Source organism: Triturus cristatus, chromosome 3_1, assembly GCF_964204655.1.
Source record: "Triturus cristatus chromosome 3_1, aTriCri1.1, whole genome shotgun sequence".
Lineage (NCBI taxonomy): Eukaryota > Metazoa > Chordata > Amphibia > Caudata > Salamandridae > Triturus > Triturus cristatus.
The window spans coordinates 480,493,342-480,565,430 of NC_140583.1; the positions used below are offsets into that span (position 1 = coordinate 480,493,342).

The 72,089-nt window shown below is 43.9% G+C and overlaps 1 pseudogene; it reads left to right on the top strand.

The window, feature by feature from the left end:
- The first annotated feature begins 23,929 nt into the window (after positions 1 to 23,929).
- LOC146860438 (putative olfactory receptor 2W6) lies at positions 23,930 to 27,028 on the top strand (annotated as a pseudogene).
- The last annotated feature ends 45,061 nt before the right edge of the window (positions 27,029 to 72,089 follow it).

Below are 72,089 nucleotides of genomic sequence, written 5' to 3' on the forward strand. Positions count from 1 at the left end.
GTTGTGTTGGGTCTATTGGGGGTTCTCCCTCCTCCTCTAGGGGGTCTAGTTAGTCTAACTATATATGGGGCGACAGGCACACTGCACGTTGGGGGGGCTGTTCGGGCTCATGCAGGGGTGCAGGGAGGGGGGAGTTCTGTTGGGGTGGGTGGGTAGGGATGGGGTGTTGTTCGTTTTTATCACAAGGCAAACGTATTTTTGTGTTAGTTCTAAAGTGCTCTCCGGGGGACGAATGATGGCTTCTGTATATGATGGGGGGTAGGGAATTAACTTTGTTGTCTTGGAATGTGAATGGACTGGGGGACAGGATCAAACGAGGTGTGGTCCTGCAGTTTTTGAAGCGAATCTCGCCCGTTGTAGTCTTTCTGCAGGAGACACACCTCATTGGCAACTCCTTCTGCGCCATGAATCGGCGTGGCTATCGCCTAGTGGCTCACTCGGGCTTCACGTCTGGCTCAAGGGGTGTGGGCATCATGGTGAAGAACTCGCTCCCGTTGGAGATTGATGAGGTGCTCCACGATGACAGGGGACGTTACACGGTCTTGGTGGGAAGACTGGAGGGCAAAGTGGTTGTCTTTGTGTCAGTATACATCCCACCGGGGCTGCAGTCGACCACCTTTGCGGACCTTGGGCGCCTTCTCCTTGGCCTTCCGGGGGGGCTTTTAGTTGTGGGGGGGGATTTTAATGCAGTGGTATCTGGGACTGTGGATCGTCACCCCCCTAGGGACCTCCCCCGGGCACAGGCGTGGCTACCCGGCCTCTTGGATACATTTGGATTAGTGGACTGCTGGCGTTTAAAACACCCCACGCAGCTGCAGTACACTTTCCACTCGGGAGCCCATGGTAGTCTCTCACGACTAGACTATGTCCTTGTCCCGGCGGCCTATGTTGGGAGGGTGGGAGAGGTGCGCCATTTGCCACGGGGTATTTCGGACCACTCCCCGCTCCTACTGCACTTTGATGTCTTTCCAAGGGGTGAGGCTAGGGTGGTCCCAATCAATCCTTGGTACCTGCGCGACCCCACCATTCGCGCTGAATTGATTAAATCCCTTCAGCGATATTTTGATGAGAATGTGGGGTCCGTGCCTTCGGCTGTACCGCTATGGGAGGCCTTCAAGACAGTACTCCGAGGGGAGGCCCTATCCCTTATTTCCCACGCCCGGAGGCGCGAGCGGGAGGAGGTGACCCGGATGGAGGCTGAAATAGCCGAGTTGGAGGGTAATTTAGAAGGTGGGGTGACGGATTCCGCATTACATGTCCTCCAACTCAAGCAAGCGGCCTATAGGGCCCTCGTCACGGAGGCGGCCAGGGGCCTCAGTAGAGAGCAACAGGGGCGACTGTATGATGTGGGTGATAAGGCTGGTAAACTTATAGCGTGGTTGGACAAAAAAGAGAGAGCGAATCGTGTGGTCCCGCTGATTGAGAAAACGGATGGTGTGTGTGTAACTGAGCCAGAAGAAATCGTCTCCTGTTTCGCGGATTATTTCCGTGGGGTGTATTCCCCGGTGTCTCCCTGCTCGGAAGAGGATTCCCGTGCCCTGCTCAGTGATATCGCGCTGCCGTCCCTTTACGGGGATGACAGGGTGTCGTTGGACGCCGCTCCCACCTCCGACGAGATCGCCCTCGCCATACGCTCGGTCGCTTCCGGCAAGGCCATGGGTCCGAATGGTCTCCCTATCGAGTTGTACAAGTTGCGACCGGATACGCTGGCACCCCACCTCCGGGCTATGTTCCTGGCGGCACACTCGGTGGGCTCCCTCCCGCTGGACCAGCGTCTGGCTACAATCGTGGTCATCCACAAGGAGGGGAGACCTTGGGACCGGGTTACATCCTATCGGCCCATTTCGCTACTGAATGCGGAGCCCAAGATTCTCGCCAAGGTACTGGCCAATCGGCTGGTCGGCGTGGTGGGCGATTTGGTTCATCAGGACCAGTCTGGCTTTATTCCCCATCGCAACACAGCCCTTAATCTGCGGCGTTTGCACGGTGTGCTCGCACGTGCCCCGTTCATACGGGAGCCGGCCATTTTGGCGTCTTTAGACGCCACCATGGCGTTTGACACGCTTGAATGGCCATATATCTGGGCGATGCTTGCGAAGTTTGGATTTGGCCCAGGGTTCATCAGTTGGGTCAAATTGCTGTATTCGGGCCCATTGGCGCAGGTGGTGGTGAACGGAAGAGTATCGGCTCCGTTCGAGCTGGGCCGGGGCACACGGCAGGGCTGCCCCTTATCGCCGCTCCTCTTTGCACTTGCCTTGGAGCCCCTGGCGGAGTGGCTGCGGTGGGAGCCTTCCATCCGTGGTCTCTGCTGGACCCCTGAGTATGAGGACTGCGTATCCCTATACGCTGATGGCATCCTCTTGTACCTAGCTTCCCCACGTAAATCACTCATAGTACTGGTTGATGTTTTGCATTCATTCGGTCGTAACTCCGGTCTGGTCATCAACTGGGCTAAATCGTGTGTGTATGTTCTCTCCGGGGAGGCTCCTATCCTCCCGCGGGGCTGTCCGATCCAGGTCGCCCCGCAGGGATTTAGGTACCTGGGTGTCTTCATTACTCTGGACCCGGAGGCTCGGTATGATCGGAACTTGCTTCCCCCCCTCCAGCGTTTGAAAGAGGATGTCGCGCGCTGGCGGCGTTTGCCGCTTTTGCCGCTCGGCCGGGCGGCATTGTTTAAAATGATGTCGCTGCCGCGTTTCCTGTACGCGTTGCAGAACACTATGGACCTCGTCCCAACGCGCTACTTCCGCGAAGTGGAGAGTTTGCAGCGCCGCCTGTTCTGGGACGGGAGGCCACGTATTGCCCTGGCTAAGCTGACGCTCCCATGGTATGACGGGGGGATTGCCCTCCCGGATATTAAACGGTACTATTGGGCCTCCCAGCTAGCTGCGATTAATCAGGGCCTATATGGGCCCGCCTTAAACCCGGCGTTTGAAATGGATAGGATGCTACTTCCAGGTGGTGACCATAATCGAGCGCTCTACTCTAGCGCGCCCGACGCTCGCCTAACGGGCCCCACGCGTGTCATGGTGCGAGTGTGGCACGCGGCCAATGCAGCTATGGGGTGGAAGGACCGTTTGACCCGGGCGTCACCACTATACGCGTCTGAGCGGTTGGGCTCCTTGTGGACCTCGAAGGGCTTTGAGAAGTGGGACTTAATAGGCATTAGCAAAGTGGGGGATCTCTGGACGAGGGGAGGATTTAAAACGTTCGAGATGCTGCAGACGGAATTTCAGTTGCAGGGCAGCGAGTACTTTCGGTATTTGCAGGTCCGGCATGCGCTGGGCTCCGTCTTTCCGGACGTTGCCTCCATCCCGGAGTGTTCCCCCCTGGAGGATAGAGTGCTGGATGGACACGTCCCTGACAGCACGATCTCACTGATCTACAAAAAACTGATCAACGACCGCTCAGACTTGTTGACTGCCCTTCGTGAGGCTTGGGTAGCCGATGGGCTGGAGCTGGACGACGAGGACTGGATCTCCGCAGTGGCCTCCCCGAAAGAGGTGGCCATACCGGCCCGCCTTCGTTTCGTCCAGCTCAAGATACTCCACAGGGTCTACATGACGGGGCCAAAGCTCCTGCGTATGGGCTATGCTGAGGACGGTTTGTGTAAGCGTGGGTGTGGTGCGCTGGGGACTTTTCTGCATATCTTGTGGGAGTGCCCGGAGGTGGAGGGGTTCTGGCGTGGTGTGCATGAGGTGCTGCGAGTGGTCACGCATGTGGCGCTGTTGCCCGAAGCGAGGAGATGCCTGTTGAATGTGTGGGAGCCTACCGATTACTCGGTGCCGCAGACGTGGTGGGTGACTCTGGGGTATATGGTTGCCAAGCGTGATATTGCCCAACTGTGGGGATCCCAGAGGCCCCCGACTGTCTCGGCCTGGAAGGAACATATGGATTGGTGCATGTTTCGGGAAAAGGTGGTGTATGTGGCGAGAGGTAAGCCTGCGACATGGGTGAAAGTATGGGGCCCCTGGAACGCCTACCGCGGGGGAATCTGTGCTCCACCGTTATTGCCTGATCCGTCGCCGGCCCCGTCCCCTTAGCCAACTCATCCCCCCGGTACCTGGGCATTAGGTGTACCCAGCCCTAGTTCTGATCTCTCCCCCCTCTTGAGATTCCTATGGATGGCTAGGATCCCCCCTCTAGGGGAGCACGTGTTGCTATTTCCGATTGAGGATTGCCTTGTGGGTTTGTTTGTATTTGTTGTTCTTTAAGTTTAAAATGGAACCGTATAGTGGGGTCTGGATAGTGTGGCTCGCAACGATGTTACCTCCTGTGCATGCTCAGCCGCAGCACCATGTGTTTTATAAATGTATATCGTATGCTCCTTTCATTGCTAGCGGCCGGCCGGAAGGTTGTAGGCCCATATTTGTATATTTTTGAGTCTTGTAATAAACGGTTTCAAAAAAAAAAAAAAAAAAAAGAATTCATTTGCAAATGAACGAAAGGAAGAGGAGAAGAGAGGATCTAAGAGGAGAGAATTATTGAAACGCCAGCAAGATGACCTAGGAAGTGGAGGGAGCAAATCGAGATCGGTTACTATTGGGGCATGGTCAGAAATAACAATAGGTTCTATAGAGGAAGAGAGGAGGTTTTGGGATAGGTGTTGAGAAAGAAAGATATAATCCAAGCGGGAAAGAGAAGCGTGGGGAAGAGAGAAAAAAGAGAAGTCCAAAGAATCAGGGTGGGAGAGTCTCCAAGAGTCAATGAGATGCGTTTGAGAAATAGTGTCGATGAAAATGCTTGTGAGTCTTAGTGGGAGCAAAACGGACTTGAGATTGACGATCAAGGAATGGGTCTATAACTTGGTTGCAGTCGCCTCTTAATATGAAAAATTCGTCCTGAAACTGGACACATTTTTGCGTGACAACAGGCCAAAATGAGCAGTCAGGTGAGTAGGACCATAAACATTAAAAACGGTTAGAGGAACATTATTAATTTAACTAGTAACCATCTACCTTCATTATCAACTTTTTGAGATAAGATCTTACAGTTCAATTTCTTATGACATAGAGTAACCACACCATTTTTTTATCAATAGAAGGGGAAAATAATACTGTACCCACCCAGCCTCTTTTTAATTTTAACGCTTCAGTTTCAGTGAGGTGGGTTTCTTGCAAAAGTACTAAATCAGGGTTATAAGAGGCAAGGTGTGAAAGGATTCTCTGTCTCTTAATAGGATTATTAAAACCTTTCACATTCCAAGAAATAACTCTGAATGTAAGAGTAATAAAGCATTATATAGAACCAAATATGCATTAACAAAAAAATGAAAGAAGAAATAGATATAGAATAGGGGATAAAAACTAGGGAACAAAGGGGGAGGAAAGGAGACAAAAGAGAAAAATTAGAAAAGACAGTACATATCCAGGAAGGACGACTGAAAAGAACATACCTGAGGGGAACGGGAACAAGAGCGAACTGGGGCAGTGGCGACGAACGGGAGACGGAACGTCCGAACCAGGGAGTCCAAACCACACCAGAACACATAAGACACTGTAGTCGGATCAATATATATAGGCTGAACAGAACAAACCTGCATGAAGATAGAAAGGGGAGGTTAAAAAAGCATAAAGAGAAGAAAGAGAAAGAAAAAAAAAAGAAAAAATATATAGTAAAGAAGATATGGAGAATATGTCAAGGCGAACTGAGAACACTAACAATAAATATGAAATATAAAAATGGCAATTAGAATCGAAGAATTAAAGTGGAGAAAGATAAAAAAAAAAAAAAAAAAGATAAATTACAATTAATAAGACATGTGAAGCATTAAGAGAAGAAGGGTAACCAATGTAACATACGAGAAAGAGACGAAGATATACAAAATTAAACGAGGTACACATACTGTAACTAGAGAAAATAGCAGAAATAAAAATATAAACAGTCAGGCCAAATAACAGACTGAAAAGGTTGAACGGGGAATAAATATAAACAAAGAGAAAAATAATTCATATAATAACATTGCTGTAACAAGTCAAGTCCTGATGGCATGGGTAGAACACTTCATCCCGTAGTAGGAGCAGTGGTGTCCATGTTGGCCGAGGAGTGGGAATGGATACATTTCTTGAGCTCTGCAGGATCTTCAAAGGACAAGGTACGATTTTGAAAAGTAACTTTAAAGATGCAGGGGTGAAAGAGACCATAGCGAGCACCCATTGATCGAAGAGGAGGGCGAAGAATGAGGAATTCTTTATGTCTGGCAGCTGTAGCGTTGGAGACATCCTGAGAAAGAAATACTCTCTGACCTAGCCAAGAAATTTGTCGTTTGGCTCTAGCATCAGAAAGAACAGAGAGCAGGTCAGTGAATTTCAGGAAGAGGATAATGACTCCCCGGGGTTTGACCGAGGATGAAGAAAGTGAAGGACGTGGGCCAAGTTTATGGGCTCTCTGAATGTTCAGCATTGTTGAGGGAGGCATCTCTAACAATTTTGGCAGAAAGGAAGAGAAAAAGGCGACAGGGTCTTCTCCTTCCAAAGATTACGGCAGGCCATAAATACGTAAATTATTTCTTCTGTTGTGATTTTCCAAATCCTCTGTGTGTTGTTGAAGCTTGCGAACCTCCCTTTCAAGAGAGGTAAGTCTTTGAGAGTCATCCTGGATCGACGACAATTGTTGCTCGATTGTAGAAACTCTGTTCTCCATTGAAGACCATTTTTCTTCCAGAAATTGCATCTTACTGTTTGTTTCTTCCACAAATGGACGTAAAGCACGGATTTCCTCCAATAACAGTTCCAGAGAGATAGCAGGGGACGACTTATCAGGAGATGGAGGGTCCTGTTTCAGCCTTTTAGAGATGGAAGTAGGGGGAGACGATTTCTGAGACGACGATTGCGATGCTTGTGAGCGAACAGAAGACACTCCAGCCATACCTGCGATAGAAGTGGGAGTCGCCGTAGTGGTAGTGGATGTAGAAGTCAAAGACTGCAGAGGTAACTTTGTGCAGGAAGATTTAGGTAAACACAAGAAGGGTGGAGGGTCCAAGGGAGTTTAAAGACCAGCACGGGCAAATCCCCAATACCAGAACTAGAACAAAAAAACCACTCGGCACATCCAGGAAGGAGGCCCGGGGTAGCGACGGACAGAGCGCTGCCTCACGCCCTGAGTTGTGACCAGGAGTGTGGGACGTTCCCCGATCTCTTGACGGGTGACCTGAATACTCCCAGATGGTGCCGTATATCCAATGATAAGCAGGTACCACTGTTGGTTGTATCGTTCCTTTTATGTCCCCCTGCACACTTTATCACATTGCAGTAGTGTATCATCATGGTCCTGAAGAAAGCCACGGTCATCTCGTTGAGACGCTAGTTGGCTGAAACATGTAGACCTACACTTAGAGTACGTGTTCCGTATTGTTTGGTGCACACGTTTTACTCTATCATTTCTGCGTCTTTTTATTGTTGATATCACTGGATATTTAATAAAGCAGTTCTCCCGTGGTAATCAATTTTAATATCACATTTTTCACACACTGCACTTCATTTCACTACACCATAGGCAGCTTCCTTCCATTTTGGGAGTGATTCCCCCCCTTGTTTAATAGCTAAAAACATCCCTGAGCTCCTCCTTTTTTAAGTAACTAAAGGAGTAGTAGCTCTTTAACCGCACCAGGTGGGGTTAATGGGAGGTCCCAGATGATGAAGCATGCCACCTCGGTGGGTGATGGGACTTGGCCCTTGTAGATAGGATCCTCTACTGGGGTATGCAAACTGGTATCTAGGTTTCATCGTTAGGTAGATCTGCCTAGACCCACGGGCCCTTTTTTTGTTCTTTTTTTGTTCCAGGAAGATTTAGGAACAAAAACAAACTGTGGCTTGCGTAACCTGCCCATAAGCGGAGGACAGAACAGTCAAAAAGGAGCTTTGTGTTGACAAAGAATCGTCAAATGACGTAAAAAAAAAAAAGAACAGCAAACCACAGCAAGCTTGAAACAGAACTCCAACAGGCGCAGGAAAGCAACGATGACCAAGCCACATTCAAAACGTCAAAATAACTCTGAAATGTTTGTCCAAAAGAGGAAATTACCACTATCAAGGTAATATTGTTGGAAGGCAGGAGCAGGAGACATGAGCAGACCTTACAACATGTTAGGTGCCCAAAAAGAGGCCAATGAAGCAGCGCTGTTAAAATCTTGAGGAGAACTTGCTGGTTATAGAAAGTGAGCCTTACTGTATTAATGTTGTCCCAAGAAGAGCCACCCTGCAGGCAGTAACGTGTCCATATTCATAGAAAAAGAAGAGGGAGGGTTGTACCTGCTGCATATACCACACAGGGTTAATATGCAACAACAAAGGCAGCCTCAAAATGGCGGCTGCATGAGGAGAAACATTGCGGGTGAAAAAAAAAAAAACAGAAAGAAGCGCGACGCGACTTACTCTCAGAAACCCTTCATCCAACTCATGGCATGTTCCGACGTTGATTTCAGTGGATTCCGCTTGAAAGGAAAGCGAAAAGATGCATTCGTGGCTCCAGACGCGTCCCGATGAGTCGGAGCACGAAGGTCAGGCGGCCATCTTCTGCGGCGCCGAGACCACGCCCCCTTATCGATGAATTATTAATATTAATATTAAGAGGAGATGCCATGTTGAACCACTGGAGGGCGCAATGTAACAGTATGAGGACATGGGAGTACACACAAATCCGGAAAATTAGGGGCAATAACCTGTACACAGAATGCAAAGGTTCAATCATTGGCCCACTAGAGGGCGTTATTATTTGTGTAAAATAATTGATAGTAAATATAACAGGAATTGTCTGGAAAGGTAAAATAATGGATCATGAAAAATAAGAAAAGTGAGTCATCACACATAAGAATTTTATTTTACAGTCACATTTAATTTGTTTAATATATATTTTTCACACTTATTGTTAGAAAAATCGCACTAAAAAAATGAACTACAACAACCAGAATGCCAAGCGCTAGGAAACCAGGAAGTGATGCAATGTCAACTTGATTTGAAATACTGGCGTCAACACTAGCACTGGTTACCCGTGAGAAAGGTCTGAGTACAGACTGAAACGCGTAGGGTTGTTTCTTGCTGTAATATTGCTGCCAAATATAATCTGAGCAATACAAACATCATCCGTGAGTGCGTGGGGAAACTTTCCAAAAGAAATACCTCTGTTAATATATATATATATATATATATATATATATATACATATGAACATCTGGTGGCCGAAACGCGTAATGGCGTGCTGTGTGGGTGCTGACTTTCATTAAAATCCTGCGAAGCACGAGCCGGTGTCCGTGTGCTTTCTTCCTCGCCGTCAGGAAGTGGGAGACAGCTTTTGGAGTTCATATATATATATATATATATATGCATATATATATTTATATATATCCAATAACTCTCCTTTCTCTTCCCGCCATCTGGATGCAAGAACGGAGCACGGACCTCGGTATTTGCGCTAAATAATTATTTTATTGTTCCACTAAACAACAACAGCCATTACGCGTTTCAACCCCGGAGGGCCTTGATTACATGACGCGCTTGTGAGTTGGCACGTGATTTTATCCCATTTTTTTCACATTTTTCCTTCGTGAATTAAAAGTGACAAGTGCATATTTTACTAGCATGGCAACCTTAAACATAGACAACATACTATCTGTTAATGTTACAATGTAATTTTACACTGCCTGTCACATTATACATGTTTGTTGTATTATTGAACCATTGGTATTTTGCTACTTCAATCGCTTTATGTGTTGTAATACTGGTTTAAATACCCATTATTAACATTGAATTGAATTTTTATAAATTGCAAATATTAAATATTGTGTCAACAAATTAGGGACAAAGGGGTAGGTTTAGTGAGGTCCAGTGTACATACCCCGTCAACTACTAATGCAAAAAGGTACACAGTTCCTCTAGTCGAGAAAGTGAGAGATGGGGGGGGGGAAAGGAAACAAAGGGCTGTACTGTCACGTGTCACGGAGAATAAGGCCTGGTCATGAGTAGTACAGGTCAAGAAAGTATAAATAAAGTGTATATTCTAAAAAAGTGCTAGTGCTAAAATATCACCTAGGTGTTAAAGAATAATTATAAAATGATAAAATTGCTCATTTGTGAAATTAAGAACCAAAATGTTATAAATATTTAATAGATGTATTTTATGTGGCTTTTAGATCCTATCACTTTACTATTCAATAGAATTCTGATATAAATATCTTTAGATTTTCTTAATGGTTTACTTTGACGCTGTCCCTTTGAAATCCTTTATAAGCATGTATATAGATCCTCAGTCATATTTAGACCCCCAGGGTGTTTGGAATCTAACTCAAGAATGTATGTTGTTTCTAATCTACGTAAAGCCTTTTCTCTATTGCCTCCCCTTTTATTGATGGGCCCTGTATCGATTAGAAAATACTTCAAGTGGCTGGGGTTGGAATCATGTTTATTACCGAAATGTCGAGCAACTGGATACATTTGGTCTTTATTTTTTATGTCTCGTAAATGTTGCAATATTCTTTTGTGCCCCTGTAGTTTGGTACTTCCCACATACCTTAACCAAGGGAGGAAGTGGTGACGCAAGTGGAGCGGTTACACTGCTTTGATCATAAGGAGTATTTGGTACGGGCACACGCGGAGAGAGATAAGGTGCGCTCTCCTTTGGCGTCGCTGGCGAGTCCAGCTCCGAGGGGCATGCCCATCCTGGCTTTGACCACCTCAGCAGGGGTACCAGAATATACCCAGCAGGGGATTAATTGGATGTTTCTGGCATATTATGTGGAGCTATATGAAAGTAAGTTGCGGGATATGAATGACGGATTGAGCGAGTTTTTAGCTGGGTTACGATTGCCGCGCCTTGAGGAGGACCAAGGGGATCTGCTGGGACAGGAGATCATGGAGGGAGAAATACGCAGTGCGATAAAACTTATGGCGTGCAAAAAAAACCCAGGGGCAGACGGATTGCCGATAGAATTTTACTCGACATATGTTGATACCCTGGCCCCCAAACTTCGGGTGGTATACCGAGAGGCCCAGGAATTAGGAAGATTGACAGTTTCAACTCGAGAGGCTATCGTTATCCCGCTGTTGAAGCCGGGGAAGGACTCACTGTCTAAGTCGGCCTATCGCCCGTTGTCAATGTTAACGACGGATTATAAGATTTTAAGTAGGATTCTTGCGACCTGGCTTCTTCCTTATATGACACACCTGGTCCATAGTGACCAGGCGGGCTTCATCCCGAAGCGAACTACTGCGACCAACGTGCGATGCCTCCTACGGATCTTAGGAGAGGATCATAGCGATACTCCTGATGCAGCAGTTCTCTCTGTTTATATTGAGAAGGCGTTTGATAGCCTAGAGTGGCCGTATTTGTACCGAGTCCTTCATGCGTTTGGACTTGGAGAATCTTTCATAAGGTAGACGGAACTTCTACATAGATCGGCGACGGCACGCGTGCGGACGGGTGTGACGATCTCTTGGACTTGCCGGATTGGGCGGGGCACACAACAGGGATGCCCGCTCTCTCTGTTATTGTTTGCCTGGCCATTGAGCCTCTGGCCTCCCATGCCCGGTTGGGGAGACATTACCCTGGCTTATATCTTCGAGGGGACATGCAATTTATTTCCCTCTACGTGGATGATTTGTTAATGTTTCTCGCGAACACATCGGCGGCTCTGGAGGGCGCGAGGCACTAGCTCCATATGTTTGGACAATACTCAGGACTGAGGGTGAACTGGGCAAAGACCTGCTTGTTTCCGGTGGTGCCGACTGCGCTGAACTATCCCCAGCTGGCGGGTGTTCGCTGGGAGCCCCACTGTCTGCCTTACTTAGGCACCAACATTTGTCACGCCCCTGAGGATTTACTGGAGGGTAATTTGGGTCGGTCCATACGCGGACTTAAGGGCAATATGGCGTTTTGGAGCACGTTGCCATTATCGGTAGTGGGGCGAGTGGCGCTCCTGAAGATGGTAGCGCTACCGCGTTTATTATATTATTTTCAGACATTGCCGATCTGGGTGCCGGGCTCCGTCTTCCGACAGCTCCGCTCTATGACTGGTGGGTTTCTTTGGGGGACGGGCAGGAGGCGGATTGCAATGGCTACAATGATATGACCAAGAGCGGATGGGGTATTGCAGTGCCAGAATTCGAGTGGTACTATTTGGCAGCCCAGCTGCAGTCGCTCACGCAAGCCATGGCACGGGAGTTCCGGGGCCCGGATCGCCCAGAGGGTCGTTGAGTCCCGCGTTATATCTTATCCTTCATAGTGCTCCAGTAGAAGATGCGGCTTGAACCGCTCACGGCTGAGGAACAGACGATGAGGATGTGCTGGAACCGGAGCCAGCGTCGGGCTGGATTCACCCGCCCATATGCCCCGGAGATACTGCTGGGTATGTGCACGGCCTTCCCGCAAGGCGGGGACTGGATGGCACTGGCTAACTGGGTGTACCTGGGGATACAAGTGCTAGGAGACCTCTACGAAAACGAAACCCTGTTGTCTTTCCAGGCCCTACAGTACAGATATGACCTCCAGCGAGGGGATTATTTGCTGCACTCAGCGCTTATTTCCGCCATCCAATGCTATTGGAGGACGGGATTGTCGGAACCGCGAATCTCAATGGCATGCCAATACGTAGTAATGGCTGCAGGGACTTTTAAGGCTATTACGTGCCTATACAGGCGAATGTTGATGGAGAACTTGGAACCGTTGCGAGCGTTGCAAGGGAAGTGGGAAGTGGACCTTGGCAGGGAAATACCTGAGAAGACATGGGCTCAGTTGGTTAGGAGGGCCTGGAAGAGCACGAGGAATGCCATGTTTCAATTGATACATTTTTATATCCTGCATTGAGCATATCTAACGCCTGTAAAGCTTAACCAATATTTGAGGCGGCGGCTGCTCAATGTCTGTGGTGTGATTTGGAGGGGGCGGACTTCCAGCATATGATGTGGGGATGTACGAGTTTGGGAACATATTGGGAGGAAGTGCTGGATCTCTTATGTATTATAACTGACCGGACACTAGATCTAGAGCTGGGTACTTGTTTGCTGCATTGGTTCCCGCATACTGCTAAAACTAAAGTGACCAGCAAATTCCTCGATTTTAGCCTCGTCTTAGCCAAACGGGAGCTCACTATGCATTGGAAGTCACGTAGGGGGCCTAACGTGGGGAGATGGCGGGCGGAATTACTTAAATGGGCGCGGAGTGAAGGTACACTTAGGTTGCAGCAAGCCTTACGCACCAATAACGAAAAAGCACAAGAAGCGACAAGGGCGTGGGAGGCCCTAGTTGCAACACTGCCGGCTCCAGACACAGATTCGGAGGAGGGGTCAATTTTAGAGGATCGGGGGGATCCAACTAACGCATTGGAGCAAGAAGAATGAACCAACACAGGTACAAAGTAGCGAAGGTAATTTCTAAGGGCTAACTACCCGCAGTAATGTATTAATGATGCTCAATACTGTTACCGTACTAACTTCCGAAGCATTTTATTGCTCATGATTGCAAGATCTATAGGCGCACCGGTGGTGGGGGGGAGGGTAAGGGTGGAGGGTACCGAGAGAAGCGGCTTGAGATATATTGTATCAGAGACAATTTGTTGTTCTTCTAATGCTGCTTCTGTCATTGAAAACAATGAGTTACCGCACTGGGTGACAACAACCCTAGTGACGCCGCTGGTAATCGCCAGTGATCGGAGCTGAAAACATAATGCAGTCGCCCTGTGGCGCTAACATATTACACACACCGGAGGCTCCAGCGCCAGAGTGAATTGGATCGGCGACAGTGGATAGCCCTGTCTCATGCCCCTGTGTATACATATTGCCTTGAATGTGACCTCATTAACCCTTAGCAGAGCTGCAGGGGTGGTATATAATAAGCGCACTCATCGAAAAAAAGCTGGGGACACATCCATCCTGAGCAGGATAGTGAACATGCAGGTCCATTCGATTAAACCAAATGCTTTCGCAGTGTCCAGCAGGACCCCCACAGCTTTCAAGGAGGGGTTAAGCCGATGAAAGAGCGCAACTATGGTACAGAGATTCTGCACTGTTGAATGGGTGTGAATGAACCCGGACTGATCTAGTAGGATCAGGTGAGTGAGCCGTAGCTGTAGTCTGGACGCCAATATTTTGGACAGTATTTTCGTGTCTATGTTAATTAGCTACAGCGGCTCATAAGAGGAGCAAGTGCGGAGCTAGGAGGTCTGCGTATTTTCTATAAAATTCACCTGAAAGGCCATCCAGGCCCGGGGCTTTGTTGTTAGGTAGCGCTCTTATAATTTCTTTAATTTCCACCTGTTTAATGGGTTGGGTTAGGTATTCTCTCTGGCACTGAGACAACCAGGCCAGGGCGATATCATCTAGATAGTCTAAAATCTCAGCCTCTGATGCTCCCTCCCGGGAGCTATATAGATAAGCATAGAAAGCAGAGAATTCCAAACCAATGGACGGCGTACCATTGGGTCCATCCACATTCGTCACATGTGTTTGCACATATGGATCTCTCAATGACATTGCCAGGTGATGCCCTGGTGTGCCAGCTTCCACATATGCCCTGGCCACATGCCTTAGGGAGAGATGCCGTGTCTCCCACTCTGCGGCAGCCTCGTATTCAGACTCAGACTTAGGGTCAGACTCATATTCCCGTTTTAACCTCTGCAAGTCATCCTTCAGTTTCTATAATTCGCTGCGGATGTCTCGCAAGAATCCTGTGCGCGTTCCCATGCATACCCCCCAGATATTGGCTTTAAATGCTTCACAGAGGACCCCACACTGTCTACTGAATCTATATTTATGGCAAAGTATTTCTCTATAGCTTTTCTTATTGTATCCTTAAATACTGGGTCCAGTAGTGCCGTGGGGTGGAGGCGCCACTGGAACTATTGAAGGGCGTGCGTCGGGATAGACAGCGCCATCATCACTGGTGCATGGTCTGATAATGTTTTGGGCATATGTCGAATGTCATGCACCCATGTATTCACCTCCCTTGCTTCTAACCAGTAATCAAAGAGGGACCAGGATCCATGGACCAATGAGATGTATGTCCCCTCCCTCCAGCTCGGGAGTCTCCAAATGTCGAGGTGGCCAAAATAATCCATTTCACTATGCATCGACTGCGCTGACTGTTCCCCCGCCACTTCCCCATAGCAGATCTGTCTAAACTCGAGTTCAGGTATAAGGTCAGGTCCCCGCCCCATATAGTTGCAGAGGGCGGCAGAGCTCGCAGCTTGCACCAATGCATGAGTAAAAGTCTGGATCATTCACATTGGGGCGGTAGGTATTAATGATAGTCAACATTGTGCTGCAGAGTATGCTCTGCACAATCACGTATCGGCCTTGCTCATTGATCTCTGTGTGTGTTGCCTCAAATGGGACCCCCTTCTTGATCAATATCATAACCACTGTTCACGTTAAGGTGCACGCGCGAGCACACCTCTATTAACGTGAGCGCGTACTGCCGTATGTGCAGCACGCACACACCCACGACATCCCGCGAGTAAATCGCGCCGCTGCTTTCAAAAAGCGAGCGGCGCGAACATCACACACTTCCTGGATGCGGTGTGCTGGGATTCGGGAGTGAAGGTAAGGCGGGATTTGGGGCTTGGGGGCTTGCAGCTGTCAGCACTTGCGGGGCAGATTGTGGGCTTTTGTTTAAGTATTCATGTTAATCACAGCCCCTTCACGAGCTGTGATTAACATGAATACTTAAACAAAAGCCCACACTCTTCCCCACCAGGCCCGGTTCTAGCCAAACAGGAGCCTTGGCCCTCGCAGTGAGGGCTTGAAGGCAGGCATGCAACGCCATTGGGCTCGAAGTGCTTCAACCCTCCCCCGTCGTGTGTGTCAGCCCGGTCCGAGACAGCTTCCCGGGCGCACACAGACAGTTTTAGAGATTATCGTAGCCGCACCCGAGTACTTCACAGGTCTTTAAAAGACCATTTACATGTTAACCTGGCTTTATTTATTTTTTCACCCCTTTCTTTGACAATGGCAACCTTTGCCTACTGTTTTGCTGCGTGAATTTTTCTTTTTCTATGCAGCGCAGGAGAGAAGAAGTTTATTTATTCCTATTTACCTTGACTGACCCCTGCAGCGGCTTATCACATCAGGCTGTGACACAAAGTTTGACTAATGGAGTAGGTAAGAAAATGTGTTACTACATTTTTTTTCTTTTTAAAATCTGCACAGGCCCAGCAGGACACATACTTCGTGTGTGCTTCATTTAAACAGTTTTTATCATTATCATGGCCGATGCAGGACAACAATAAGACAATAAAAATCTTAAAATATACTGCCCTACACCTTGTAATCCTCATTGGCTTATGTGACATTCCCTGTAGGCTGATTTACATACTTGTATGATTCATTGTCTCTGTATAATGTGTGCGTGGAGTAAAGTACTGACACACACTACACTGATATGAGTAGCGCTATACAACAAATGAAATGCATATGAGAGAGGGGCTAAGTAAAGATGAGGGGCACTGTTGGAGGGTGGCAGTGAGGGAATCTGTGGGAGAGGTTATAAGGGGGAGGGGGTATGGGGATATGAGGGGCACCTGTGGCATGTGGCAGTGAGGGAATCCGAGGAGGAGGTCAATAGAGAGGGCCATGGAGGGATGAGGGGCACTGTTGGAAGGTGGTAGTAAAGGTATTTACGGAGAAAGAGGTTATGTGTGTGGCACCAAAAAATACATTCGCATCAGCGCTGAAGCCGGCCTTGTCATGGCCTTTCTGTTTTTAATTAGCAGTCGGATCATAAGGGCTCCAGTGGAACATACTTTAAAGTGTGTGCTAATTATATTTACCACTATATTCATTGTTTTAAGTTTGTAGGCGATTTTACTAATGTTTTTACCGGGAAAAATGAAAGTGGAGTCCTATGGTGCCTGATATGGGGCTGGGGCCCAAGATCAGCTGTGAGATAAGGTGCACTGAAGAGGAGTAGTGGATAATCAAGCCTTGCAGAGTCCGGGGTCAGACGGAGGTAGTAATGAAGAGGGATTCTCCCTGAAGGCTCGCACAGAGGGAGCCTGAGAAGTGTCACTTGCCTGATACTCCCACCTCAGAAACCTCCTCTACCCAATAATGGAACATTACATGGAAAAAGCACTTTTTGAGAGTGATAATATTTAGAAAGAGATTTGGAAAAAAGTGCGTTTTACTGAGCCTTGTAAGACTACGAAAAGATAAAGGAGGGCCCGTAAGCAGGCCTGCCTAGACATATATGCGACAAATCAAGCCCGCAGTGGCCCACCCAAATGCACCCTTGGCCCACCCAAATAAAAATTCCTGGAGCCGGGTCTGTTCCCCACATGGCGCTTTACAAACAAAAGAGCAAAAGCACACAGCAAGTTTAAAACCTCAGCGTGTACTTCGAAAAGTACACGCTGTGTTTTTAAAGTTGCTCTTCTCTTTCATTAGTAAAGCGCGATGCAGGGAATATTGTGGGCTTTTGTTTAAGAATTCATGTTAATAACAGCTTGTGAAGGGGCTGTGATTAACATGAATACTTAAACAAAAGCCCACAATCTTCCCCGCACAGCGCTTTGCTAACATAAGGGTAGAGCAAGTTTAAAAGCACAGCGTGTACTTTCTGAAAGTACACGCTGTGTTTTTAAACTTGCTGTGCTCTTTAGCATAGCTGCCAAGGTTTCAGATTGCTATGTGTGGCATTTTAATAATTTCCCTGTAATTGTGAATGACATTTCCGCAACTATGAGTGACATTTTCTCCCGAGCAAAAATCAAGCAATGAAACATAGGGAAACAAATAAATATCCGAAACTACACCCATTTGAGCTCCAAGAAACTGTAAGAAGCAATTGAAGTAAAGTGCACTAATGGGGGCGTGCAAACAGCGATGGTGATCTGCTCTGCCAATCAGTGCGCCCCTTGCTGAGTGGTAGCTGAAACAAGAGTATTAGCTCGATAATGGCACTTTTTATCTCCATCCTGAAACATTGCAACATTCAGGTGCTACACCTTTAGGTCCTCATTAGAAACAAAACTTCATCTCATTTGCACCTTTAAAGCCCAACACAAAACATGATGTAGTCCAGTCTGTGGCACCATCAGGCTATACTGAGAATACATTATTTTGATTATCACCATACAGGCCAGGGTTTTGCAGTTAGGAACATTCTGCTTTGTAGGAATGCTTGTCATAAAAAGGCTCACTGGGTGCTCAGAAGCAGGGAGTGAGCACAACCACATTGATACATTGCCTTGTTAAGTTACAAGACCATTGGCATTGTAATACCCTAAGATCATTTAGCTGGCATGGTTTACGTGTGTAAACAGAGCATGCCTCTGCGGAGAAGTAGTGAAATATGTCAAATTCAAGCATGGATTTTATGAATTAACTTTAGGAGAATCCTATTTTATTTGTGTTTTACTAAAAAAAGGTTTTCTAAACAAAAAGGATTAATCAATAAAATCAGTAGCTTTATGTAATGTTCCTAGCTCCCGGCGTAAACGCATTGTATGTTGTAAAGAGTATGGCAGAAGTGTTTTTGGATTAGTAAATTGAACTGCGCAGAGCCTATATTCTTAGTTAACTATTTTTTGTATGTTAGCAAAGTGTAAACATAGATTAAGAACACACTCAAAAACACGTTTGAGCGTAGGCAAAGACTCCCATTTCCTGCTGACAGTGCTGGATTTTGCCTTGCAATTATGCAAGAGGGGAGTGGCATTATCCCAGGGTTAGGCATCATCGTGCCATAGATGCCTGGAGCTGCCACTCTCATGATTGAGCTAGTTTTATTCAAATGGTAGGCACCAACATACCATGGATTCCCTTAACTTGCAAAGAATTATCAACATTATTCCAGCGCCGGCTTTATACTGGAAATGTGCCAGTCACACACATTCAGGCATGCGCTCCCATACTCTGGCACACGCACTCTCACTAACTGTATTAAATGTAGTTACTCTGCGAGGCTGCAGTGCGTGTGGTGCAAGCTGCAGCCCCTCTCCCTTGTGGTACCTACAGCATAGCTAGAGGTTGGCTGTTATTTAGGCATCTATTTTAGTATTTGAGGAACTCCCTTGAATCGGCTGCCCTACTGTGCCTTGTTCTGTGTTTTGTTTAAACTTATCTGCAAGTAAAACATGATTGAAGGTTATTCCTCTTGATGCTGATTTGTAAATTTAAGGCTTAATTTTTCTATTTACTGTTCAAAAACACCCTTACGTTCTTACAATCAAAAGCTATATTACTCTTCCGCTCAAGTGGTTTGTCGCAGGTTTTCTGCCATTGCAATGAATTGAAATGCAGCTCTTTGATAGTTAATAGCTTACTGTTCTTTATTAGGATTTAAACTTATAAACTGCAAGTAACAAAAGGGGCAACATTTCCCCACCCAATGAACAGTGCTCCAGTTAAGAATCTTTAGTAAAATCTTATAATGGTAGGGGGCATATTATCAAGAATGGTATTAAATTTATCGCCGCTTTAGCAGCAGAAAACTGCCGCTAAAGCGGCGATAATTGGCTTGATATTATGCCCTTGAGCATTCCAATAGAAGCCCAGGTTCATACGAGAACATGGGCTTCTATTGGAATTCTCAAGGGCATATTATCAAGTCCATTATCGCCGCTTTAGCGACAGTTTCCTGACGCTAAAGCGGCAATAATTTTAACGCCGTTCTTGATAATATGCCCCTTGGAGTCTTGTGCTTTTCTAAACCTGAAGTGTACTTGCCTGTGTAACCAATTCATGTCATGGAGTGTTTATCCAATTTGCAAACCGACCTTAAGACCCTTAACGTGGCGCTGTATGTGTAAAAATGCACCATCTTTTCACTTTTTAAAGTAAACGTTTGGAGTGACATTTGGCGCTGCACATGCGCGCGGTCTGGTTCCTGGCGCTGCACACGCGCGCGGTCTGGTTCCTGGCACACATAGCCAAGGTTGCAGCGCACAGAGACCCTCCACTGCTGCACACAGAGGAAAAAAATTAGAGGGAACATTGATCATAACCCCCCTTGCATTGGTAGAGGTGAAGAGGCTGTGTGGTAGCCCGCCCACCTGGCACCTGCTACTTCTGCAGCTCTACCCCTGAGGTGTGTCTCCTGCAACCGAGCTATTTGTATCCTATGCCTATTTAGGTGGGCTAGCACTTGTCTAATGTTTTTCGGGTTATTGAGCCTTTAACATTCCACGTCAGCAGGAGTGATGGAACAGCATGCAGGTCCCTTACTTTCTGCCTAGAATCTGTGCTGTTGTGAATGTGTGAGTCGGATCTCCTGACGTTCCCTGGATTGTTACAGCACTGCATCACGGTCGCAGTAATTTGGGAGGGCACTATGATGAGACGTGGAGGGGTGCTGGGAGGTAGCCTCATCCTCAGTAATCTATGTGCTGTTTTGACCACCAGCACTTCGGAGAACTGCTCGGCTCCAAAGATCTCCATCAGCAAGCTCTCCACATAGAGGTCCATTGTGCTGGTGTTGGTTGATTCAGGGACCCTGTGATCCGTATATTGTTCAGTTTGGATCTCGCTTGGAGGTCCTTATTTTTTACTTGAATTAATGCCAGAACCTTCTCCATATTTAGGCACTTCTCTTGGGTGTTGTGAAGCTTGTCTTCAGACGCGGATTTGCGTTGCTCTGCCTCCATTATTCTGGACGACTGTTTATCCAGCTTATCCGCCATGTGGTCAATACGTAGATTAAGAGCATCAATTTTGCTGTCAATTGATTAAAGATCCTGCTGCATTGCCACCAGCGTGGATGCCAGCGTCACAGAGCCATGAGGCTGAGCCTCCTGCTCTGAATCAGACATCTCCTCTCCGATGGTTTGGCTGCTCACTTGGCCTCAAAGGTGAGGCAGGACTGCTATTTGTCAGTTTTGCACAGCGTTTATGTATGGAGTGTTCAGCATATTTGTCAAAGGGGGTATGCCCGCCAGGGCTGCAGGTTCCTCACTATCACTTCATGTAGATGCACACTTGTGGGGTTTTGTTGCTCATGGTGTACTGCGGCTAGACTTACCCCCACTGTTCCTTCCCCTGCCGGGGTACTGCAGGTATGGAGTGCTATGGCAGGCTATCCAGCACTACACAGCGGTTCTGCCCACTGCCAAATCCTGTCAAACAGCTGTTATGTACAGGCAGTGGCCGGCAGTCCAAGGCCCCTTTCACAGTGCACGCCTACATCCACCTACAAAAAGCATAGCCGGCGCCCACACCCTCGCCACGGGGGACGCTCAGCAGGTGCACCCCAGGCAAGCTCCTCACTTCTGGATCGATGCGCCCCTCAATGGTATGGTTTCGGGTGGCACAACCTGCCCAAAGCTCTCCTCACTGCTTCCGCGCAGCTTGCCCAGCTCCTCAGCAAATCCTTGTCGCAGCTCTCCCCAAGTGGCCCAGTAGCTGCCCACGTCTCCAGCACCCTCCAAGCCTCCCGCTGGGCCAACATACACCACTCACTGCAGCGGGTGGTGAGGCACAGCTCGCTAGTAGCTCAGTTCTCCTCCATCGGGGGCTACGTTAACTGCAGGACGGAGACGTCGTTAAGCCTGCAGGGTCTCTCCGCAGATCTGATGGTGGCCACCATTTTGCATCACTGTACCGTGATGCAGGCCCGTCGGCATCTCAGCGGCACTCCAACATTTTGTGGTATTGGTCCTGGCAACCCAGCTCTTCTGATTCTCCGCGTTTTACCACGCTGGTGGCACTGTTTCTTGGTGGCTGCTGGTTCCAGTATTGCAGATTTTAGTCGGATTTAATTCCACGGTCCGCAGAGCAGCACTAATCTGCAGCCATCTTGTGTCGGGCTCTCTAGCGCCCTCTGCCCCACCCCCAAATATTGTACACATGTGAGCTGGAGGAGTCAGAAACTCATGTGGTACCAATGAGTGCTCCTAGTCTTGCTGTCATGCCTGCTCCTGTGCTTTTTTGCCCTTGTCCTGGCAGTTACCATATCAGTTAGCCCCCAATTTCTGTACTACAGGCAGGTTCTCTGTCCTGCAAAATGGCTGTAGCACAAGATGCAATACCAGAAGGGACACTGCTCTGTGACTAAGACAGATCAAACCAGTGTCACTCCCGGCATTGCGCTTCATGCTGCAGTCATTCAGGAGGTGGGAGCCTGCTTGCAGCAGACTAAAGGAGGGTGGCCTGGTACTGATGCGCACTTTTGTATGTGTTTGTCTGAGAGTGTATGTGTATAAGACTTTGTGGATGTTTGTGTCTTACTGTTTGAGAGTGTGAGAGAGAGAGACAGTGTGTGTGTGTGTGTGTGTGTGCCCATGTCTGTGTGAGAGAATATGTGGGTGTCTGGCTCTGTGTGTACATGGGTGGGCGGGCTGTTTGGCCTGAGACGGCCAGGCAAACCCTCATGCGCACCAACAGCAGGGCCCACCACTCCTCCTCCCGTGCTGCAGTGCTGTGGCCCCACCTTCCAAGACTCAGACACAGGATGAAAAATGAAATGATCTGCATTAAAATCATTTTATTTTTTGTTTGCCTCTGTGGGCAGTGAGGCGACGCTACTCCGCCATAGTGGAGCAGCCGCCAATGTCATTGTCAAGTCCCAACACCTGCGTCCAATTCTGAACACACTTCCTATCAATTAGGATACACTATAACGACATATTCAAGACAGAGATCACTGTGAAGGGGAGGCTTTACTGGTTTAGCAAAATAGGTATGGTATGAATTCATCTGGGAAAAGAGGCACTCAACATATGGGATAAAACGCTCTTTGATGGCACATCCTGGAGAGCCCCTTTTCATGGATGTGTCCCATTTGTCACGTTTAGCCTACAGATTGCTTTGGGGGAATGTATTTGTTAGCAGAAACAAAAAATAATAGGAGTTATTATAATAAGTTAAGAAGCACTTTTACAAGCAAAAACATCAATCGATTTCAACTGGCTTCATAAAGAGGGCATTGTATGCTGAAAAATACTATACTGATCCAAGATTCTAATTGGAATCTAGAAATTATGAATTAATATGATTCGTTGGATATTGCACAGAGCTGTATGGACTGGTAGGTTCGGTTTATCAGAGTTCTTGCATTAATCGCATCATAGGCGACCTTGAAGATTAATATTGTTGTTTCTTCTGTTGGGGCTCATCCACAGACTCAACATGGATTTTATTCAGCAATTCTTGTTTGTCTTGTTGTGCTCTGCTGTAATTAAAAGGCTTTTTGGCTTGGGAATGGAAAAAGTACATATAGTTTCTTCTTCTTGATTTTTAACACCTGGAGAAGCACCTATTTAGGACAGCGAAACGTGTTGGTTGTTACAGAAAAGAATGACCTTACTACTACTGTGTTTTTTCTATTGTATTGATCTTATGAGTTTTACATATGTAGGAAGATATCTGCTCCTGTTGTTTGGAATGAAGACTTTGCAACAGAATTCTTTTTGTAATAAATGTATATCAGGCTTTTGAGATTGTTGCTGTACGTGCAGGTAATATATTAGAACTATGGTAACATTGGAAACTTTCTGTTCAATGTTATTGCTCCCCATTACCCAATAAATGTGCTTATGCTATGTTATAAACTACAATATGAAATAACAAGTTAAATGTACTATACCTGTAATCCAATACTGCTCCTCAAGCTGGGTGACAGAGCACAGTGAAAGGTTGAGGTTGGCAGGAACGTTTTTCACAGTACTGGATGGGATTGTGAGTAACTGCAATAAAAGAACAATTACATTTGCTCTATAGAGCAGTAACATCATTGGTTGACAAACAAAGCGTACAATCAAGAAGAAAATGTAGAGTGGCACATGTGAAAGATGAGTGATAATTTTATTACTCTGATGAAGCTCGGCATTCTTCTATTAAGAACAATTATGTTGCCTCTAACTTAACTTTTAATAAAGTAAGACTTTATTAAACCATTCTGCACAAACTAAATGCCTGCTTTATCTTTTAGGACAGTAGTACATTCAGTTTAAATTAAAACAAAATTTTAATTTTATCTCAACAGATACAGAATTCAGTGAAAACTGGAAGGGCAGAATCAAACTACTGTGACTGAATTTATTCTGCTGGGACTTTCCAACCACCCCAAAATACAGATTGCTCTCTTCGTGGTATTCTTGATCGTCTACATGATAACTCTAATTGGAAATACTTTCGTCATCCTGTTGAGCAGAATAGACCACCATCTTCAAACCCCTATGTACTTTTTCCTAAGCAACTTGTCCTTCCTGGATATCTGGTTCACATCAAGCATTGTCCCAAAAATGCTGGAGCACTTCCTAGTGCAGAAATAAAGCATTTCATTCACTGGATGTATGGCACAATTGTGCATTCATCTTTCATTGGGTGGGACTGAGTGTTATCTTCTGTCATCAATGGCCTATGATCGCTATGTAGCCATATGTAAACCATTGCATTACACTACCATCATGGACAGGACACTGTGCATTAAGTTGGCAGCATGTTCCTGGTTTGATGGCATTATAAATTCATTCATCCATACTGTCAGTGGCGGCTGGTAAGTTTTGGAAGGAGGGGGCGAAGGGACACACTCTCACGCACAAACACACATACACATAACACTTAAAGCAATGTATTCACAAACACGCACGCACACAAAGACACTCATTAACAACACTTTTCCCAAAACATTAATACATACACGCACGCACACATCCATTCACAACACTCTTCAGCCGCCACTGCTTATTTCTGTTTTTCCTGTCCTCGTTCTGGTCTACTTCTTTGGTCATCCTCAGACCTATCTGCTGTCGCGTCCAGGTCTTTGATAAGCACGGCTGCCTCTCTAATACATCTAGGCCCTAAAAGTGTACCCCTTTGAGCCCAAATATTTCCATAATTAATTATTACCATGTCTGCTGTCACCCTGGATCAGAGAGGTAGACACTGATTGCTTCATTTCTGGAGCCTGCACATGCCACACACCATCAGAAACTAAAAACGGGCAGCTCTCCCTCCCCCAGTGTTTCTCTGAGCTGTATGTTTTCTCAAGAGGCCCAAACATGCTTTGTCTGCAAGTCTCCCTCCATGGTCTTCTGGCTAATACGTATCGCACCATATCAATCAATAAAACATGAGTGTTCCCTTCCCCCCCTCTATTCTGGTTAAAATATGTCATACTGAATCACGCACTCGCCATGCGCACCATTACTCCAGTGCCCTTTTGATCTGTGCTTGTCACATCAGATCAGAAAGCCGTTGGTCACAAACTGTCCACGTGCCTGCACTCTTGCAGAGTTTGCGAATTACGTGTAATTCCAAGGGCTGGTTTTCTTCTTTTTGCTGACGCAGTGCAATGTCTCCTCATTTTACAGTCGAAAAAAGGGCTGTGACAGAACACTTTATAATAACTCACTACAACGTCTGCGTGTGCCACTCATTCCAGAAGTCGCGGCCAGCATTACGGGTGGGTGGGTGGGGGTGTAATTTGAAATTGGGTCATCGCGGGGGAGGCGGAAGGGGTTTAATGGGAAAAAAAAAATAAATAAAACTTAGCGTCCCGCCGCTCCGCGCCATCTTCTGGAAGGTTCCCGACGTCCGGTCCTGACTCCTGGGTTTTCGAATTCCAGGCCCGCCGGCTGCAGCTCTCCTCGCGTCATCAGGTAAGGCAGCCTCCCTCCCTTCCCTCCTCCAATCACAACTGGTGAGGCGACTCTGAGAGCGCCCCACCCGGGCCATTTTCTCTATGTAGGCTGCTGCATGCAGCAGCCTACATAGAGAAAATGGGAGAGTGGGCGGTCCTGCTCGAGGGCAGGGGGGAGTGGCTTGCCCACTGTTGCGCATACTGACTGTTTGGTCAGCCCCAGGGCCGGCCAAACAGTCAGTATGCACAACAGTGGCCAGGCCACTCCCCCCCCCCCCCGCCTTCGAGCAGGACCACCCACCCCCAACCAGGCACTTCTGCTTTCTCGTAGTGCGAGAAGCAGAAACATAAATGGTAGTTATTACCATTTATGTTTCTGCCTTCTCGCACTGCGAGAAAGCAGTGGGGCGGCGCCCAAACGCCCCAATGGAGGAGCCGCCACGTGTTTTTGCATTGCAGATGCCTTACTGCGGGCCAAACGAAATTGACCATTTCTTCTGCGAAGTCCCAGCCGTGCTGGGCATGGCGTGCACCGACTCTTCCATGACCAAGACCGTAATATTTTTCCGCGCAATATTCGTGGTCATAATCCCCTTTTTCGTAATGCTGATTACTTATATTCGCATCATATCCACCTTCCTCAAAATCCACTCGACCGATGGGAGGCAAAAAGCTTTCTCAACCTGCGCATCCCATATCACGGTGGTTTCTTTATTCTTTGGGACAATCATTTTTATGTGCATGAGACCCGGATCAAGTCACTCACGGCATCAGGACAAAATGGCTACTCTCTTTTATAGTGTTTTGACTCCAACGCTAAATCCCCTAATCTACAGTCTTAGAAACAAAGGGGCATATCATCAACGGCCAGCGATAATTATCGCTGGCCGTGTTTAGCGTGAACAATTTTAACGCCGCCTATCGCCGGATTCTATCGCCCGGCTAGCGCACTATTAGCAACGCGCATCGCCACGGCGATAGAAATCCCGGCAATAGTGGTGTAATTCGGCATTATCTCAGTATTTCCAGAGATAAAACACAGCGTTAGGGCAAATATAGTAAATAGGGAGATGTGGACTTATCATGACAATCCACCTCCCATGACAAGTATGGCTAGGTAATAAAAATAGTAGGCGTTACACCCGGTTAGCGCTGCTTCTTAAGGCGCTAGGCGGGATAGCGATTCCCTTGTTGATAGGGAGAAGCCGGGTAAGCTTTCATTTTCTCTGGATTCCTGCCGGGAACGCCTATCTCGCATCTCATTAGCGATGCATGCGAGGCGCTAAGGAAATGGGCGCTAAGGCATGGATCCACGCGTTAGCGTATCCATGCTGATAGGGCGATAAAATTATCGCCGCTTTTCGTCCGAAAACGGACGCTAAAGCGGCGATAATTTTATCGCCAGCCCTTGCTGATATGCCCCAAAGATGTCAAAGGAGCTCTGTTAAGAATCATAGGTAAAAAAAATGGATTCGTCATAAATGAAAGACTCAAATGTCACGGAACAGCAAAGTTGACTGATTAAAATAGATTTTTAACGTGTGAGAAGTTGACGTTTTATTAACTTTCTTGGCAGTGAGTAAAAAAAAAATAACATCACAGGCAGTGAGGGGGCATGTGCTTTAAGCAAACTATACACGTGCTATACAAACTATGCATTTTTATTTAGTATGTAAGAATAGTTTTACATGCATAGTTTGTTTTTCAGAATTAACCTGTTGAAGGGAGCACGGGAGGTGTATGGTTCCACATTTTGCCCTCCGAGGGCACTTTCATATTGCAGAAAGATGCAGAGATATTTGCATTGACAGGACATGCTGTGGTTGGGTAGGCTGAGCTCTGACCCTCTACAAAGGCATGGTTGTGACAGCAAAAGAAAAAAAACATTCCGAAAGCCAATAGGTCTGCTGTAGGCTGCCAGCCTTTTGGCAATCTTTGTTTTGTTTTTTCATGGTTTTTGCAACACTTTATTGTTCAACATTAGATGAAGGCAAAATATTTTTTGGTCTCAAAAAAGCACATTACCATAGTACTCCTGGGCACTGAAGGGAACTACTGTGTGTGTTGATGCGATTCTTCTGAAAAAGCAACATGCTGTAATTTCTAGTGAAGTCAGACAATGGCTAAAGTGGATTGCCGCATTGCCCCACGGGTTGTGAACGACACAACCACAGACGAATGGATGAAGTCTGGCTGAAAGTCCCAATGAGTTATATACATAATTTTATTAAAAACAAAAGGTCCTGGCTAACACAGACCTAAAACAGAGGGAGGGATGGGAGGAGGGAGGAAGAAAGGAAGGAAGGAAATGAGGTGCGAAATAAGGAATGAAAAAAAAGGGAAGAAAGAAATGAGGGAAGGAAGGAAGAAAGAGAAAGGAAAAACAAAGGCAAGAAAGAAAGAAGGGAAGAAAGAAAGAAAGTAAAATGAATGAAGGCAAAAAGCAAGCCAGAAAGCAGAAAAGAAAAAATGAAAGAAAGAAGGCAACAAAAAAGGAAGGAAAGAAGGAAACAAAAAAGAAAGAACAAAAACTAGAAGGAAAGACAAAAAAGAAGACAGAAGAAAAGAAAGAAAGAATGCATGAAAGCATGAAAGAAATTAAGAAGAAAACAAACAAAAATAAGAAATCAGGAAAGAGAAAAGAGAAGGAAAGGAAGAAAGAAAGAAAGAGGGAAAGAATGCAAGACAGAATTAAATAAAGAAAAAGGAAAGAAAAAGAAAGAGAAAAGTAGAAAAGACAGAAGATAAGATTGAAAGAACGAAAGCAAGAAAAAAGCTAGAAAGAAAGCAAGAACACTGCTGTTGACGGAAGCATTGGAGGCATTTGGTCCCACATTTTGCACTTGTAGGGCAATCATATTGGAGAAGGATCCAGCAGTGGTGGGAGGCATCTACCGGGGTAGGGCGGGGTTGCGGGTGTGCAAAATAATATAACAAAAAATAATAAAAATAAAACTTACCTAACGTGACATCCTTGCTCCAGACCTCTTGGAACTGGAACCAGATGGCTGAACTTCCTTGCCCAATCCTGGCACTGCTCACATGCAGCATGTGGGCAGCACCCTTATTGGAGGGAGCAGCCTCACTCTGCGCTTCACAACGCACTGGAGGCCTGCACTAACTTTAAACCCAGCTGTCTCAAGACAGATGGGTTGACAGGTTTAAAGTGCGTATGTGGGAAACATCATATACAGCGCATGCAATACATTGCATGCCATTACAACGCAAGTCGTTACAGCGACACGTTGTTACATCGCATTCCATTAAAATGCAAGTCTTTACAATGACTTGCTGTTGGGGGCAGAAGGTGTTGGATTTGTTGACCTTCCTTACTGTTGCACACACTGGAGTTGGAATAGTAAATTATACTATTCCAAACTCTAGCCAACCCCCCTACAGCAAGTCGGTGTAATGACTTGCATTGTAATGGCATGCGATGTAACAACGCGTCATTGTAACAACTTGCGTTGTAATGGCATGCCTAGCAAATGCATGTGTTGTAATGAGTGCTATTCCATATGTATGGCTGGCCATTGCAAGACAGCCAGCTAAAAAGACTTGCGCACATGTGCATTAAACAGCCCACCCTCCTCACTGCTGCTGTCAATGAGTAGAGGCCCAGCGCCCGTCCTGACGCTTGGCTCAAGACAGGGGCTGAAAAATAAAATGGTAATAAACTACCATTTTATTTTTCATCTCTGGGGCTTTGGTGGGATTTCAAGTGGGGCGACGCTCCTCTGCTCCAATGGAGGAGCCACCCCTGGGATCCAGAGATACTTGCATTGGCAGCACAGGCTGTGGGTGGGTAGGATGTCCTCTGACCCTCCACAAAGGCATGATTGTCTGCCAGCAGTTAAAAAAAAATACTGGCAAAGCCAATAGGTCTGGAGTTGACAGCCAGTCTACTGGTAATTTCTTTGTTTCGTATTTTGCATGGTGTTTGCAAAGCCGTATGTTAGGGAACCTTTCAGACTCTCATCAATGCAATATTACACATTGGCTGAAGGCAAACATTTCTTTTGGTCTAAAAAATGCCACATTACCACAGTACTCCCTGGCACTGAAGGAAACTACTTTGTGTACAGATGTGATCCTTCTGAAGGGGCAACATACTATAACATAAAGTGAAGTTAACCAATTGCTGAAGTGGGTTGATGCACTGCCCCTTGACAAATGTGAATGGCACAGACCAATGGTTGTAGTCTGACTGAAAACCCCTGTAAATAACTATGTTATGTACAACATTTTATTAAAAACAAAAGGACTTGGCTAACACAGACTTACAAAAGCTAACTGGTCTGGCATTGGATACTAGCCTCTTGCCTTTGAGAAAGAAAGAAAGAATAACTTAATACAGAACAGTGTCTGCAGTAAGATACATTTAATGACTCACTTATAGAGTCAGTTACGCACCTAGAAAATCATCCATTCACACACTTGTACAGCCACTCATTCTTCCACAGGCCTTTCACTATAAATATATAAAACATATTTAAACTTTACAGAAACACACAGTCACTGGATGACATCATCAGTGATCTCATCAGTGATGTCATTTGAGATGTCATCAGTGATGTCATCAGTGATGTCACTGACCATGTCATCAGTGATGTAATATGTGACGTCATCAGCAGTGCATTGCGGGGGCGCGAGTTAAAGTTAGCTGAACTAACTATAACAGGGGAATTTAAATGTCCAGCTAACTATAACGCCCCTGAAACCTATGGTTTTTTCAGTGAATTTCTAAGGTTTTTTAAATGCCAATTCCTAACTATAACTCCCCTGAAACCTTTGGTTTTTTCAGTGAATTTCAAAGGTTTTTTAAATGCCAATTCCTAACTATAACGTGCATGAAACCTATGGTTTTTTCAGTGAATTTCAAAGGTTTTTTAAATGCTAATTCCTATCTATAACTTATCTCTGAAGATATCATGTTTAATGATTTTGATTGGATTTGTATATTTTTAAATTCAGTGTGTCAATTTCATTAATTACATTTTTTTTAAATACTTTTTTATCACCATTTTTTAAACTTATTTTTTCAATTAATTCTTTTACAAATGAAAAAATATTATTTGAACTTAATGGGTTTTTCAAACATATTGTTTATGTTTTCAAAATATTTTTTTAATTATATATGCAAAACTTTATTTTATATATATTTTTCAATGTTTTTGGATCGGCGCACCCTAAGTGCACCGTTCCCGATCCCTACGCGATAGCATCCGTGCATGGTATGCGTTGGGTACGTGTTTAGTGCGCAATCGCAATGCGACCGGTACGCAACTCCCAGCCTATACGCGACACGTTCGATGTATGTAACGTGACGTTTACGCACTTCCGCGACGCGTCATCTGCGTCTATGACGCGGTAGGTGCGCGGATCCCACGAAATATTTAACATTTAAAAAACATATCTGTATTTCATGTGAATATTAATCAAAGACAAACTCTAAACTAGTCTTAAAACTAATATATTTTTACATCTAAGCCTATAATTTTTTTTAATTCAATTTCGCGGATGCGCGCTGGGAGCGTGCTGCGTAAGCGCGTGGTGCGCGGATCCCATGTGACCTGCAAAAAAAGAGATTTGATTGGTTCATTACACTTCCTCTTCTAACTATTGAAAGACCCCACCCATTTCAATCATATTTCTTTGACCTTCTTTAGAGCACCATGTCTTTGGAGAGAAGAAGATTTTTTAGACTAAGTTTACACTTAGCTCTAACTTTTTTCAACCAAAAATGGCTTCAGGGCAGCAGGCATCACCTGCATCTCCTCATATTTCTGAGGATGAATTTTTGTAGGAGGCACCACCCAAAGAACGTTTTTCTTCAGTGGTGTGGAAATTTTTTACTTTTCCCAAGGAGCAGAATAAGACCAATGCCACCCTGGTCACGTGCAAGATTTGCAAAAGAGTCCTGCCGTGAGGGGATCCTACCAAGAAATACTCATGTGGCACGTCAAATATGATGAAGCACATGAGGACCCTTCATCCAAACAATCTTGCACGAGAAGAATGCCGACGGATGAGAAACACTCCTGCTCCTGCGCCTTCCACCTCATCGCAGCCGAGCACATCAAGAGTGCATCCATCAGCTCAAACCTTGGACATCCGTCCTCAATTTCAATTTTTAAAAGTGAGCAGTCGATCGATCTGATCTGCAGCCGGCAAGAAAGTCACATTTGCTATTTTTTTTTATTTTTTTTTATTGTTCCCTGAAGTTCATTGTTTGGTTTCTCCTGTTTTTTTTTTGGTTTTTTTTCAGAAAATCCCAAAAAATCACAAAATTGTTAGAAAAAAAAAATATATATATATAAAAGAAGAAAGAAGAAAAAAAAAAGTTCTTGTAAGAACTAACTTTCCTGGTTTAAAAAAAGAGCAAAATTTCTTTGTTAGTGTGTGAAAGTTTAGATGAATGTATGTGTAGTACGTAATTGACTGAATGAATGCATTAGTAGTGTATGGTGAATGTATAAGTGCAGAACTATGAGGAAGTGCTGCAGCTTCACACAGTAACCTCTTTAACTGTAGTGTGCTGTAGTACTTCCAAAGCACAGGGATGCAACATATGTACATAAATATGTTGCAAATCTATGCTTCTGTCTGCACGGCTGCTTAAACTGCAGCCATGTGGTGACACCCTTGCACCATAGTTCAAGGATATCTGTGTCATGTGCTGTTTGTTTTTCTGCAGGAAGACACACCTTCCTGCACAAAAACAATGAGAAAATGCATTTTTCTCCTTCAATGTATGCTGAACATTTCAGCATGCATTGAAGATGTAAAAATGTGGAGAAATGAAAACAATTCTCCTTGTTGTGCTTTCCTACACCAATTTTAGAATGGTGCACCATTCACACACATATAGAGATTTATGATTTATGATAAATCTAGACATGTGTCTTGTTCTATGAGTATTAAGTGCAATCATGCACAACAACACTTATAGAACACCCTTTCAACACAAAGTGATCTGCATGATGAGGTTGTATTTACATGGAGTATAAAAAGTGCACAGAGTGCCTTTTCCTCTCTTTGTAAATATGAAAGAGTATCTTACACAATAACTATGTTACAAAAAGTGACATATTTCCGTTTTTAAAATTCCTTGCGATTGATAAAAGGTAAGCACCGAGTTTTGTCTGCAAAGATGTTCAAAGAAGAATGATTGAAATAATTGCGGTCCTTCAATAGCTAAAATAGGAAATATTATGAACCCCTCAAATCTCTTTATTTACAGGTCACATGATATCTGATTATGGTCAGATTTCAAAACAACATAGGTATAAACAGAGTGTTTTTAGAAACATGTTTCAACTTTGTAGCTTCCTGCAGACCTCCTCATTCTGCATATTGAGACTTAGTTAAACTTACCTTCACAGTAATAGGAATAAAAAATGGTATACATTTTTTTCATATATTCATTGCAATCTAAATTCATATAAATTGCTTGTTTTAAAATTTGGATCTGTGAAAGAAAAGAAAAAAAAAATTATAACATGTAATAATACATTTTTTATAACACAGCATAATTTCCACATAGTAATTTGTTTGCCTTTTTCGCTGTTCTCAGAATATATTGAATTTCACTAGAAATAGTGATTTCAATCGTACTCATCACTTAACAGTGGGCAAAAAAAAAAACAATCAGAAAGATTGTTAAAAAAACAACAACATACTATTCTCAGTAAAATACCAGAAAATACAAATCATACATATATGAAATGCTTACAGATTACAACATTTTATAACTTTAACTTATAAAAACTGTAAATGTTGCCGCATTAAAATAATCACCGAATCAATGACCACCAAAAAGGCCATAATTCAAAAATATACCTTTCCTTGAGCCCAAATGGTATTTTTGCACTTCTTCTTTATGTAAATTGTCCAATGGTAGTCCTATTAAATTATAATAATAAATTCCACAGAGAGTGAATTATCTTCCTAAAACTTTGGCTTTAAAAATATCAGGTAGGAATTTGGTAATTCACTAGGCAAACGTTGTTTGAAAACCAACTGGGCATCATTACAAAGTGTCCAGCCTTTGTCACATTTTAGATAGGCAGTGTAATGTCCAGATGTGGTGGAAGGACCATCATGGAAAATTATTGCAATTGCTACAAAAGTCCTTCCTGATATTGATAGTTGTGCTGCTACAAATTGTTTTATTAAAGTATCCAATTTTCTTCCGTCAGCTGCACAACATTGCATCATTAAAATTATGTATTTTCCATATTTTGTTAAGAATAATGTGGATAACATTTCGGATTTACATTGGCTACACTCCATGTTTTGAATTGCACCTTTCACTAATTTATTGAAAGACACTGATTTACAGTCTGGTAATGTTAAATACAGAAATCTCTCAGTGTCTACATTGGTGCTACATATATACATGCAATTTTCACAATAATGTTCCCATTTGTAAGAAAGGCCAAAAATATTTTCTATTTCTACCCCTTCATTTTCAAAAATGGTAAGCATATACATTAAAAATTCCTGAGAATCTTGTTGGATATTTTGTGTAAATTGTGTAGGAACCAGAACACACATCCAAAAGACTACGAACATTTGAAACAGATTGTATTTTACTTCTATCTGTTGTCAATTTTTCATAAACAGAATGCAACAGAGAACAAAATCGTTTTTGCCGATTCTCCATAATTTGTTCTTGCAAACCTTCAAGATAAAAAACAACATTGACCACTACATTAGCATAGCAGTTGACACCAGAACTATTTTTAAACTGATAACCATCAATCTCTCCAACAGTGTCCAATTTTTTTTTACCTGCAATTACAACATTATCTTGTTCTTTTCTTGACACCTTCAGAACAGATATTCTCTAACCTTCTTTTTCGACCAACCACAAGCTTTTCAAATACAGGATATTGACCTAAATTTGGAGCATACACCCTTCTTAACCTATTATACTCTTTTACACAGTTTGCATCTACAGTAACCTTTGTCTCATCAAAATCAATCAAAACAAACCAGAAAATGTTCTGACTCGCGACAAAGCAACATATGCCATACCCTCTTTAAATACGGTAGATCCAATGTTCACCAATGCACTGTCTACACTTAATCCTTGAGATTTCTGAATAGTCACTGCATATGCAGAGAAAATGGAAATTGTTTCCTACGGACATATAAATCTTTAACAAGCAAAAAACAAACTGAACAACGACCAATTTCTTTAACTTCATCAATCTGATCAAATTTAATTTTTAAAAATTCAATTCCTTATTTTCTCTGATAATTCACAAAATCCACCACTTTGCCAATTGCACCATTCACTAAACCTTTCTCTACATCCAAATTACGCCTTAAAATGACCCGACAGTTTACACACGCATACAGTGTCTTTTCCAAACCAGCAGTTTCAGATATCTTTTTTCTAAACAATCCAGTTTTGATCTCAACTTATCCGTCAAAAATAGTGATTCCTTCATGCAGTATTTCATCGATGGCTTCCATTTTTACAATTTCTTCATTTTCCAGTTTTAATAATTCTTCGTTGAATATTGAACACTCACGCAGTGTTGGCATTAAGCAAATCACTGACTTATTTTTAGCAATTTCCTCGTACACTTTTGCAGGAACTGCATTTTCATTTGGAAAGACATTGCAAAGTAATCGACTCTCCAAAGCTTCTTTCCCTTGTTTTGAAAGAATTCCAATTCTTATATCTTGAAGAATACTTCCATATTCAGCATCATTTGCCTGTCGCATATTTGTTGTCAGTTCTTTGTATTCAAAATTACTCCAAATGTTCACATTACCAACACTGCCAAGAGACTTTCTGGTATCTTCATGGGCAAGTGTTTTAAATACCGGGTGTCCTTTTACCGGAGTCAGTTGCAGTAGATCTCCAAAAACTATGACGTGTTTTCCTCCAAATAACACGTCAAACTCTGTTTTAAAAATTTGCTACATTCTTAAATGCACAAAGGCAAGCATCAAGTTTGAAACCATGCTCACCTCATCAATAATGAGAAGTTTCATTTTCTTCAGGACTCTTGAAACTTCACAACAAGCTTCTCCAGATAGCTTGTGGTATTCCAATTTGTTCTCATGCTCTACTGGTAGCATAAAATACAACATTCAGCACTACATTAGCGTAGCAGTTGACACCAGAGCTATTTTCAAAATGACAACCAACAACCTCTTCAACATTGTCCTTTTTCTTTTTGCTTGCAATCACATCACTCTCCTTTTGTTTTCTCTTCTGTACATCCTCATTACAGATATTCTCAATTCTCCTTTTCCGACAAACAACACGTTTTTCAAACACAGGATACTGACCTAAATGAGGAGCATAGCTTCTTCTTAATCTATTATACTCCTTTACACAATTTGCATCAGCACTAACTTTTGAGTCATCAAAGTCTATCATGAATAAACCAGATAATGTTTTCACTCGTGACAAAGTAACATATGCCATACCTTCTTTAAACACACTAGATCCAATGTTTACAAAAGCACTATCTACAGTTAATCCTTGAGATTTGTGAATAGTTACAGCATATGCTAGAGAAAACGGAAAATGCTTCCTAAGTACATATAAGTCTTTCACAAGCAAAAAACGAACTGAACAACGACTAATGTCTTTAACCTCTTCAATCTGATCAAATTTTATTATTAAAAATTCAATTCCATCTTTTTTCTGGTAATTAACAAAACCCACAACTTTACCCATAGCTCCATTCACTAAACCTTTTTCTACATTCAAATTACGTCTTAAAATTACTCGACAGTTCATACATACATAAAGATTCTTTTCTAAACCAGCTGTTTTCGATATGTTTTTCTCTAGACAATGCAATTTAGTTTTCAATTTGCCTGTCAATGTAATAGTTATTCCTTCATGCTGTATTTTGTCCACTGCTTCCATTTTCATAATCTCTTCATTTTCCGATTTCAAAAGTTCTTCATTGACTATAGTGCATTCATGTAGTGTTGGCATTAAGCAGATTACAGTATTTTTTTTTGCAATTTTCTTGTATATTTTCTCTGGAACTACTTGTTCTGTTGGAAACAAATTACATAGCAATCGACTCTGTAAAGCTTTTCTGCCATGTTCTGTGAGTAGTCCAATTCTGATGTCTTTGAGAATACTTGCATAATCATCATCATTTGCTTGCCGCATATTGGTAATGAGTTCTTTGTACTCAAAGTATAACCAAATATTCACATTACCTATACTTCCTAATGACTTTTTCGTGTCTTCATGTGTAACAGTATTAAATACTGGTTGTCCTTTAACTGGAGTGAGCTGCAGTAGATCCCCAAAAACTATAACATGTTTTCCTCCAAATAACACGTCATAGTCTCTCTCTAGAATTTGCTGCATTCTTAAATGAACAAAGGCAAGCATTAAGTTTGATACCATGCTTACCTCATCAATAATGATAACTTGCATTTTCTTCAACACTCTTGAAACTTCAAAACATGCTTCTCCTGTTAGCTTGTGGTATTCTGCTCCACTGGTAACATTAGCAAACGATGTAAGGTAATTCCTTTTATGTTATATGCTGCTAACCCAGTTGGAGCAGTAACAACACAAGACAAAGGTGAATCAGTTTTTTTCTGTAGGTAGCTTCTAATTACTTTAATTAAGAAACTTTTTCCAGTTCCAGCTTGTCCACTCACATACATTCTGATTGGTTCAAATGATGTGCATGAGCACTCTTTATTTTCATGTAGTAATCCATGATCAATTTGTTTTGTGACTTCTTCATAAATTTGTTGTTGTTCATCATTCAGTTGTTGTTCCAAATTTGGTAAGTCTATAAAATCCTCCTGAGCTTGATTCATAGCTGTTTCCACTTCAGTCATGGCTATTGCAGCTTCATTTTCTACGATTGGTTGTCCTAGGGGATCTTGACTGAGCGTTCCAGAACTTTGACTGTCTTGAGAACTGTCTCTAGCTACTTCAGCTGCAATTGTAGCTTCTTGTTCAATTTCTTCATTTAACATTTGTACATAATTTGTGAAAGTACTGCATTCTAAGCTATCTTTACATGCATTAAAGGAATCTTCAGAGCTGTGAAAATCTCCAAGTAATTCATCCTCTGAATGCCATGGTTTAAACAGCTGTAAAAGTGCTAAGTAGTAAAATTCCTTTTTCTCAGTAGTGTCGCAACTCAGCTTCCTGTGATTAATCAAACTTCCTTTTGTTTGTTTCACCAAACATCCTTCCTCCCCAATGACTTTATAGTTTCCATTGTTGATGTCTTCTGTGGCATTCCGTGTAAAAATGTAGTTCTGCAGCACTTCATAGAGACACATGTTCTCAAGATGATGACTTCTGTTTGGGTAATATGTGTCCAACATATTTGTTTTCAAAATGTCTGTACTTTCTGGTTCGTTCTCTGCTAAATATTCAATTTCTCGAATAGATTTCAGTACCCGATTTCGCATACCTGCAAGGCCTAAACTTACCCAAATTATTCTTCAGGATTTGGAGTACAGACTTGCAGATGATAATCTATCTGAGCATTCGTATGACCAAATTTCTCGATGTGATAACATCTTTAAACTGAAACTGTATAGCTTTTTACTGACAGTCTTCTCGTGAGAAATCTCTTCCCACATTTCTTTCAATTCCGTTTTCTCAGATTTAGTGATGTAAGATGTGACATACCGAGCAACAGCAATAGAATTGTCAGCTACATACTGAATATCCATGTTAGCATTCCACATGGATAAAATGACTGGGTTGTAGTCATTTATAAATTTTGACTCTTCTTTTCTTCTTAGGTTGTAAGTATTTTTCGGAGATTTTGTTGTAATGGTATGTCGCACAGCTGATATAAAACTGTTTACTCTTCCTTTTGAAAGAACAGGTCGTGGAAATCCAAATCGACATTTTGTGTAGAATTTATCTTTACTCTTGTACTTTCGTAGACAGTATTTTCCGCACCGATGACTTTGGAAACGTAAAACTTGCTCTTTTAAGTTTTTCTCTTCTGTGCCTTTAGGTATAGCACATGTTGCATATTCTTCAATGAAAGTTAAAACTGCATCATCAGAATCTGTTCCAAATTTTGGGGCATCCTTGATCCACAACAGCATATGAATATGAGGAGCACCTCTTGCTTGGTACTCTTTTCTCCAAAAGAAATCCACAACTTCTCCAAGAGGTGGATTTTTTTTATTGCAGATGAAGGACATCATAGCCTCAAATCTATGATTGAAATATCTGCAAACATTAACCGGATCCAATGAGCACAATTCTCCTGCTGTCTTGTATTGGATGTTTTCAATATTTGAATTTGCCTCTCGAAGGAAATCCAGTAAATCATCCCAAGCGTACTCAGCACAGCTTAGGGTAGGAAACCGTGTAGGAGTTCCTAAATTCCGTAACATACATTTCAATTCTCCATGGCGTCGATACCAATATTCATTAGTTCCACGCTGACAAGCCATCAGATTAATCAATTGAGATTCCAAATGATCATCTCGCTGTTACACTTTGTTCATAAAATCCTTTGCAGACACATTATGTAGATGTACTCCACTTTTTAAAATGTGATTTACTGCATACGATAGTGCAGACAAGTCACTTTCAAATAAAAGATGGAACAAATAAGGAATACTTTGACGAAATCTTGGATCTTCTGCATATAATCTTGTAGTCCGATACTCAGAAGCAGAAATCTGCACTGGACGTTCATCATATCGTCCACCTTTTCCTGTAGGAAACAGCTGGGGAAAACATCGAGCTTCCAAGCTCTCCTCCCATACACTCACGGGAGTTCCTTTTGCTTTTTTCATCTGAAACAGATCAATAGTGTTTGCCATAACTTCTTTAGAATGAAGAGGATGTATGCTGAAATGTTCATAAATTTCTTCTTCTTTTTAACCCTGGGCGCGACACTACGCTTCGCCCACGTAGTGTACGTAGCGCTGCCTGCTTCGCAGTTTTCGAAGTAGGCGAAGCAGGCAGCGCCTACGCACACTACGTGGGCGAAGCGTAGCTGCCTGCCGCCCACCACCCGCCTCCCGCCCGCCGTACTTTTAAAAGAAAAAATTAATTTGTAATAAAGGAAATTAGGCACTTACCTGACGCGCGGCGTCTCCCGGGGCTCCCTCTTCCTGTTTTTCAATTTTCCTGACTAATGCGCATGCGCGGACGCCCGCGCATGCGCATTTCTCGCAAGAAATGCGCATGCGCGGACGACCGCGCATGCGCATTTGTCAGGAAAATTGAAAAACAGGAAGAGGGAGCCCCGGGAGACGCCGCGCGTCAGGTAAGTGCGGCTTTAATTTGCTTTATTACAAATTAATTTAATCTTTTAAAAGTAGGGTGGGTGGGTGGTGGGTGGCGGGTGGCGCGTAGTGGGGCTACGCGAAGCGCGTAGTGTGCGTAGATTTGGGCACACTACGTGCTGCTTCACGTAGCCCCACTACGCCCACTACGCCCACCCTTACTTCTTTTGACTTATCCACTTTTTCAATTTGCCCAATTGGTATTCCTGTGTCTCCTAGTAAAACTTCTTCATCTTCATCCATATAAATTGATTCATAGTACTTATTATTTCTTTTCAAAAATAAATTTGCTCTTTGTACTTTTTGTACATCTGTGGTAAATAATTTTCCTTTACCTGGACTGAATTTGATACAGAAACATAATAAAATAGCTCAGTAAGATGAGAGGCAGAATCCGTGGTATTAGAGGTTCGGAATGGGCTTTATTCCAATAATCGATTATAATCGGTTGCTCCAAGTTCCATCACCACGGAGGTTCAGGAAGTGAAGTACATACATTATTGACATGAAATGGCTTTTATAGTACATACATTACAATGAGGCGAATGCAGTAGGCGTAACAATTGATAAGGAAAATGACGATATATCTGCGTAACCAAAAATGGGTGTAATAAGGAGTAAAAAGGAACGTAATTGGTTATGATGTCACCTATAGGTGGATCCATAAGATAATACTTGGCATAGATGCGCGCGCAGCAGCATGACGTGTAATTGACGTGTAACTAGGGGGTGAAGGGGACTTGACATTTAGCTCTACATGTGGAGACAAGAAGTCTGAGGGGTCAAGTCAACCTAATCCCAAATCATATCTAACATCCTATGTTTAAAGAACTATGTTATCCATAAAGAAGGACTCTCGAACAGAATCTATTCTATACTGACTGTGCGTGCGTGTACAAGCGTCTAAGTGTCTACACTAAATGCGAGGACAGGAATCTTCCATAGTAACAGGACTATGAATTACTTGCATAAGGGCAGAGAAGCCGGGCCTTTTGCTCGGTGGCTGGAAGAATGTTTACTTAAACTACTAGGCAGGAATGCATCGGCTGAGGGGGAAGCAGATAACTCGAAGGTGAAATACAGTTCTTGGCAGAGAATAGGCTGATGTCAGGCTTCGTGAGCCGCGCAGAGAATGAGACAAAGTTCATGGTCACAGATGCAGGCTCAGACTGGAGCTTTCAGAGGCAGAAGGCAAGAAGAGTTTTGATGACAGAATCAGGGCCTACTTGCCTGGACTGTAAAATGGCATAAGTGAGCCATATAAAGCCGGTGGCCTTTTGTACTTAGGAATGGAATATCCGGCCTATTCATGGCGGATCTGACAGAGGACATGTTGACGGTGGACGCACATGTATTTGCGTCTTCATAACTGGAACTGGAGGGAACATACATGTACTTGTGACATGCACATAGAACCGTTGGGGTCCAAGATAGGGGACATAACTGACCAGAAAAATCCATATTTCCACATTCCCTCCTTGTCCCCTACTTGCCCGTTAAGAGATATCAATCTTCATTAATCCATTGATCTGTTCATATAGCATCATTTGTTCTTCTTTCTTCTTCCGGGATCTTGAATGAAATCTTGGTGGTGGAATATACGATGTGGCACACAGACCACAGATCGCTGGACCACATTGTAGACATAGACAGCAACTGAATAGTATGAAAAGGCCAATACCTAGGAAAGATAGAACTCTCCATCCCCAGGCTGATATCACACTCCAAAACCAACTGGACCAAGTCCAAGTGCCTGGGTTCTGGTGTATCTGATTTACAATCTCATGAAGGCGAGTTATGGCTTTATATACTGATGGCGAATTTTCTGGTATGAATACGCAGCAGCTTGATCCGATGACCCTACAAGCTCCGCCCCTATCAGCCAGGATGACGTCAAGGACAAGACGATTTTGAAGCACAACAATCCGCATAGCAGACTGCTCTTCTGTTAAATTGCCTAAGGCGGAAATAGTTTCATTCACTACTGCTTCAAGGGTTCTAGTTAATCTACGTATTAGTTTACTATTAGTAACAGTACCTATATAGGGAAAGATGCCTTTATTGAAATCTGTGTATTTTTCCCATGCTGTTTCAGTGTAATCGACAATCGGGAGATCTCTCCGCTCTCTATTGTGTACTAAATGAATATTTCTATAATAATCAGGAGGAGCTAGGAAAACAGGTGGCAAAAGGAATGCAATGTAGCAGGTACCATCCCAATCTAGAGGTAGACGCATATATGCAGTCTGACCACATATAAAGTAGGAGTGGCGATAAGCTCTGAATGAGGATTTGCCTTGATCACTGAATTCTACTGTAGTAGTGCATTTACTATGGCCCATATGTATGGAACCAACCTTTCTTACACACAATTCACCCTTCGCTGGGAATACTGACATGGTGGGTAAGACTAGTTCAACTTCGGATACGACATTTAGAATCATGAGATTAGGTGTAAAATTACCTAATCCATATACTTCATTTTCTAGATCAGTTCCTGTTCTTTTGGGGCGACCCTCCTTGTCAGGATAGCAGACCTTGAGTAAAACTAGGTTCAGGTTTCCCCATACCCACTGATCTTGGTAAACTGCTGTGTCTGAGTCTATGGAATTGATTAAACTAAACCATGCTCCACAGGAGCCATTATGTGTAAATGGGTGCGGAAAGAAAGGCAAGACTCCTTCATAATTCTGATAGGGAGGGAGCCGGCCACACACCCAACAATTAGTTGCATTACTAGTCTGATGGGAATGATGTAACATACTAATGAAAGTGTTATTGCGCAGCGCAAGTCTATAAGACAATTCATGCGGGGGTAAGTTACTAAAAGAATGTTCTGCGGTAACATTGTAAACAGGTCTAGAAATAGGGTAATATATGTGCAACACTATGCTTGCAGTAATTATTAAAAGACTCAAGAAGAACAATATTAATAATGTCACTATACAGTGGCTACGCAGTGATTTACAATACGCCTGTCGTTTCATCATTGTTCGCAATTGTCCATGATTCAGGTCTAGAGGATACATGTCAGAGACAGATTCAACCGCTTCACCTAGGAGAGGACTTAAACAATCAAATCGTCTGACGTTCTAGGCCTCAACTTAACTTTATAGAGTTCGCTTTCAGTTTTTTCAACCAAAGGAAGTTTTGAATCAGTCTGTGAGGGAGTGCAGGGCACAATGTCTATATCCGAGGATTGTCCATGAAATTTCTTGATATGACTTGAATGAATCCAGCCCTTGCGGCCCTCGATCTTCACGGCTGTTCTTGTGGTCAGCAGAACCAACTTGGGTGTCTTCCACCTGGGCTCCAGCTGAGTCTTTCGGTCGAAATTTTTCACAAACACGAAATCACCCGGAACTACGTCATGGGGTTTCACCTCAGTGTTGTCGGGAAATGCTGCAGCAACCTGTGAACGACAAGATTGTAGTGCAGACATCAAGGAAGCCAAGTAATCTGTCAGCATATTACAGTCAATATCAGTTATTTTGCGTGGTATAGGCGTCCCCCACATATTTGGTGGTCTGCCGAAGATCACCTCATACGGGGATAGCCCTGTTCTAGAGTGTGCTACAATTCTCATGTAAAAAAGTGCAACTGGTAATGCTACTATCCAGTCGACCCCTTTCTCTCTGCATATTTTGGACAGTCTGATTTTCAGTATCTGATTATGTCTTTCTACGAGACCTGCTGCCTCGGGGTGTCGAACACAGTGGAATTTCCACTGATATCCTAGCAGAAGTGAAACATGTTTCATTAATTCGGATGAGAACGGCTGGCCGTTATCTGAGTAGACAACACGTGGTAAACCGTATCGTGGGAAGAATTCTCGAACTAACTGTTTGGCAGTAGTCGGGGCAGTGTAATCTGAAACCGGGTATGCCTCCGTCCAACGGGACAGAGCGCAGACAACTACGAGAACATATTTGAATCCTCGACATCGTTCCATCTGGATATAATCCATCTGGAGGACTTCAAAAGGGTGATCAGGAGGATGAAATCCACCCTGTTCTACGGGAACACTTTTTCCTGGGTTGAACTGGCAACAGATCATACAGGTACGGACTTTTTGTTTGGCTGCTGCTCGTAAATGTTTATTGAACCAAATGTGTTGAATGCTGTCTAGCATAGCTTTTTCTCCTAGATGTGCTGGACTATGTATAGTGTTAACTATAACTTGGACCATTGAATCAGGAAGGAACCATACAGACTTTTCTTTCATCATCCATCCTTGGTCCGTTTGGATCCCTCCTAATTCAGTCCATTTCTTTATTTCGTCTGGTGTAGCATGTGTCTGTATGTCAATTACGTCAAGAGTAGGATCTTTAACTGTCATACAATGTGTCGGCATCGAGACTATTGTCTTTGTCATGTCGGGGGTTTGAGTTTGAGCAGTCTGTTTAGCTGTTCTGTCGGCTAAATCATTGCCTTGAGAAATGATATCAGTAACTTTCGTATGAGCTTTACATTTCATAATTGATATTGCAGTAGGTAGATGTATTGCATCTAATAAGGCATGAATAAGGGGTCCGTGCTGAATGTGGGCACCGTGGGAAGTTAAATAACCTCTCTCTCGCCACAGCACGCCGAAGTCATGTACGACTCCGAATGCATAACGTGAATCAGTGTATATGTTGACTTTTTTACTTGTGGCTTGAATACAGGCTTGTGTCAGAGCGATGAGCTCTGCGGCTTGAGCTGACAAAGTATTAATACGATTAGTTTCAATGACTTCTGTATCTGTTGTGACTGCGTAAGCAGCCACTAACTCTCCTGTACTTGTTCTCATACATGAACCATCTACATACAACGTCAGGTCTGGATCTGACAATGGGACATCTGTCAAGTCTTGTCTGGGTTTTGTCGTTATAGTAATAACTTCAATACAGTCATGAGCTAGTGGGTCTGTTCCGGTTACTGGCAAAAGTGTGGCAGGATTCAATGTGTTACAGCGTCTGATTTCTATATGTGGCTGAAACAATGTAAGTTCATACCCTGTAAGTCGCGCTATAGTCAAGTGTTGTGTTTGCGTTCTATTCACAAGGACTTCTACTGTGTGTGGTACTTGAACTGTCAATGGATGTCCTAACACTATGGCATCGCTTTGTCTGATTGCTAAAGCTGTCGCTGCTACTGATTTCAGGCATGCAGGCAAAGCCTGAGCTACGGGATCTAATGTACTAGAAAAATAAGCACATGGTTTGTGTGCTCCTGCTTGTTCCTGTGTGAGTACTGACAAAGCAGTACCTTCGCGTTCTGTAACAAAGAGTGTAAACTGTTTTCTGTAACATGGCGTTGCTAAAACAGGTGCTTGACATAAAGCTTTCTTTAGGCTTTCAAAAGCTTGTGTATGTTCCTGAGTCCAAGGGAGAACAGTCGATGTGGCTGCCTCCTGGTTTGTCAACTGAATGAGTGGTTTTGCTAGAAATGCATATTGCGGGATCCACTGTCTACAGTATGAAGTGAGGCCTATGAAAGCCCGCACCTCCTTTTGTGTCTTGGGTATTGGCATGTTAGCTATTAACTGAATGCGGTCTGGTGTAAGCTGCCTTCCCTCCTTGGACAGCGAGTGTCCAAGATAAATAACTCGCTGGACACAGAATTGCAGCTTAGAAGGGGACACCTTGTGCCCCTTTTCGGCTAGAAATTGTAAAACTGTCAGTGATGCTTTTTCACATTCATGTTCGCTTCGGGCGGTGATCAGCAGATCATCGACGTATTGAAGCAGAGCAGTGTTAACTGGCATGTGGATACTGTCAAGTTCTCGTTTCAGTTCTTGGCTATAGATGCTGGGGCTTTCTGTAAATCCTTGAGGTGCGCGTGAGAATTTAAAGCTACGTCCATTTAAACTAAATCCGAATAAATATTGGCTTTCCGGATCTATTGGGACGCTGAAAAAGGCATTCTTGAGATCGATTACAGTAAAGAATGTCGCTTCGGAATCAATAGCTGTCAGTAATGACGAGATATCTGGGACCACAGGGAATTGTGTCACAATGCATTTGTTTAACTCGCGCAGATCAATAACCAATCGATATACTGGCGGGGCCTTAGGATCTGTTCGTTTAAGAATCGGAATTATCGGGGAATTACATACATTGGAGTCTGTTTCTACAACTACTCCTTGGGTAATGAGCTCGTCAATGATTTGTAGTAAAGCCACTACAGCATCTGGGGGTAACTTGTATTGTCGCATTCGTGGTAGCACCACTCCTGCCTTTAATGTGACTCGATATGGTGTAATATTCATGCAACCAACATCAGTAGGGCCTTGTGCCCATAGACGTGTAGGTAAAGTCTGCAGTCGGGGATCCATGTCTCTAGATACATAGTGACCTTTAAAATCACGTAAAAACAATCTTACTCCTTCCGGAGAACAACATATTATAGCTCCTAGAGCTTTTAATGTTTTTATTCCTAACAGGTTTTCTGGACATGATTTAGTAAGCAATAAATCTGTAGTTCGGGTCAGAGGTCCTATCGTAAGTGGCAGAGGTTGTGACACTTCATTAACAATAGGTTTTCCTGAAAAACCAAGGGAAATATTTTGTGAGCCTGAGAGGGGTGCCCCTGGAACTTCACTACGTTTTATAGTTGTTCGACTTGCCCCTGTATCGAGTAAAAATTTTCTATCTTGACCTAATAATTCACTATGTACATAAGGTCCTTCTTGATCTACAGGTATCTCGATAAGGGGTAAGTCAACTTCCCTCTCTAGGCTAGTTCATGCGTAACGCTGATACTCAGGGTATTCATACTGTGCGGTCTGATACATTTGTCGTGTTGTTGTCTGTGTGGCAGCAACAGGCAATGGTGGTGCAGCTGGCACAAACTGTATTGGCTGTTGTGCGGCTGGCATGGCCTGGGCATGCTGCAGAGCTCCTTGTTCATTCTGATCTTGTCTAAGTGGCCGTGATCTTTCTTGTGTTTTACCTATGCTGATATTATGTTTTAAAACTGGACAATCGTGTACGTAATGACCTGGCTTTTTACAATAATTGCATGTCCCTTTTACAGGTCCTGCTGAATCGGAATGTGTCATACCCCTTTTATGTCCTTCAGCTGGAACTGTCTGGGAAACTAACATTTTCATTTTCGTGTCTTTCATGCGTCTGTGTTCATGTTCTTGTTCCTCTCTAATTCTATTGTGATGGTACTGTAACATTTGTAACATTTGTGATGGAGTGTTACCTTGCCAGGTACTCTCGAATTTTAATACTCTATTCTTTACTGGGGGCAGGGCATTTTCTACTAATTTTGTTACAAACAGATGTGGGTATGATTCGCTACTTGCTTTTATGCCACTATTTATACCAAAACATTTTTCAAATCGGGCATAGTAATCACTAGTGTCTTCATCTTGCTTCTGTTTACAGGCTGAAATTGTACCCCAATCTTCCTTTTTCGTAGTTAATAAGCGTGGCAGTACCTGTACTAATAAACCTGGTAGTGCTTTAGTTTTATCCCCAAGTCCTGCTCCTGCAGTTCGGGCCTTTTCTTCCGCTTCTAACACTGACCATTCTATCTTTTGGTCTCCTACCTCCCACTCTTTTTCCTTGAGTTTCTCATAAATGCCAGCAGGCATCAATACCTTTAATATTGTCATAATGTCGGGATAGGTGTACTCTCCCATGAGTAACATGTCTTTAATTTCTCGGTGAAAACCCGCTGGGTCTTTGTCATGACTGGGTACCACTTTCTTCATTTGTAACAATTCTATTTTCGATATGGGCGTATATACAAATACGCGTTTGAACTCGTTGTCCTCGCCCTTTATTGGGTGCACTTCTCGTAAGGGATTCTGTCTATCCATGTGATACGTGGTTCTCTCCTTGACGGGCAATGAGACATGGTCTGAACATACAAAAAGAATATACTGCTTTCTTGATTCTAGAATTTCTTTAATTAATTTAGTACCTGCACCCCTCCATTTATTCATAAGTAATTCAGTCAGTATGTCAGGTAAGGGACCAGGGTCCGAATGCTGACTTCGATATAGTATAATGAGTTGTTGAATCATATAAATCCCAGCTAACCTCTGTTCATCTGGGGTAAGATTCAAGAATGTGCGTACTACTGTATCATCACTATATTTTCCGGGACTGTCCACCCAATGGACAGCTGCCCTGGCTAAATCTTGTTCATCCATAGAATCGAGAAAATGATAACCCCTTCGTTCTCGGAGTAGTTTGTCGGCGGTTTGGAACGAATGCTCGTTAGACCTTATATGGACTATGGGTGTTGGGAAACCCCTGTTATTGTCTGGACATATCGGGCGTACCGGGTCAATAAGACATCTCGTACTATTATAAGATCTTCTTTTACCTACATAGGCTATAGTTTCTGACTGTCCTGTGGGCGGTCCTGACCCTTCTTCCTCGCTTTGTTCGAAACCGTCTACCTCTAATCTCTCTTCGTGTAGGCGTTCTATTTCTTTACGGATCTTTCGGCACATGGCTATTATACAATTTTGTTTATCATGTCTCCCTTCTGATATATTCTGGCTCCATCTTGTAAGAATTTGCATTGCTTCCGGGTCTACCCCCGGTCGGTCTTGATTTCTGATCACACAGTTTATGAGGAAACGTAACAGTTCCCCCTGTATCTCTACTTTCTGGTATTCCATAGCTCTGTTAATACATTCTGGATCTCGCCCTGTTTGGACAAAATGGTATATATTATCTAGATGCGCAGTCATTCCTGGTAACTTCCCTAAATACACTGCGGCTCGTCTGATACGCAATGACGCCAGGGTCATTTCGTCCTCTTTACCGGGCACAGGATCATATCTGCAATCTATAAGAAGTTCCTTCAGCGTACGGGCACTTATGAGTTTGGGTGTACGTGAATGTGCTGACTCTTGAAAAGTAAGTTTATTTATTCTGGGTGGCGTAGAAAAGATATTGGTAGCACCTCCCGTGGCCCCATCTGGGGTGTCGGGTGTGAAAGGATTCGTCGAACGTGACACAGCAACTACAGGTGTGGACACAGCTATAGAAGTAGCTGTAGGAGCGGATGCAGAAACAGATGTGCTTGCCAGAACTTGTGACTCGATTTGTTGCTGTAGGGATACGGGTGCTGGATCTGGGCGTTGGACCTCCCTGGTATGCGGTCTATGCGGGGCGGAATTAGCATATTCGGGAGCTGCGTCATCTAAATATGAGGAAAGAAAAACGTCTTCTGCTGTTCTAGGATGCCCCTTAGGATGTACCTTTATTGGGAACAATGGGGGTGGCAAGTCTTTCGGTATTTCTGGGGTAGCCTTAGGTAATCCTTCGGCCAGAAGGGGATACATACCATTCATAAGGGCATTTCTTTGTCTGTCTACTTGTTCTGATTTCACTCGGATACCTTCCTCAATTAATAGATTTTCTCGAACTTTATTGGAATTCTCTTTACTCTTCTCTTCCTGTCTACGTGCTTTTTCTGTTCGTCTATGTGATTCTTTACGCCATAATTCAATGGCATCTTTCTCTGACTGTCTGACTTTCCTTTTCCATAACTCTTCTTCTACTTTCATGATGCACTCTGCATCCCAGGTTCCCGCTGTGGGCCACCTCTGACTTTCTGGTAATTCCTTGGTGTAGTCTACCCATAAATCAAGAAATAATATGGCGTCTAGGCCATGTTTATGATACATAAAGTGCCCTGGAGTGTCCCTAGGAGGAATAGGAACGGCTTCTTCGAGAACCCCTTTTCTGGTAGTGATCTGTCTTAATTTCGAAAAGAGCGGCATATTGAGAACTGACCTTATACTTGATTTTGACCAACTGACCTGATACTTGATTTTGAACAGACTTAATACAATAAACACGATAATGAACAGTCATTCATACCACAATATACAGAACATACTTAAACACATTAAACATTAAACATTAAACCTTTAACTGAAACAACAATGATGATCGTCTGCATAACTAAACACCAAGCTTAATTCTTGACAATAACTAGATACTTCGGAATACTTGATATACTGCTAAACAGTACAGATACACTGCTGAAACAGTGCAGACCGGATTTGTGTACCCAAACCCGTCTTGACCGGCACAACCTATGTGCACGTCAGAAATGCCTCCCCAGCAATGGTACTCACCGGGTAGCTTCGGAAACGGAAGGCCTCAGTAACTTGAACTTGAACCGGACTGGACTCGACTCGACTCGTCGGACACTGGGCTTGACTTCGGACTGGTGGGTCTCTGTATACCTCGGATCTTGCTCTCTCAGCTAGGCTCTGGTCAGGATACTTCGCACTTCTCACCACCTCGTCTGGGTGTTGATCGCAGTCTCAGTCGCCCCCGCTTGACCGGAGGGAGATACAGGAAATCCTGCTGGTACGCGTTATTGTCCGTCCAGCTGTGGCAGGAGACCGGGCCTGCAACGCACCGCCGGCGCGTGAGATGAGAAAGTGTCCCTGTTCGGGCGCCATTCATGTGGTAAATAATTTTCCTTTACCTGGACTGAATTTGATACAGAAACATAATAAAATAGCTCAGTAAGATGAGAGGCAGAATCCGTGGTATTAGAGGTTCGGAATGGGCTTTATTCCAATAATCGATTATAATCGGTTGCTCCAAGTTCCATCACCACGGAGGTTCAGGAAGTGAAGTACATACATTATTGACATGAAATGGCTTTTATAGTACATACATTACAATGAGGCGAATGCAGTAGGCGTAACAATTGATAAGGAAAATGACGATATATCTGCGTAACCAAAAATGGGTGTAATAAGGAGTAAAAAGGAACGTAATTGGTTATGATGTCACCTATAGGTGGATCCATAAGATAATACTTGGCATAGATGCGCGCGCAGCAGCATGACGTGTAATTGACGTGTAACTAGGGGGTGAAGGGGACTTGACATTTAGCTCTACATGTGGAGACAAGAAGTCTGAGGGGTCAAGTCAACCTAATCCCAAATCATATCTAACATCCTATGTTTAAAGAACTATGTTATCCATAAAGAAGGACTCTCGAACAGAATCTATTCTATACTGACTGTGCGTGCGTGTACAAGCATCTAAGTGTCTACACTAAATGCGAGGACAGGAATCTTCCATAGTAACAGGACTATGAATTACTTGCATAAGGGCAGAGAAGCCGGGCCTTTTGCTCGGTGGCTGGAAGAATGTTTACTTAAACTACTAGGCAGGAATGCATCGGCTGAGGGGGAAGCAGATAACTCGAAGGTGAAATACAGTTCTTGGCAGAGAATAGGCTGATGTCAGGCTTCGTGAGCCGCGCAGAGAATGAGACAAAGTTCATGGTCACAGATGCAGGCTCAGACTGGAGCTTTCAGAGGCAGAAGGCAAGAAGAGTTTTGATGACAGAATCAGGGCCTACTTGCCTGGACTGTAAAATGGCATAAGTGAGCCATATAAAGCCGGTGGCCTTTTGTACTTAGGAATGGAATATCCGGCCTATTCATGGCGGATCTGACAGAGGACATGTTGACGGTGGACGCACATGTATTTGCGTCTTCATAACTGGAACTGGAGGGAACATACATGTACTTGTGACATGCACATAGAACCGTTGGGGTCCAAGATAGGGGACATAACTGACCAGAAAAATCCATATTTCCACACATCTACCAGCTCCTGCCAAATTTTCTTATTCTTTGTAGGTACACCATTAACCAGAATAACTAATGGTTCAGTTTCCAAACTATCTGCATCAATTGTTTCAATATTTTTTTTCAAATCTAACGGCAAATAGACAACTCTTCCTTTTAAACCTCTTTGTAAATCTGAAGGAGGTAATTTACCTGTTTTGGGCTCCATACGAACTATAGTCTGAAACGGATGGACACATTGAATGAGTATAGACTCATACAAATTTAAATCACTAAGTTCTGCAGGAATATCAACCAATTCTAAATTATTATGTACAGCTCTAGCTGGCGTTTTATTTTCTTCTAACTTGTTATAACAGCATTTACAAATACGCTGATCTTCACCCAAATCAAAACAATTTTCCAGAAACAAATATGTAGCAAAATCCTTCCACTCATAATTATTTTCTTTTTCACTTTTTTCATAGAGATCAACTTTCCTTGTTTGAGTTTTATAATGGGTTCTCCGGCAACAAATACAAGTAATATTTGGTCTTTCATTAGAGATGATAGTAAATTTTGTCATTTGATCTTCAAAATTTTTACTAACAGTGAGTTCTACATTCTCTTCCACATTTTCCTCAATAACTGTCTCAATTCCTGCACTTTCTTGCTCTGGACCAAAGTAACAAAACTGAATAGCATCAGTAACCTTCTCTACATCTGATACAGATCCACGGAACAGAGCACTATTCAACTCATTTAACTTTAGTGCTGGACTTTTAGCATAATACAATCTTCTCACAAACTTTCTCATTTCAGTATGATGTACTGCCAGCATCCTAAAATGGTGAAAAACACTTTGACAAACTTTCCTAGAAAGACAAGCCAGAGAATGTCCTTGCAAACCAGTATTCTTTCTCACTCTGCATGGATCTAGTCTTTGTAGCACCTTAATCTTCTGTTTAACACTTTTTTTACTATATTCTCTTAGAAAGTCACGAAATTTATCAATAGATTCTTGTCGTACAGTACAAATACTACTACAATTCCAAGTGTACACTGGGGCTTTAGGACGTCTCCCCATAACCTCATCAGCTAACACTTCTTCCTCATTTCTTGGAACCATTTTCTCCTTTTCCATTACACAACCATCTTTAACTTCATAAGCACGACCTTTGGTGTCAACTGCATGCAGCAAACTATTACTTTGAAGATAACTCTCTTCATTAAAAAATGGTTCAGTACTTGAACTATGCTTCCTCTTCTCCTAAGAACAATTTACAAAAGTTATTTTTTTTCACTACTCTTTTCCTTTTGCTTTTTGATTTCATTACATTGACCATTTTATCTAATGTACGGATCCTGTTCAAAATCAAAATGAATAGTTTTCTTTTTAATTCCAAAGCCTTTGCAACACTTGATTCAATATGTATATTTTTCTTATAAAATTTTGCTTTCTTCCTATTTTTTTCACATCCTTTAGCAAATTGAACATCACTCTTCTCTGAAACATTTTTCTACGAATGTTTTTGAAATTCTGTTTTTCTTTTTAAGTCATTCTTTATTGCTTCTGATTGTACATTAGCATTTACTATTTTCTTACTATTCTCTTGTTGTTTTCTACTTGAAACACTATTTGCAGTGGATATATTTTTTACATTTTTTCTTTGTTTGAGGATATTTTTAAAAAAATCCTTAGTCTGCTTACCAGAAGACTTTTGCTTTTTTCCAACATGAGGTTCTTCAACTAATTTGTGTTGTCGAGTTGTCTTCAAATATAGATGTTTTTGCTGTTCTTTTCTCTTTCTTGATTTTATAGGCATGTTTAATTTATTTCAGTGTTGTTCAGCAATACCTAAAAGAAACAAAAAAAAAATACCTTTATGTAATTTAAATATATTACTATATTTTTTTGAGCTTTTCAAATCCTATCATATGATCTGCCCCTTTCCTACGAATGCAAGTCTTACAGAACCAGACCAACACGAATTAAATCTCTGACAACAATTTCTGTGTGCACACAGACTCATGGTGTGATTCTAGGCAGAAAACGATATTTGATTGGCAATTTGAAAGCACATTTACTACTGTGGTTTTGAAAGTGATAATTACTGTAACAGCCTGACACATTTTCCTTATAGTTTTGAGAAGCAGAAAAGAGCACATGTCCTAACAGCTACTTGAGACCATGAGCATGTGTAACCTGGGTGAGTGATTAGACTAGAGCAAAGGAAATGAGCCTTGGTGATGTTGAATGTGTTAGCGTTACTCACTGCTATCTGAAATACCACACAGTGCTGAATAGTAAGCATGAGAGTGCAGGAGAAGCACCTGGCTGTGTGCTAAGAGTGTGCTTCTGGAGACTGTGTATTGTCAGGTGCAAGAGAGATCTGCATGGACGCTTGCACAACTGCATGAAGACTGGAGAGATGTATGTAAGAGTACATGTGTGGTAAGGGTTAATTGGAGTTTTGAACATGTAGGAACTACCTCACCCATTGCAGGAGTGGAAGGAAAATCTACCATGTTGATTTCAAATGTGTTAGCATTGGCCTCTCATTTGTGAGATATTGATTTGGGCTGAACGCTAACCATCACAGTTCAAGAAAACAAGCTGCCCCTTTCCTACAAATGCAAGTCGTACAGAACCAGACCAACACAAATTAAATCTCTGACAACAATTCCTGTGTGCACACAGACTCATGGTGTGATTCTCGGCAGAAAACGATATTTGATTGGCAATTTGAAAGCACATTTACTACTGTGGTTTTGCAATTGATAATTACTGTAACAGCCTGACACATTTTCCTTATAGTTTTGAGAAGCAGAAAAGAGCACATGTCCTAACAGCTACTTGAGACCATGAGCATGTGTAACCTGGGTGAGTGATTAGACTAGAGCAAAGGAAATGAGCCTTGGTGATGTTGAATGTGTTAGCGTTACTCACTGCTATCTGAAATACCACACAGTGCTGAATAGTAAGCATGAGAGTGCAGGAGAAGCACCTGGCTGTGTGCTAAGAGTGTGCTTCTGGAGACTGTGTATTGTCAGGTGCAAGAGAGATCTGCATGGACGCTTGCACAACTGCATGAAGACTGGAGAGATGTATGTAAGAGTACATGTGTGGTAAGGGTTAATTGGAGTTTTGAACATGTAGGAACTACCTCACCCATTGCAGGAGTGGAAGGAAAATCTACCATGTTGATTTAAAATGTGTTAGCATTAGCCTCTCATTTGTGTGATATTGATTTGGGCTGAACGCTAACCATCACAGTTCAAGAAAACAAGCTGCCCCTTTCCTACGAATGCAAGTCTTACAGAACCAGACCAACACAAATTAAATCTCTGACAACAATTCCTGTGTGCACACAGACTCGTGGTGTGATTCTAGGCAGAAAACGATATTTGATTGGCAATTTGAAAGCACATTTACTACTGTGGTTTTGTAAGTGATAATTACTGTAACAGCCTGACAGATTTTCCTTATAGTTTTGAGAAGCAGAAAAGAGCACATGTCCTAACAGCTACTTGAGACCATGAGCATGTGTAACCTTGGTGAGTGATTAGACTATAGCAAAGGAAATGAGCCTTGGTGATGTTGAATGTGTTAGCGTTACTCACTGCTATCTGAAATACCACACAGTGCTGAATAGTAAGCATGAGAGTGCAGGGGAAGCACCTGGCTGTGTGCTAAGAGTGTGCTTCTGGAGACTGTGTATTGTCACAGTTCAAGAAAACAAGCTGCCCCTTTCCTACGAATGCAAGTCTTACAGAACCAGACCAACACGAATTAAATCTCTGACAACAATTCCAGTGTGCACACAGATTCATGGTGTGATTCTAGGCACAAAACAGTATTCCTGAGTGATACCAGTACACCTTAACTTATGGTGAAGACATACTCCATAATATCTTACAAGTTCAAGGCAGTTAAATATCTTCCAAAACATAAAATGTAAAACAAAACTTTAAATGAAGAATCACATTTCTATAATTTATATCAAAATGCACCACATACATCCACTCTCAAATTCATAACTCACCTTTAAAAGTAGTTAGTTGAGAAAGAAATGAGGCACTCACACAGCAGATTATCAGAGCCAGAATCTCTGAGCTGTACACCTCTCACCAGAACCAGTAAATGGCAAACTTTCCCTCTCTTTTTTCACACATATACATGTTAACTTCAAGTCACAGTGCTTCCCACATTTTTTGAAATGGAAACACACATTTTTATTGGTTGCAAATTTCAGCCCTTGCCAAATGATCCCTACCCTCAACATGACTTCTGCCTGCTACCATAGCAACAGGTCATGGAACACTGGTGTGAGCAGAGAGGTCAGAAGTTCAGCACACAAAGTTTCTAATCCAAAGAGCAAGAGTGCTTGACTTTTCAAACCTAACAGCAAATCCAAAGTAATGTTCTGTGGAAACACATTTTTCTGAACCAATACAAAACATGCTAGTAAAAATGTAAACATACAGCCTACTTTTTAGTGTAGAATGGTGTGAAACAGCCAATGAGTTCATTTTATTAAAAAAAAAATATGTAAGCCTCCGTTTTACAACTATCTTTCTTTTCATATTGCCATTCTACTGAAAGACACCTTCTGAGTGCATCCAGATCTCCTTGAAAGATGTTCACAGTGTGGATTGTAGGTCATAGCTATGTCTTCTGGAGTGAAAAGTATACAGAAAAAAGAGGTATTGTGACAGACCTTGCTTTGCCAAATGTAGACATTAAATGGATTGGTCAGAGAGGGTTAAAGTGGCACCAATTAATGCCTTTGGTGAAATCCTTTCTACATCTCCAACAGCCTGACCTTATAATTGTGCACTGTGGTTAAAATGACCTAGGCACTTTAACTGGGGTAGGTCTGGAAATGCTTGTTAAGGACACCTTTGTGCAATTGATGTCACTTTTTCCACAAACTACCTGTGTATATTCTAATATATGCCAAAGGCAAAAGTGGAACTGGTCCAACCAATATTGTCCACAGATTGAGAAAGCAAGAAAGCACGTCAATAAGTCTGTTTCTGCATTCCTCAGAGACTATGGTATGGGTTCTATATACCACAACAACTTGCGTTACAACATGCAAGGAATTTATAGAGAAGACGGTGTACATTTCACAGATGAAGGCAACAGAGTCTTCCTCATGAACTTTAGACTCTGCATCGGTACTTACTTGTAGGTACAAAAAAACACTCAATGAACATACCGGCTCTTTTTAGAGCCAACCAACATCTAAACTCTTAAATTTGATTTTTAATTCTATTTTTTGTATAAATTTATTGCCGCTGTGCGCGCAACCCGCAATATTTATAACATTTTTTTTTGTTTTTGGGACCTAACGGGTCTTTCATGGTCCCCCTGAGAAGGCCTAGGGGGTCAGGAACTCTCTACCCTGCCCCCTTTTCACGTTCTCCACTTGTGTTTTTAACTCTCTTCTCTAAAACTCAAAATGGCGGCTAGGGGTGCGCGCACCCCGCGATTTTTGGAAAAAAAATTAAATGTTTTTTTCACCCTTCGGGGACCTTCAGGGACCCCCTGATGAAGGCTAGGGGGTCAGGAACTCTCTACCCTGCCCCCTTTTCACGTTCTCCACCTTTCTTTTTCCCTGTCACACACACAACACACAAAATGGCGGCCGACACTTCCTGATTTCGACCAATTCGAATGTTGACTGACATGTAACCACCAATCAGAATTACACGAGCGCACGGTGCGCGCACGGTGCGCGCCTATAGATATTTATGTACTTTTAACTGCAATTTTCTCAGGAACTACTGAACAGATTGACTCCAGATATGCAAAAGGCACATCCCTGACCTGAGGACTACCTCTTTGCCAAATTTAAAGTAATTCTGTTCAGCCGTTTGGGCTGTACCTTGGACTAAAGGTCCCTATGGAAAATTGCATGGGAAAAACGCGTTTTGGGACCCCCCTTTTTTCTCAGCCCCCGCTTGACGAATCCCCCCGAGACTTTCAGGGTAGGAGCGGAGCGGAGCGCCCCACCTATTTTGAAAATTTTGCGAGGATTCATCAATCGGCGCCAAAGTTATTCCAAATAGAATGTTGCAAATTTCCTATGGAAACACGGTCCTAACTATAACTATCTACTGGCGACCGCCAGTAGATAATATATATATATATATTACCTACTGGCGGTCGCCAGTAGGTAGTTATAGTTAGGACCCCTTTTCCATAGGAAAACCTCAACATTCTATTTTGAATAACTTTGGCGCCGGTCGATGAATCCTCGCGAATTTCTCAAAATAGGTGGGGCGCTACGCTCCGCTCCTACCCTGAAAGTCTCGGGGGAATCCGTCAAGCGGGGGCTGAGATAAAAGGGGGGTCCCAAAACGCGTTTTCCCCATGCATTTTTCCATAGGACCTTTAGAACGAGCTACAGCCCGAACGGCTGAACAGAATTACTCGAAATTTGGCAGAGAGGTAGTCCCTAGGTCAAGGAAGTGCCTTTTGTAGGTTTGGTGTAAATCTGTTCAGTAGATTCTGAGAAAATAGCCTTTAAATCAATATATATATCTGAGCCCGCTTACGGTACGCTTACCGTACGCTTACCGTAAGCGTACGGTGGCGTGCGCGAGCGCGATTCTGATTGGCTCTTAGATCTTAGTAAACATTCGAATCGGCCGAAACCAGGAAGCGGCGGCCGCCATTTTGTGTATTTCACTCAGAAAAAAAAGAGTGAAAACAAGAAAAGGGGGCAATGAGGAGAGTTACAGACCCCCTTACATTTGTGAGGGGGTCAAAGAAGGACTGTAAAGTACAAAGAAAACATTTATTGATTTTAAAAAAAATCACGGGGTACGCGTACGGTAAGCTTACGGTAAGCGTACGGTAGAAAAAAAAAAAAAAAAAATGAAAATCAGATTTAAGTGTTTAGATATTAGGGGGCTCTAAAAAGAGCCGTTGTGTTTATGAAATGATTTTTTAGTGGTACCTACAAGTAAGTACCGATGCAGAGTCTAAGGTTCAAGAGGAAGACTCTGTTCCCTTCATCATTGAAGTGCACACCATCTCCTCTATAAATGTCTTGCATGTCATAACGCAAGTTGTTGTGGTAAATGGCACCCATACCATAGTCACGGAGGAAAGCAGAAACAGATTTGTTGACGTGCTTTCTTGCTTTGTCATCGCACCGCGTGCCCACCGTGCGTGCACGGCACTAACTGCGTAAAGTGGGCGCGCGGTGCGCGAAGCGCACCGCGTGCTCACTGTGCGCGCACGGTGCGCGAAGCGCACCGTGCACGCACGGAACGAACTGCGTTAAGTGGGCGCGCACGCCACAAATGGCGTAAAGTAACTTAGCATTTAAAAAACCGTACAAATTCACTGAAAAAACCATAGGTTTCACACACGTTATAGTTAGGAATTAGCATTTAAAAAACCTTGCAAATTCACTGAAAAAACCATAGGTTTCACACATGTTATAGTTAGCGGAAATTTTACTGATAAAAAACCAATGAAATTCCCCCGTTATAGTTAGTGCAGGCAACTATAACTCACGCGACCGCAATCTTCTGCTGATGACATATGTGTCTTTATGAAAAAAAAATATTTGTAATATATGTATAGCTAAAAATGTATGGAAGAAGACATGGGCAAATAAGTGTCTAAATACAGTATTAGCATCAGCAGAGGATTGCGGTCGCGTGTCGCGTGAGTTATAGTTGCCTGCACTAACTATAACGGGGGAATTTCATTGGTTTTTTATCAGTAAAATTTCCGCTAACTATAACATGTGTGAAACCTATGGTTTTTTCAGTGAATATATATATATATATATATATATATATATATATATATATATATATATATATGTATGTATGTATATATATATATATATATATATATATATATATATATATATATATATATATATAAATATATATATATATATATATTTATATATATATATTTATATATATATATATGTATATAGATATATATAGATATATAGAGATATTACCTACTGGCGGTCGCCAGTAGGTGGTTATAGTTAGGTCCTATTATCCATAGGAAAATCGTAACATTCTATTCCCAATAACTTTGGCGCAGTTTGACGAATCTTCGCGAAATTTTCAAAACTAATGGTCCGTTCTGGTCAGCCCCTATCCTGAAAGTTTGGAGGTGATTCGTCAAGCGGAGGCTGAGAAAAAAGGGGGGTCCCAAAACGCATTTTCCCCATGGTATTTCCCATAGGAAATTTTAGAAACGGCTACAGCCTGAACTGCTGTACGGAATTACACCAAATTTTGCAAAAAGGTAGCCCTTGGTTCAGAAAGCGCCCTTTTTGTAAATGGTGTAAATCCGTTCAGTAGTTCCTGAGAAATTCAAAAAATAGTGGTGAAAAATCATTTTCCCATAGGAAACTTTAGACACAGTTATTGCAAAAACTGCTTAACAGAATTACACCAAATTTAGCAAAAAGGTACTGTTTGGCTCAGAAAGCAACCTTTTAAAAAATTGTGTAAATCCGTTCAGTAGTTTTTGAGAAATTAAGAAATAAAGAGAGTGATATCAAGAGGCACGGAGGATCCGCGCTCCCTCCCGATCACAAGCTTTATTCTAATTGGCTGTCAACACTCCAAACCAGGAAGTGTTGGCAGCCATCTTGTGCCTCGGTAGTTCCGAGGCACAAGAAAAAGGAAAAACAAATGCAAAAAAAGAAAAAAGGGGGCAGGGTAGAAACACCCTGACTCCCTAGGTCTGCTTAGGGGTCCCACAAGGACCCCCAGGGCCAAAAAAAATATATATATTTTTTTTAAATCGCCAAAATCCATGGAGGATCCGCGGATCCGGCCAAAGATTTTTAAAAAAACAAAGCTCGGGCTCCCGCGCTTTGTTATTAATTAGCCCCTGGGTGGGCCAAGTCCCGGGGGCAATGTTAAAATTGTAATGGGGGCCCGAAGGGGCCCCCCAGCCCCGGGGACTGCCACTCCCCGGGGCTTTACAAAAGTATTTGTGGGGGGGGCTCATGGCCCCCCGCAGCCCCGGGGACCGCCACCCCCGGGGCTTATTTAGTAAATGGGTGGGGGGTCTCAAAGGCCCCCCAAGCCCCAGGGACCGCCACCCCCGGGTCTTTTCTAAAATATTGGCAGGGGGGCACATGGCGCCCCGCAGCCCTGGGGACCACCACCCCCAGGGCGTGTTTTAAAAAAAAAATAACTACCTGTGTGGGGGGCTCAAACCGCCCCACACGCCCCGGGGACCACCACCTCCCCAGGGCTCTAATTATTTAAATTGGGGGGTTTGTGATGGACCCCCAAACCCCGGGTATCATCAACCCCCGGGGCTTTGCAAATGGTGGGAGGGCCCTGGAGATCGCACCCCCCAGGGCTGGCTCCTGCAGTGCCTCGCGTCTCCCGCTCTGCCATAGCAAACTGCTTTGGTTTTTGGAAGAGAGATCAGGCAACCTGCTCTCTCTTCCAAAAACCAAAGCCGATTGCTTTTCCACACGGGGAGCTGCATCTTAGCAGCTCCCCATGTGGAAAAGCAATGCCGGCTCCCGCAATGGGCGGGGAGCAGACGGGACCGTGGGGGGATTGGGGAACCCCCACGGTCCCCAACGGAGAGGGCCAGCCCCGAGCGATGGGTCCCCAGGGCTATTAGTGGCCCGGGAGGGGGGCCACGCAGCCCCCCTCCTCAAAAACTAAATAATAAAAATAAATAAAACAAAGGCCGGCCCTGGGGGATGGGCCCCCGTGGCCATAAATGGCCTGAGGAGGGGGGCAAGGCAGCCCCCTCCAAATAAATAAAGAAAAAAAAATGGCCATGCCCCGGGGGATGGGGTCCCCGGGGCCGATTATGGCCTCAGGAGGGGGTCCACGGCCCCCTTCCAATTTATAAAAATAAATAAATAAATTGGGGTCAGGCCTTGGGGGATGGGGTCCTCAGGGCCAGTAAAACAGGAAAAGAAGGGGGGGCCATACAGTCCACTTTCTTAAAAAATGTTTTTTTAAAAAGACCGGCATCGCGCCGGAGGCCCCGCCCCCTCCCTGCAGCACTCTGCAAACGCGCCCCCTGGTGCATTTGCAGATGGGGAACTAATACCCCTTGAATTCTGGGGGTCCCTGGGGGCCAACTAGCCCACCAGGAACCTCCAGTATGCGCCAGGGAGCTGCGTTGCCCCTTTTTTACACCTCTCTGCAACGCAGCTCTGTGGCGCTTAATGGAGGAACCTGGTGGGCTAGTTGCACCCCAGGGACCCTCAGGATTCAAGGGGACTTAATCCCCCAACTTAAAATGCGCCACGGGGCACGTTTGCACAGTAGTGAAGGGAGGGGGCGGGCCTGAGCTGACATATGTGCAAAAACGCCCTGTGACGTGTTTCAAGTTGGGGAATTAATTCCTCTTCAATCCTGAGGTCCCCTGGGTGCCAACTAGCCCACCAGGTACCTCCAATAAGCGCCACAGAGCTGCGTTGCAGAGTGTTGTAAAAAGGGGCATGGGCTCTGAACACCTCTCTGCAATGCAGCTCCCTGGCGCATGCTGGAGGTACCTGGTGGGCTAGTTGGCCCCAGGGACCCTCAGGATCGAAAAGGAATTAATTCCCCAACTTAAAACGCACCACAGGGCGTGTTTGCACACATGTCACCTCAGGCCCGCCCCCTTCCTTCACCACTGTGCAAACGCACCCCCTGGCGAGTTGTAAGTTGGGGAATTAATTCCCCTTCAATACTGAGGGTCCCTGGGGGCCAACTAGCCCACCAGGTACCTCCAGTATGCGCCAGGGAGCTGCGTTGCAGAGATGTGTTCAGAGGCCACACCCCTTTTTACACCTCTCTTCAACGCAACTCTGTGGCGCTTACTGGAGGTACCTAGTGGGCTAGTTGGACCCTAGGGACACTCAGGATTCAAGGGGACTTAATCTCCCAACTTAAAACGGCCACAGGGCATGTTTACATGGTGGTGAAGGGAGGGGACCGGGCCTGAGGTGACGTGTGCAAACACACCCTGTGGTGCGTTTTAAGTTGGGGAAATAATTCCCCTTCAATCCTGAGGGCCCCTGGGGGCCAACTAGCCCACCAGGTGCTTCCAGTAAGCGCCACTGCACTGCGTTGCCGAGAGGTGGTCGAAGGCCGTGCCCCTTTTTATGCCTCTCTGCAACGCAGCTCTGTGGCGCTTACTGGAGGTACCTAGTGGGCTAGTTGGACCCTAGGGACACTCAGGATTCAAGGGGACTTAATCTCCCAACTTAAAACGGCCACAGGGCATGTTTACACGGTGGTGAAGGGAGGGGACCGGGCCTGAGGTGACGTGTGCAAACACACCCTGTGGTGCGTTTTAAGTTGGGGAAATAATTCTCCTTCAATCCTGAGGGCCCCTGGGGGCCAACTAGCCCACCAGGTGCTTCCAGTAAGCGCCACTGCACTGCGTTGCCGAGAGGTGGTCCAGGCCGTGCCCCTTTTTATGCCTCTCTGCAACGCAGCTCTGTGGCACTTACTGGAGGTACCTAGTGGGCTAGTTGGACCCTAGGGACCCTCAGGATTCAAGGGGACTTAATCTCCCAACTTAAAACGGCCAAAGGGCGTGTTTACACCGTGGTGAAGGAAGGAAACGGGGCCTGAGGTGACGTGTGCAAACACGCCGTGTGGCACGTTTTAAGTTGGGGAAATAATTCCCCTTCAATCTTGAGGGCTCCTGAGGGCCAACTAACCCACCAGGTGCTGCCAGTAAGCGCCACTGCGCTGCGTTGCTGAGAGGTGGTCTAGGCCATGCCCCTTTTTACACCTCTCTGCAACGCAGCTCTGTGGCACTTACTGGAGGTACCTAGTGGGCTAGTTGGACCCCAGGGACCCTCAGGATTCAAGGGGACTTTATCCCCCAACTTAAAACGCCCAAAGGGCGTGTTTGCACACGTCACCTCAGGCTCCCCACTCCCTTCACCAGTGTGCAAATGCACCCCGTGGCGCGTCTTAAGAGGTAGTTTTAATCCCCCTGTCCTATTATGTACTAGGGGCTTACAGAGGAGGTTATCTAATCACAGGGGTACCCCAACGCATAGTGTTCCCTAGTGTATGTAGGTGTTTTCACTTTATTCTAAGTGTCTTTTAGCATACCACTGGCTCTAGGCCTGGTTAGTCAGAGTCAGTTAACACCAGTACCCGTCTGAAAAAGTTGTGGGCACAGGATGATTTTGTAACAAGGCCTCTTTCTGCTCCTCTGTTGGTTCTTTCTGCACATGTCTTGCTTTTTCCTGCACTTTTCTTCATCTTTGAGGACTTCTGTTGCTTCTTTCTGCATTTCTTTTGCTTCTTTCTGTGCATTTTTTCTTCTTTCTTCACATGTCCTACCTCTGTAGGCATAGTTAGGAAGTATCATTTAAAAAACCTTAGAAATTCACTGAAAAAACCATAGGTTTCAGGCACGTTATAGTTAGAAATTAGCATTTAAAAAACCTTTGAAATTCACTGAAAAAACCATAGGTTTCAGGCACGTTATAGTTAGAAATTAGCATTTAAAAACCCTTAGAAATTCACTGAAAACACCATAGGTTTTAGGGAAAGTTATAGTTAGTTTGACATTTCAGTCGTACAAAACCATAGAAATTCCCCCGCTATAGTTAGTTCAGCTAACTATAACTCGTGCCCCCGCAATGAACTGCTGATGATGTCACATATTACATCACTCATGGCATGCTCAGTGACATCACTGATGACATCACTGATGACATCTCAAATGACATCACTCATGACCACTGATGACATCATCCATGTGATAAATTGATGCATCTTCTTACACCCTAATATAACCTTTGATACACCCACTCTAAATTACAGACGGCCATTCTCAAAACCATAAATTCAAAAACAACAGTTGATGGACAGAATGCAGAACAATGTCATACATTCACCCCAGTACAGAGATCTGGGCCTAAATCCATTGTTTTTTTGCTCACCATGCCGTTCCAGTTTGAACCCAGCCATATGCAAATCAGTCTTGACCCTGTGCCTCGTGGGAACAGTCCAGCCCGAACTGCCAAGCCAGGTCCTCCCTGGACTGGAAAGAAGCATCCTAGGACCGGTTTCGGGGTTTCACCCCTCTTCAGCCAGGATGGCTTGATTCCAGTGGCATGAATAGCACGGGACCCACGTCTGGGCATACCCTTCCCACTCGGGGTGACAAATGCAAAAACAACAGTTGATGGACAGAATGCAGAACAATGTCATACATTCATCCCAGTACAGAGATCTGGGCCTAAATCCACCGTTTTTTTGCTCACCATGCCGTTCCAGTTTGAACCCAGCCATATGCAAATCAGTCTTGACCCTGTGCCTCATGGGAACAGTCCAGCCTAAACTGCCAAGCCAGGTCCTCCCTGGACTGGAAACAAGCATCCTAGGACCGTTTTCGGGGTTTCACCCCTTTTCAGCCAGGATAACTTGATTCCAGTGGCATGGAGAGCACGGGACCCACGTCTGGGCATACACTCCCCACTCGGGGTGACAAATGCAAAAACAACAGTTGATGGACAGAATGCAGAACAATGTCATACATTCACCCCAGTACAGAGATCTGGACCTAAATCCATCGTTTTTTTGCTCACCATGCCATTCCAGTTTGAACCCAGCCATATGCAAATCAGTCTTGACCCTGTGCCTCATGGGAACAGTCCAGCCCGCACTGCCAAGCCAGGTCCTCCCTGGACTGGAAGCAAGCATCCTAGGACCGGCTTCGGGGTTTCACCCCTCTTCAGCCAGGATAGCTTGATTCCAGTGGCATGGAGAGCACGGGACCCACGTCTGGGCAGACCCTTCTCACTCAGGGTGACAAATGCAAAAACAACAGTTGATGGACAGAATGCAGAACAATGTCATACATTCACCCCAGTACAGAGATCTGGGCTTAAATCCATCGTTTTTTTGCTCACCATGCCGTTCTAGTTTGAACCCAGCCATATTAGGCACAGGGTCAAGACTGATTTGCATATGGCTGGGTCTAAACTGCGGTGGCATGGTGAGCAAACGAACAATGGATTTAACACAGATCTCTTGACTGGGGGTGAATGTATGATTTATTCAGCATTCTGTCCATCATTTGTTTGCATAGCACTTTTCATCCTAAGTGGGATGGGTATGCCCAGACGTGGGTCCCTTGCTCATTGTGCCACTGGATTCAAGCTAGCCTGGCTGATGAAGGGTAATACCCAGAAACCAGTCCCAGGATGCTTGTTTCCGGTCCAGGGAGGACCTGGTTTGGCAGTTCGGTATGAACTGTTCCCATGAGGCACAGGGTCAAGACTGATTTGCAAATGGCTGGGTCTAAGCTGGGGTGGCATGGTGAGCAAAAGAACAATGGATTTAACCCAGATCTCTTGACTGGGGTGAATGTATGATTTATTCAGCATTCCGTCCATCATTTGTTTGCATAGCACCTTTCACCATAAGTGGGATGGGTATGCCCAGACGTGGGTCCCTTGCTCACTGTGCCACTGGATTCAAGCTAGCCTGGCCGATGAAGGGTAATACCCAGAAACCAGTCCCAGGATGCTTGCTTCCGGTCCAGGGAGGACCTGGTTTTGCAGTTCGGTATGGACTGTTCCCATGAGGCACAGGGTCAAGACTGATTTGCATATGGCTGGGTCGATACTGGGGTGGCATGGTGAGCAAAAGAACAATGGATTTAACCCATATCTCTTGACTGGGGGTGAATGTATGATTTATTCATCATTCCGTCCATCATTTGTTTGCTAGCACTTTTCACCCTAAGTGGGATAGGTATGCCCAGACGTGGGTCCCTTGCTCACTGTGCCACTGGATTCAAGCTAGCCTGGCTGATGAAGGGTAATACCCAGAAACCAGTCCCAGGATGCTTGTTTCCGGTTCAGGGAGGACCTGGTTTGGCAGTTCGGTATGAACTGTTCCCATGAGGCACCGGGTCAAGACTGATTTGCATATGGCTGGGTCGATACTGGGGTGGCATGGTGAGCAAAAGAACAATGGATTTAACCCAGATTTCTTGACTGGGGGTGAATGTATGATTGATTCATCATTCCGTCCATCATTTGTTTGCTAGCACTTTTCACCCTAAGTGGGATGGGTATGCCCAGACGTGGGTCCCTTGCTCACTGTGCCACTGGATTCAAGCTAGCCTGGCTGATGAAGGGTAATACCCAGAAACCAGTCCCAGGATGCTTGTTTCCGGTCCAGGGAGGACCTGGTTTGGCAGTTCGGTATGGACTGTTCCCATGAGGCACAGGGTCAAGACTGATTTGCATATGGCTGGGTCGATACTGGGGTGGCATGGTGAGCAAAAGAACAATGGATTTAACCCAGATCTCTTGACAGGGGGTGAATGTATGATTTATTCAGCATTCCGTCCATCATTTGTTTGCTAGCACTTTTCACCCTAAGTGGGATGGGTATGCCCAGACGTGGGTCCCTTGCTCACTGTGCCACTGGATTCAAGCTAGCCTGGCTGATGAAGGGTAATACCCAGAAACCACTCCCAGGATGCTTGTTTCCAGTCCAGGGAGGACCTGGTTTGGCAGTTCGGTATGGACTGTTCCCATGAGGCACAGGGTCAAGACTGATTTGCATATGGCTTAGTCTAAACTGGGGTGGCATGGTGAGCAAAAGAACAATGGATTTAACCCAGATCTCTTGACTGGGGGTGAATGTATGATTTATTCAGCATTCCATCCATCATTTGTTTGCATACCATTCTCAAATCCATAGACACTCCAACACCAATAACTACATACCCACACACTGATTCTTAGCTTTACACACACATCCACTCACTCACCTGTATAGTCACCTATATAAAAACTCACACACCGCCACTCATCCATAGAGGTACTCACACACCTAATCAGTCATGCAAATAATTAATCACACTGCCATTTACTCACTTATACAGTTATACACAAACCAGCTCACTTACTCATACAAATACTAGCACATACTTACGCTCCTATACAATCACTGATACAAGCACAGACTCATCCATACAGCCACTCTCACAATAACACACTCTCACTTATAGCCATTTATATACTCCAACACACAAATATACTGCCTTTCACATATGTAGTTACTAACACATATACAAATGAGATATACATTCACTCACTAACACACCTATACACACACTCACCCACCAATACAGTCCATCACAGATGCACTCTTGAAACCATGCATACAGTGAATCACCCACTCACACATCTATGTACAGAGTCACATATACCCGACCCACACAAACACTCAGGCACCCATTCAGATACTCAGACAACCAATCAATAACCCATATAGACACTCATGTAGCTATTCGCAAACCCATGCAGCCGCTTACACACCAACAGACAGACGGATACAGACATTCACACAGTTTACTCACTAACCCATGCATTCAGTAAGATAAGTTAATTCACTCACTTATAGAGTCAGTAACGCACCTACTAACTCATCCATTCAGACACTTATACACCCACTCATTCTTCAATACGCCTTTCCCTATATATATCAAACAGATTTAAACTTTAAAGAAAGACAGTCACTGGATGATGTCATCAGAGATGTCATCATTGATGTAATCAGTGATGTCATTTGAGATGTCATCAGTGATGTCATGAGTGATGTCACTGACCATGTCATGAGTGATGTAATATGTGACGTCATCAGCAGTGCATTGCGGGGGCGCGAGTTATAGTTAGCTGAACTAACTATAACGAGGGAATTTCTATGGTTTTGTATGAGTGAAATGTCCAACTAACTATAACTTACCCTAAAACCTATGGTTTTTCAGTGAATTTCTAAGGTTTTTTAAATGGTAATTTCTAACTTAAACGTGCCTTAAGCCTATGGTTTTTTCAGTGAATATATATATATACACATATATACATATGCACAAATGTATGGATACATAAATACATATATATATGCAAACATATATACATATGCATCCATTTATTTTTTCGTCGTTAATGCACTTGGATTTTTACAGTGACCCTGGTGTGCGAGTCTTTTTCTGTGGGCACACTCATCCACATTATTTCCTTAATCTACAACCGGGCTCCGACACCCGGATTTAACAACAACCCTGTCTGGAGTGAAACCAGTCCTGCCGGAAGTTTTCCTGACCAACATATGCATACATATATACATATATATAAGCATCCATATATACATATATATGTATATATGCATACATATATTCATATACATACATTTATATATATATTTTTTTTCTCCAAACGCCCTTGCGCTCAAGAATGCACTCGACAACGCTCTCGCCCTTCGGGTATTGTTAGCCTTGCTGCAGCACGCTGTCTTTCTGTCCAAACTTTGCAATCATGCTCGACGCGTTTCAAGGCATTCGCCTCTTAATCATGAGCTTCACACAAAGGCACGGAAGGCTCACCTGTTTGTTCACTTCATTTTTATTGTTGAATGAAACAGCCCTCAGTGGGCGTGGCTTGCAGTAAACGCCACATAGCATGATGGTAATTGCAGTTCCACAGGTAAGTATTAGTGTCACTCCTTTAGTAGGCTCCGTGCCCCTTTGTAAAAATAAAAAGCTGTGCAAGATCCTTTAGTAGGTAGGGACATCTTGAGATTGCATGCTTCATTTTGCAAGAGAACATTGTGTCTTACGGAAAGTGATTTTTGCCTTCCATGTCCTTTCAACATTGAGAAATGGTGCACCTCTTGTTCCCGCAGCTCGGGCAGCCGCGTATCATTTTCTTCTTCAAACGCCCTTGCGCTCAAGAATGCACTCGACAATGCTCTCGCCCTTCGGGTATTGTTAGCCTTGCTGCAGCACGCTGTCTCTCTGTCCAAACTTTGCAATCATGCTCAACGCGTTTCAAGGCATTCGCCTCTTTATCATGAGCTTCACACAAAGGCACGGAAGGCTCACCTGTTTGTTCTCTTCATTTTCATTGTTGAATGAAACAGCCCTCAGTGGGCGTGGCTTGCAGTAAACGCCACATAGCATGATGGTAATTGCAGTTCCACAGGTAAGTATTAGTGTCACTCCTTTAGTAGGCTCCGTGCCGCTGTGTAAAAATAAAAAGCTGTGTAAGAGCCCGCTATTTCAGAAACTCCGTCCTACTATAGGAGAGAGGACAAGCTGAAAAGATAACATAAGGGCACGGAGCCTACTAAAGGGAAGCACTGTATCTCACCTGAAGAACTGCAAAATCCAGCATGCAACACGGCATTGTAGTAACAAAGTCACACCCACTAATGGCTGTTCCGCATCAATAAAGAAGCAACAAACAGGTGATGCAAATGTTGTGCCTTTATGTTCAGCTCATGAGGAAGAGGCGCGATTGCCTCGAAACTCGTCGGGCATGGTAGAATCTGAGGAGGACTGACAGCGAGCTGCGGCGAGGCAGAGAACACCGCAAGGTGCACGACAGCGTTGAGTGCCCGCCTGAGCGCCAGGGCTTTGTAATATAAAATTGTAACGCGACCGCCCGAGCTGCGGGAATAGGCTGAGCACCATTTCTAACAATTGAAAGGCTAAGAAGGACACCAATTCCTTTTTTTAGCACGCTGTACGTACGCAAAATTAAAGCCCGCTATTTCAGAAACTCCGTCCTACTATAGGAGAGAGGACAAGCTGGAAGATAACATAAGGGCACGGAGCCTACTAAAGGGAAGCACTGTAACTCACCTGAAGAACTGCGAAATCCAGCATGCAACACGGCATTGTAGTAACAAAGTCACGTCCACTAAAGGCTGTTCCACATGAATAAAGAAGGAACAAACAGGTGATGCAAATGTTGTGCATTTATGTTCAGCCCATGAGGAAGAGGCGCGATTGCCTCGAAATGCGTCGGGCATGGTAGAATCTGAGGAGGACTGACAGGGATCTGCGGCGAGGCAGAGAACACCGCAAGGTGCACAACAGCGTTGAGTGCTCGCCTGAGCGCCAGGACTTTGTAATATAAAATTATAACACGGCTGCCCGAGCCGCGGGAACAGGCTGAGCACCATTTCTAACAATTGAAAGGCTAAGAAGGACACCAATTCCTTTTTTAAGCACGCTGTTCGTACGCAAAATTAAAGCCCGCTATTTCAGAAACTCCGTCCTACTATAGGAGAGAGGACAAGCTGGAAGATAACATAAGGGCATGGAGCCTACTAAAGGGAAGCACTGTAACTCACCTGAAGAACTGCGAAATGCAGCATGCAACACGGCATTGTAGTAACAAAGTCACGCCCACTAAAGGCTGTTCCACATCAATAAAGAAGGAACAAACAGGTGATGCAAATGTTGTGCCTTTATGTTCAGCCCATGAGGAAGAGGTGTGATTGCCTCGAAACGCGTCGGGCATGGTAGAATCTGAAGAGGACTGACAACGAGCTGCGGTGAGGCAGAGAATACCGCAAGGTGCATGACAGCGTTGAGTGCCCGCCTGAGCGCCAGGGCTTTGTAATATATATATATATATATACATATTACATCACTGATGACATATGTGTCTTTCTGAAAAAAAAAATTAAATATATGTATAGCTAAAGATGAATGGAAGAAGACATAGGTAAATAAGTGTCTAAATACAGTGATGTAATATCTGACGTCATCAGCAGCGGATTGCGGTCGCGTGAGTTATAGTTGCCTGCACTAACTATAACGGGGAATTTCATAGTTTTTTTACGAGGGAAATGCCCAGCTAACTATAACATGTGTGAAACCTATGGTTTTTTAAGTGAATATATATATATGTATATATATATATACATATACGCATTGTTAGAAAGCGGGGGTCTCTAGTTGGCAGAGGTAGGTACCTTTGTCCAAATAGGGACCCTTGCTTCTAGTCAGGGTAAGAGGGATACACTCCTGAAATAACCCCTACTCATCCCCTTGGTAGCTTGGCACAAGCAGACAGGATTATCTCAGAGGCAGTGTGTAAAGAATGTATGAACACGTACAGTAACACAGTGAGAACACTACAAATGGATACCACACCAGTTTAGAAAAATAGGTAATCTTTATCTAAACCTAAACAAAACCAAACGACAAAAATCCACAATACAGTATTAAAAATTAGACTTTCAAATGGTAGAAATAGTTCAGTTCAATGCAAGTTGTAAATGCAACACTTTTTTCACAAAGTACCTGGGATGCGTCACGCAAAACAGACAAAATGGCCGCAGGGAAGGTGATGTGTCGGTCCCTTGCTTCGGGGAAGATGATGTGTCGGTTCCTTACTGCAGCGCAGGATAGGTGATGCATCGGTTCCTTACTGGTGAGGAGGTGATGATCGTTTTCTTACTGCATGGGGAGTTGATGTATATGTTTCTTATTGCGCCCCCCAACGATGTGACAGTCTTGGTGCCTCAATGCGATGCGTCGTGTGGTGATTTCTCAAGCCTCGGCAGGCGCTGCGATGGTTCGTTTGGTGATGCGTCGGAAACAGGTGCGGATGCGACACGCATCTCCGATGTTGCGTCAATTTTCCAGCTCCCATCGACAAACAGTCGCTAGAGGTTCTAAACAGCAGCGGGCACCTCTTTGCAGGTTGGAATTCACAGCAAGGAAATTCAGGGGAGCTGGTGGGGAAGTCTTTGTGTCCCTGAGACTTCAGAGCAGGAGGCAAGCTCAGTTTCAAGCCATTGAAGATCTTTTCTTCAAGCAGGTGACAAAGCAAACAGCAAAGTCCTTTTTCTCCTTTCCTTGGCAGCAAGCAGCCACTGCAGGACAACCCCAGACAGCAAACAGCACAGGGGCAGTATTCCTCCTCACCTTATCCGG